Source organism: Elephas maximus, chromosome 26, assembly GCF_024166365.1.
Source record: "Elephas maximus indicus isolate mEleMax1 chromosome 26, mEleMax1 primary haplotype, whole genome shotgun sequence".
Classification (NCBI taxonomy): domain Eukaryota; kingdom Metazoa; phylum Chordata; class Mammalia; order Proboscidea; family Elephantidae; genus Elephas; species Elephas maximus.
The window spans coordinates 32,170,381-32,242,469 of NC_064844.1; positions in this window are offsets into that span (position 1 = coordinate 32,170,381).

Here is a 72,089-nt window from a genome sequence, read left to right on the forward strand (position 1 = left end):
TATTGTGAGAATATTTTGCTTTATGCCCTTGAGCACAGTTACAAAGTCTGTTTTAATTTCGTGTTTGCTAACTCTAACAACTGGGTCATTTCAACATCGGCCACTGTTGATTGTCTTTTTACCTGAGAATATTCTTGATTCTTTTTGTGTCAATTAATTGTGGATTGTATATTGGATATTATGAATGGTATGTTGTGGAGACTAAATTTTGTTATATTACTCTGAAGAGTGTAGTTGTTTTTTATTTATTTGTGCAGGTAATTAATTTGGTTGAACTCAAATTTGAAATTCTATACCTTGTCTGGCATTTCAAATTTCAGTTCAATTCTTTTCATCTTTTCTGATACATTGGAGTCAGCTTCATGCATACATAGTTCAGTGGTCAGTCAGAGATTTAGAGGGAATTTATACACAGAATTAAAATCTCCTCCATTTGTCTCTCTCCTTTCAAGGATTCCCCCCTTGCTTTTCAGAAACAGTGATTATCTTGAACTCTGTCCTGTTTCCTCAGGCTAAACATCTCAAACATCTTCTCAGGGTCGTCTCAACAACTTTAAAATGATATGGTTCTAAAGTCCTCATCATTTGACAGTGACATCTGGAATAATTTGCGTTATTCTTAAACATGACAACCATGTTTAAACACAATTCTTAATATAGATTCTGACTAGAATAAAACATAACGAGGTTACTGTTACTATCTCCCTTATTCGGGATGAAATACTTTAATTGCTGATCAAGATTGTAAGTATACTTCAGTAGCCATTGGCTACTTTTAAACTTCAGTTCAATTAAAATCATTATTATATATGTATTTTTTTAGTTTTTGTTCTTGATAAATCAGGTTTTTAATTAAAACTTATCAAATGAAGAAAAATCTAAGCTTCCCTTACTTTGTACTTATGTAAATTAATCAGGATTTAAAGTTGTCTCTTTATACTTTCAATGTTTTTGTGGTAGATTCATTCACTAATTAAGTCATATTTATTTTTTCGGCAAATATTTGTGATAATCTCTCAAGCACTGTATCTTGACCTCAGAACACAGTGGTGTACCTCATTGAAAAAATTAATCTTCCCATGGAATTTATATTTCAATTGGGGGTTGTAAATAATAGGCAATAATAATGTGATGTTGTAATGTAAGTAGTGTACATAAAGATGTGAAAAAATCATGCTACAGGGAAAATAGAATAGGATAATATGACAATATAATATAAAGTAATGGAGGAGTTGTGTAATTTTCTTGGGGGTCAATGATGTCCTATCTCAAGAAGTGTAATCTGAGTTGAAATACGAATGAAGATAAGCAATGAGTCTACTGAAACAAGTTGAAATCTAAGTCTTTGTGTTTACCATAGTCATTTTTTCCATATATCTTATAGCCAACTGCAAATAAGTCTATATATGTTTTCTAATTATTTCTTTGAAATGCTGAAATATTCACTACCAGAGAAAAAGCCATGTGGCAGTTTAATACATTCCTTCCTTCTGATCTGCATGGGTCTTGTTAATCATGAAGTAATAAATCCATTTAACATTTATGTAATGTAGTCAGTGTTTCTCCATCTGGCCACATGTATGTCATCAGAGACTCATTTCAGTTATATTGTCTACTTATTGGAACATTTTCTCTATTTTTTTTAACTAAAAATCTTTTGAGCTTTAGCTCATTTAATTTCCTCTGTTTATCCTTTGTATCTCCTCTCATTCCAGATGTTAAAACACATATATATATTCATGCATACAAGTGAATGCAGGTAAAAAATTCCTGAGGGTGGGAATGTGGCAAGCATTCTTCCTCCGCCAAAATACGAAGTATAAAACACAATATATATTAGATGAACTATTAAATACAAATACATGAAATGTTCAAAAGTTAAATGATCACAAGAAGGAATTAATCAAGCAAAGCTAGCTTTATAAAAAGATTTTAGCAAACTAATACTCTGTACAAATGGAGAATTTTTTATATAAATAATAGAGAAAACATTTTTCATTCCCTACCAATACAACTGATGAGTTCAAATTTCTCATAGGGTGGACATCCATAATATGCCCCAATTAAGTGTTTTCTTTCATAATGTATATCATTATGGCTTTTTGGACAGTATAAGTACATATCTTTGGGTATCTGTCTATTAAAATTTACATATGAAAGGTATCATGGATTGAATTGTGTCCCCCAAAAATATCTGTCAACTTGGCTAGGCCATGATACTCAGTATTGTGTGATTGCCCAACATTTTGTCATCTGATATCATTTTCCTATGTGCTCTAAATCCTATCTCTATGATGTTAATGAGATGGAAAAACTGTAGTTATGTTAATAAGTCAGGACTTATTCTACAACATTGGATTGTGTAATAATGCATTTTTTTTCAATTTTTTTGTTACTGCTTTTATTGTTCATCTCTTTTCAACAGAAAGGAGAATCTTCTAATTTATAGGTAGCCAATCTATGTAGCAACACTTCTTTCATATTCTAGTGATTTCTACTTGTTCTTTTGACAAATTCAACATTTAAAAAAAATTTTTTTTCATTGTAGAGAGGCAGAGCCAAGATGGTGCAATAGATAGATGCTTCCATCAAGCCCTCTTTACAGCAAAAACCAAAAAAAACAAGTGAAGCAAGTATGTTTATGACAAGCTGGGAGCCCTGAGCATCAAAGGCAAGCTTAGACAATGAACTGAGGGGCAGGGGGAGGAAGAGGCCGTTCAGAAGTGGAGAGGACTTACTGGACCTCAATCACGGGGAGCCCTCAGGTACCATTCATGAGCGGCAGCGGTGGAGGGCTGATCCTAGAGTTCAGCCACAGTTTCCTCAGGGAGAAGCAGCCAGCCACACAGCCTACTCGCACCTCTGGAACCTGAGAAGAACAGTGCTCTTGGCAAAAGCTAAGTACTTGCATATATTTTACATACCCCCCCACCCCCAAGCTGGCTTCAGGGGCTGAATCCCTGGGCCTGAGATAGACCCTGATGAGCACCTAGAGCCATCCTCAAGGCCTCAGGGAAGGAAAAAATTTGCAGTTGGGGGGAAAAGATAACTTGCTAGCTCCATTAACCAGGGGAGCTCAGGAAAGAAGCAGCTCCTGTCCAGGCATAAACCATCCATGGACATTGAGCAAATTTCCCTTCTGCGTAGACCTGTGTGGGCCTATTTCAGGAGAACAAGCCCTTGTTGGCAAACTCCAACCATTTTAGCTGTGCAGTGGAGAAGCGGGTGTTTGATGTTTGACATTGCTTTGCCTATTAAACACGATCCTCACCTACCCACATCAGGGAACTAAAGACTGGTGACTCCACTCAGGTCATCCAGGAACCTGTGACAGGGGTCCAAAGATAACAAGTACCTCCCAGTCCTTACTACCAAAAACTTCAGGTGCCCATGGTCCCTCTGCAGAACCCACCCACCAGCACACTCTAGGGAACAGAGACACGCTTTCCTCAGAGACACTTGGGGGTCGGTTCTCAGCCCCCTGCTTGGTTCAGAGCATGACTCAGGTACCGATATTTACACCAATCACCCCTGCCCCTCTAAGACTGTAGGACAGAGACTGTACCACACAATTGATGACCAGCTACCTGGACCCCGGAACTGAATTCATACAAGAAAACTGAATGGACTCCTAGACTGAGATATCTGATAACAGCTCTACCCAGCTGGGGACAGGACACCAGAGCTCCAAAGTAAAAAATAATCAAGCTAGCTCAATCAAGCAACCCATAGGGGTATAACAAAACAAAACAAAGCAAGCAGCTATGACACAGTAAGCAAGCATAAACTAATACCATAACTTATAGATGGCTAGGGGACAACAGTCAATATCAAGTCACATAAAGAAACAGGCCATGATCACCTCAACAGGCTCTCAAAACAAAGAATCCAGGGATCTTCTAGATGAAAGTGCACTCCTGGAATTACCAGATGAAGAATACAAAAGTTTAATATACAGAACCCTTCAAGACATCAGGAAGGAAACGAGGCAATATGCAGAACAAGCCAAGGAACACACAGATAAAGCAACTGAAGAAATCAGAAAGATTATTCAGGAATATAATAAAAAGTTTAATAAGCTGGAAAAATCCACAGAGAGCAATCAGAAATTCAGAAGATTAACAATAAAATTACAGAATTAAAGAGCTCAATAGAAAGTCAGAGGAGCAGAATTGAGCATGTAGAACCTAGAATTTCTGAACTAGAAGATAAATCACTAGGCACTAATATATTTGAAGAAAAATCAGATAAAAGAATTTAAAAAAATGAAGAAAACTTAAAAATCATGTGGGACTCTATCAAGAGAAATAACATATGAGTGATTGGAGTACCAGAACAGGCAGGGATAACAGAAAGTACAGAGAAAATTGTTGAGGATTTGTTGGCAGAAAACTTCCCTGATATTGTGAAAGATGAGAAGATATCTATCCAAGATGCTCATCGAACTCCATATAAGGTAGATCTTAAAAGAAAGTCACCAACACATATTATAATCAAGCTTGCCAAAACCAAAGATAAAGAGAGAATTATAACAGCAATGAGGGATAAAAGAAAAGTCACCTACAAAGGAGAGCCAATAAGAATAAGCTTGGACTACTCAGCAGAAACCATGCAGGCAAGAATGCAATGGGATGACATATTTAAAAAATTGAAGGAAAAAATTACCTGCCAAGAATCATGTATCCATCAAAACAGTCTCTTAAATATGAAGGTGAAATTAAGAAATTTCAAGATAAACACAAGTGGAGGGGATTCATAAAAACCAAACCAAAACTACAAGATATACTAAAGGGAGTTCTTTGATTAAAAAAATCAATAACAGGAGGCGGAGCCAAGATGGCGGACTAGGCAGATGCTACCTCGGATCCCTCTTACAACAAAGACACGGAAAAACAAGTGAATCGATCACATACATAACAATCTACGAACCCTGAACAACAAACACAGATTTAGAGACGGAGAACGAACTAATACGGGGAAGCAGCGATTGTTTCCAGAGCCTGGAGCCAGCGTACCAGTCAGGTACGGCACAAGCACAGAGAGCTGCTCCACCCCCCTGAACTAACCCCGGGAGGGGGACCAGCCGGTTCCGCGGGCGGCGTGGGACGCAGCTGGTGGGAAAAGTCCCCGGGAGGCAGTGACTGGTCTTGGAGCAGGAAGAGCAGCGTCCGAGCCGGGGAACCATCCTGCCGGGATTTGGACTGGACGCAGGTACGGCATAAACACGGAGAGCTGCTCCACCCCCCTGAACTAACCCCGGGAGAGGGCCCAGCCGGTTCACGCAGGTGGCGTGGGACGCAGCCGATAGGAGAAGTCCCCGGGAGGCAGCGACTGGTATTGGAGCGGGGAGAACAGCGTCCCAGCAGGGACACTCGGTCACGGCACAAGCACGGGGAGCTGCTCCACCCAACTGAACTAACCCCGGGAGGCAGCCCAACTAGTTCGCGGGGGCGGCACGGCCATGCTGCTGGAGGGACGAGAAGTCCCCGGGAGGCAGCGACTGATTTTGGAGTCGAGAGTGCACCGTCCCAGTAGGGGAGCCTTGAGGCTGGGCGTGGGGCTGGAAGCGGAGGATCTGACCGTGACTCCAGCGGGCCAGACCCCCCGGGGGCAATCTCCACACAGCCAGCACACATAGGCGACGTGCCCCACGGGAATCTCAGATATAATAGTCATTCCAAGCAAGACAAGCAACTCTGGCTATATTTTGAGGTGCTACTCTCCTATCTCTCTGTTCCCTCCCCCACCCTCCCCAGGAGGCTTCATTAACATCTGAATAGCCTGAGCCAGAGGGAGAACTCTGATAGAGATCTGACTGCATTTTTTTTTAGCGGATTTTCTGGAAAAACTAGTTTCCCAGTGATGGCTCGGAGACAACACTCCATATCAAACCACTTAAAGAAGCAGACCATGACAGCTTCTACAACCACCCAAACAAAAGAATCAAAATCTTTCCCAAATGAAGATACAATCCTGGAATTATCAGATACAGAATATAAAAAACTAATTTACAGAATGCTTAAAGATATCACAAATGAAATTAGGATAACTGCAGAAAAAGCCAAGGAACACACTGATAAAACTGTTGAAGAACTCAAAAAGATTATTCAAGAACATAGTGGAAAAATTAATAAGTTGCAAGAATCCATAGAGAGACAACATGTAGAAATCCAAAAGATTAACAATAAAATTACAGAATTAGACAACGCAATAGGAAGTCAGAGGAGCAGACTCGAGCAATTAGAATGCAGACTGGGACATCTGGAGGATCAGGGAATCAACACCAACATAGCTGAAAAAAAATCAGATAAAAGAATTTAAAAAAATGAAGAAACCCTAAGAATTATGTGGGACTCTATCAAGAAGGATAACTTACGGGTGATTGGAGTCCCAGAACAGGGAGGGGAGACAGAAAACACAGAGAAAATACTTGAAGAACTCCTGACAGAAAACTTCCCTGACATCATGAAAGACGAAAGGATATCTATCCAAGATGCTCATCGAACCCCATTTAAGATTGATACAAAAAGAAAAACACCAAGACATATTGTCATTAAACTCACCAAAACCAAAGATAAACAGAAAATTTTAAAAGCAGCCAGGGAGAAAAGAAAGGTTTCCTTCAAGGGAGAATCAATAAGAATAAGTTCAGACTACTCAGCAAAAACCATGCAAGCAAGAAGGGAATGGGACGACATATACAGAACACTGAAGGAGAAAAACTGCCAGCCAAGGATCATATATCCAGCAAAACTCTCTCTGAAATATGAAGGCGAAATTAAGATATTAACAGACAAACACAAGTTTAGAGAATTTACAAAAACCAAACCAAAGCTACAAGAAATACTACAGGATATTGTTTGGTCAGAGAACCAATAACATCAGATATCAGCACAACACAAGGTCACAAAACAGAACGTCCTGATATCAACTCAAATAGGGAAATCACAAAAACAAACAAATTAAGATTAATTAAAAAAAATACACATAACAGGGAATCATGGAAGTCAATAGGTAAAAGATCACAATAATCAAAAAGAGGGACTAAATACAGTGGCATAGAACTGCCATAAGGAGAGGGATACAAGGCGATATAGAACAATACAAGTTAGGTTTTTACTTAGAAAAATAGGGGTAAATAATAAGGTAACCACAAAAAGGTATAACAACTCTATAACTCAAGATAAAAGCCAAGAAAAATGTAACGACTCAACTAACATAAAGTCAAGCACTATGAAATTGAGGATCTCACAATTTACTAAGAAAAACGCCTCAGCACAAAAAAGTATGTGGAAAAATGAAATGGCCAACAACACACATAAAAAGGCATCAAAATGACAGCACTAAAAACTTATTTATCTATAATTACGCTGAATGTAAATGGACTAAATGCACCAATAAAGAGACAGAGAGTCACGGACTGGATAAAGAAACACGATCCATCTATATGCTGCCTACAAGAGACACACCTTAGACTTAGAAACACAAACAAACTAAAACTCAAAGGATGGAAAAAAGTATATCAAGCAAACAATAAGCAAAAGAGAAGAGGAGTAGCAATATTAATTTCTGACAAAATAGACTTTAGACTTAAATCCACCACAAAGGACAAAGAAGGACACTATATAATGATAAAAGGGACAATTGATCAGGAAGACATAACCATATTAAATATATATGCACCCAATGACAGGGCTGCAAGATACATAAATCAAATTTTAACAGAATTGAAAAGTGAGATAGACACCTCCACAATTATAGTAGGAGACTTGAACACACCACTTTCAGAGAAGGACAAAACATCCAGTAAGAAGCTCAATAGAGACACGGAAGATCTAATTACAACAATCAACCAGCTTGACCTCATTGACTTATACAGAACTCTCCACCCAACTGCTACAAACTATACTTTTTTTTCTAGCTCACATGGAACATTCTCTAAAATAGACCACATATTAGGTCATAAAACAAACCTTTGCAGAACCCAAAACATCGAAATATTACAAAGCATCTTCTCAGACCACAAGGCAATGAAGCTAGAAATCAATAACAGAAAAACTAGGGAAAAGAAATCAAATACTTGGAAAATGAACAATACCCTCCTGAAAAAAGACTGGGTTATAGAAGACATCAAGGAGGGAATAAGGAAATTCTTAGAAAGCAACGAGAATGAAAATATTTCCTATCAAAACCTCTGGGACACAGCAAAAGCAGGGCTCAGAGGCCAATTTATATCAATAAATGCACACATACAAAAAGAAGAAAGAGCCAAAAGCAGAGAACTGTCCCTACAATTTGAACAAATAGAAACTGAGCAACAAAAGAATCCATCAGGCTCCAGAAGAAAACAAATAATAAAAATTAGAGCTGAACTAAATGAATTAGAGAACAGAAAAACAATTGAAAGAATTAACAAAGCCAAAAGCTGGTTCTTTGAAAAAATTAACAAAATTGATAAACCATTGGCCACACTGACTAAAGAAATACAGGAAAGGAAACAAATAACCCGAATAAGAAATGAGAAGGACCACATCACAACAGAACGAAATGAAATTAAAAGAATCATCTCAGATTATTATGAAAAATTGTACTCTAACAAATTTGAAAACCTAGGAGAAATGGGTGAATTCCTGGAAAAACACTACCTACCTAAACTAACACATTCAGAAGTAGAACAACTAAATACACCCATAACAAAAAAAGAGATTGAAACGGTAATCAAAAAACTCCCAACAAAAAAAAAAGCCCTGGCCCGGACGGCTTCCCTGCAGAGTTGTACCAAACTTTCAGAGAAGAGTTAACACCACTACTTCTGAAGGTATTCCACAGCATAGAAAATGATGGAATACTACCCAACTCATTCTATGAAGCCACCACCTCCCTGATACCAAAACCAGGTAAAGACATTACAAAAAAAGAAAATTATAGACCTATATCCCTCATGAACATTGATGCAAAAATCCTCAACAAAATTCTAGCCAATAGAATTCAACAACACATCAAAAAAATAATTCACCATGATCAAGTGGGATTTATACCAGGTATGCAAGGCTGGTTTAATATCAGAAAAACCATTAATGTAATCCATCACATAAATAAAACAAAAGACAAAAACCGCATGATCTTATCAATTGATGCAGAAAAGGCATTTGACAAAGTCCAACACCCATTTATGATAAAAACTCTTACCAAAATAGGAATTGAAGGAAAAATCCTCAACATAATAAAGGGCATCTATGCAAAGCCAACAGGCAATATCACTCTAAATGGAGAGAACCTGAAAGCATTTCCCTTGAGAAAGGGAACCAGACAAGGATGCCCTTTATCACCGCTCTTATTCAACATCGTGCTGGAAGTCCTAGCCAGGGCAATTAGGCTAGACAAAGAAATAAAAGGTGTCTGGATTGGCAAGGAAGAAGTAAAGTTATCACTATTTGCAGATGACATGATTATATACACAGAAAACCCTAAGGAATCCTCCACAAAACTACTGAAACTAATAGAAGAGTTTGGCAGAGTCTCAGGTTATAAAATAAACATACAAAAATCACTTGGATTCCTCTACATCAACAAAAAGAGCACCGAAGAGGAAATAACCAAATCAATACCATTCACAGTAGCCCCCAAGAAGATAGGATACTTAGGAATAAATCTTACCAAGGATGTAAAAGACCTATACAAAGAAAACTACAAAGCTCTACTACAAGAAATTCAAAAGGACATACTTAAGTAGAAAAACATACCCTGCTCATGGATAGGAAGACTTAACATAGTAAAAATGTCTATTCTTCCAAAAGCCATCTATACATACAAGGCACTTCTGATCCCAATTCCAATGTCATATTTTAAGGGGATAGAGAAACAAATCACCAATTTCATATGGAAGGGAAAGAAGCCCCGGATAAGCAAAGCACTACTGAAAAAGAAGAAGAAAGTGGGAGGCCTCACTTTACCTGACTTCAGAACCTATTATACAGCCACAGTAGTCAAAACAGCCTGGTACTGGTACAACAACAGGACATAGACCAATGGAACAGAATTGAGAATCTGGATATAAATCCATCCACGTATGAGCAGTTGATATTTGACAAAGGACCAGTGTCAATTAATTGGGGAAAAGATAGTCTTTTTAACAAATGGTGCTGGCATAGATGCTGGCATAAACTGGATGTCCATTTGCAAAAAAATGAAACAGGACCCATACCTCACACCATGCACAAAAACTAACTTCAAGTGGATCAAAGACCTAAACTTAAAGACTAAAACGATAAAGATCATGGAAGAAAAAATTGGGACAACCCTAGGAGCCCTAATACAAGGTATAAACAGAATACAAAACATTACCAAAAATGATGAAGAGAAACCCGATAACTGGAAGCTCCTAAAAATCAAACACCTATGCTCATCTAAAGACTTCTCCAAAAGAGTAAAAAGACCACCTACAGATCGGGAAAGAATTTTCAGCTATGACATCTCCGACCAGCGCCTGATCTCTAAAATCTACATGATTCTGTCAAAACTCAACCCCAAAAAGACAAACAACCCAATCAAGAAGTGGGCAAAGGATATGAACACACACTTCACTAAAGAAGATATTCAGGCAGCCAACAGATACATGAGAAAATGCTCTCGATCATTAGCCATTAGAGAAATGCAAATTAAAACTACGATGAGATTTCATCTCACACCAACAAGGCTGGCATTAATCCAAAAAACACAAAATAATAAATGTTGGAGAGGCTGCGGAGAGATTGGAACTCTCATACACTGCTGGTGGGAATGTAAAATGGTACAACCACTTTGGAAATCTATCTGGCATTTCCTTAAAAAGTTAGAAATAGAACTACCATACAACCCAGAAATCCCACTCCTAGGAATATACCCTAGAGATACAAGAGCCTTCATGCAAACAGATATATGCACACCCATGTTTATTGCAGCTCTGTTTACAATAGCAAAAAGTTGGAAGCAACCAAGGTGTCCATCAACGGATGAATGGGTAAATAAATTGTGGTATATTCACACAATGGAATACTACGCATCGATAAAGAACAGTGACGAATCTGTGAAACATTTCATAACATGGAGGAACCTGGAAGGCATTATGCTGAGCGAAATGAGTCAGAGGCAAAAGGACAAATATTGTATAAGACCACTATTATAAGATCTTGAGAAATAGTAAACCTGAGAAGAACACATACTTTTGTGGTTACGAGGGTGGGAGAGGGTTTTTTATTGATTAATCAGTAGATAAGAACTGCTTTAGGTGAAGGGAAAGACAACATTCAATACATGGAAGGTCAGCTCAATTGGACTGGACCAAAAGCAAAGAAGTTTCCGGGATAAAATGAATGCTTCAAAGGTCAGCGGAGCAAGCGCGGGGGTCTGGGGAACATGGTTTGCGGGGACTTCTAAGTCAATTGGCAAAATAATTCTATTATGAAATCATTCTGCATCCCACTTTGAAATGTGGCGTCTGGGGTCTTAAATGCTAACAAGCGGCCATCTAAGATGCATCAATTGGTCTCAACCCACCTGGAGCAAAGGAAAATGAAGAACACCAAGGCCACACGACAACTAAGAGCCCAAGAGACAGAAACGGCCACATGAACCAGAGACCTACATCATCCTGAGACCAGAAGAAACTAGTTGGTGCCCTGCCACAATCGATGACTGCCCTGACAGGGAGCACAGCAGAGGACCCCTGAGGGAGCAGGAGATCAGTGGGATACAGACCCCAAATTCTCATAAAAAGACCAAACTTAATGGTCTGACTGAGACTAGAGGAGTCCCGGCGGCCATGCTCCCCAGATCTTCTGTTGGCACAGGACAGGAACCATCCCCGAAAACAACTCATCAGAAATGAAAGGGACTGGTCAGCGGGTGGGAGAGAGACGCTGATGAAGAGTGAGCTAATTATATCAGGTGGACACTTGAGATTGTGTTGGCAACTCTTGTCTGGAGGGGGGATGGGAGGATGGAGAGAGAGGGAAGCCGGCAAAATTGTCAAGAAAGGAGAGACTGAAAGGGCTGACTCAAGAGGGGGAGAGCAAGTGGGAGTAGGGAGTGAGATGTATGTAAACTTATATGTGACAGACTGATTGGATTTGTAAACGTTCACTTGAAGCTTAAAAAAATTATTAAAAAAAAAAAAAATCAATAACATCAGGTATCAACCCAGGACTAGAACACTGGGCAGAGCAACCAGAAGTCAACGCACACAGGGAAATCCAAAAAAACAAAGCAAAATTATAAATTTAAAAAAAAGAAAGCCCAAAGCAGGGTAACAGCAATGTTATTATATAAAAGAAGACAACATTAAAATAAAAAAGAGGGACCGAGAGATGTAATCATACACCTTCCATATGGAGAGGAATATATTGTGATACAAAGAAATAAAAGTTAGTTTTAAATTTAGTAAAATAAGGGTAAATAATAAGGTAACCACAAAGGAGACAAACTATCCTACTTATCAAAATAAAATACAAGGGAAAAATACAGACTCAGCAGAAACAAAATCAACAACATATATGAGGAAAGGACAATATATAAAGAAAATCTACTCAGCACATAAAGTCAAGTGGGAAAAAGAAACTGTCAACACACACAAAAAAAGACATCAAAATGATAGCACTAAATTCATACCTATCCCTAATTACCCTGAATGTAAATGGACTAAATGCACCAATAAAGAGGCAGAGAGTGGCAGAATGGATTAAAAAAAAAGATTCATCTGTATGTTGCCTACAAGAGACACACCTTAGGCTTAGAGACACAAACTAAAACTCAAAGGATGAAAAAATTTATATCAAGCAAAAAACAATCAAAAAAGAGCAGGAGTGGCAATATTAATTTCTGACAAAATAGACTTTAAAGTTAAATCCATCAGAAAGGATAAGAAGGACACTATATAATGATTAAAGGGACAATACACCAAGAATATATAACCATATTAAATATTTACGCACCCAATGACAGGGCTGCAAGATACATAAAACAAACTCTATCAGCACTGAAAATTGAGATACACAGCTTCACCTCTTTCGGTGAAGGACAGAACATCCAGAAAGAAGCTCAATAAAGACACAGAAGATCTAAAGGCCAAAATCAACCAACTTGACCTCGTAGACATATACAGAACACTCTACTCAACAGCAACCAAGTATACTTTCTTTTCTACTGCACATGGAACATTCTCTAGAATAGACCACATATTAGGTCATAAAGCAAGCCTTAGCAGAATCCAAAACATTGAAATATTACAAAACATCTTCTCTGACTATAGGCCTTAAAAGTGGAAATCAATAACAGGAAAAGCAGTAAAAGAAATCAAACACTCGGAAACTGAACAAGATTCTGCTCAAAAAAAGACTGGAGTATAGAAGACATTAAGGATGGAATAAAGAAATTCAGAGAATGCAATGAGAATGAGAACACTTCCTATCAGAACCCTGGGGACACAGTAAAAGCAGTGCTCAGAGGCCAATTTATATCAATAAATGCACACATCCAAAAAGAAGAAAGGGCCAAAATGAAAGAATTTTCCCTTCAAATTGAACAAAAAGAAAGAGAGCAACAAAAGAAACCCAGAGGCACTAGAAGAAAACAAATAATAAAAATTTGAGCTGAACTAAATGAAATAGAAAACAGAAAAACAATTGAAAGAAGAATTAACAAGATCAAAAGCTGGTATTTTCAAAAAATCAACAAAATTGATAAACCACTGGCCAAACTGACAAAAGAAAAACAGGAGAGGAAACAACCTGAATAAGAAACGAGATGGGCGATATTACAACAGACCCAACTGAAATTAAAAGAATCATATCAGGTTACTATGAAAAACTATACTCAAACAAATTTGAAAACCTAAAAGAAATGGATGAATTCCTAGAAACACACTACCTACCTGAACTAACACAAACAGAGGTAGAACAACTAAATAGACCCATAACAAAAAAAGAGACTGAAAAGGTAATTAAAAAACTCCCAACAAAAAAAAGCCCTGGTCTGGACAGCTTCACTGCAGAGTTCTACTAAACTTTCAGAGAAGAGCTAACACTACTACCACTAAAGGCATTTCAGAACATAGTAAAGGATGGAATACTACCAAACTCATTCTATGAAGCCACCATATCCCTAATACCAAAACCAGGTAAAGACACCACAAGAAAAGAAAATGATACACCTATATCCCTCAAGAACATAGGTGCAAAAATCCTCAACAAAATTCTAGCCAATAGAATTCAAAAACATATCAAAAAAATAATTCACCTTGACCAAGTGGGATTCATACCAGGTATGCAAGGATGGTTCAACATTAGAAAAACAATTTATGTAATCCACCACATAAATAAAAGACAAGAATCACATGATTTTATCAACTGATGTAGAAAAGGGATTTGACAAAGTTCAACAGCCATTCATAATAAAAACTCTCAGCAAAATAGGAATAGAATGAAAATTCCTCAACATAATAAAGGGCATTTATACAAAGCCAACAGCCAACATCACACTAAATGGAGAGACCCTGGAAGCATTCCCACTGAGATAGGGAACCAGACAAGGATGCCCTTTATCACCACTCTTATTCAACATTGTGCTGGAAGTCCTAGCCAGAGCAATTAGGCTAGATAAAGAAGTAAAAGGCATCCAGATTGGCAAGGAAGAAGTAAAAGTATCTCTATTTGCAGATGACATGATCTTATACACAGAAAACCCTAAGGAATCCTCCAGAAAACTACTGAAACTAATAGAAGAGTTCAGCAGAGTATCGGGATACAAGATAAACCTAAAAAAAATCAGTTGGATTCCTCTACACCAACAAAAAGAACATTGAAGAGGAAATCACCAAACCAATGCCCTTTACAGTAGCCTCCAATAAGGTAAAATACTTAGGAATAAGTCTTACCAGAGACGTAAAAAAACTTATACAAACAAAACTACAGTACACTTCTGCAAGAAACCAAAAGACACTTACATAAGTGGAAGAACAGACCTTGCTCATGGATAGGAAGACTTAACATTATAAAAATGTCTATTCTACCGAAAGTGATCTATACATTTAATGCAATTCCAATCCGAATCCCAACGACATTCTTTAATGAGATGGAGAAACAAACCGCCAACTTCATATGGAAGGGAAAAAGGCCCAGGATAAATAAGGCATTACTTAAAAAGAAGAACAAAGTGGGAGGCCTTACTTTATCTGATTTTAGAACCTATTATACCGCCACAGTAGTCAAAACAGCCTGGTACTCATAGAAGAACAGATACATGGACCAATGGAACAGAAATCCATCCACATATGAGCACTTGATATTTGACAAAGGCCCCAAAACAGTCAAATGGGGAAAAGACAGTCTTTTTAACAAATGGTGCTGGCATAACTGGATATCTATCTGCAAAAAAATGAAACAAGACCTGTACCTCACTCCATGCACAAAAACTAACTTAAAGGGGATCAAAGACCTAAATGTAAAATCTAAAACAATAAAGATCATAGAAGAAAAAATAGGGACAACGTTAGGAGCCCTAATACATGGCATAAACAGTATACAAAACATTATAAAGAATGTAGAAGAAAAACTAGATAACTGGGAGCTCCTAAAAATCAAACACTTATGCTCATCCAAGACTTCACCAAAAGAGTAAAAAGACTACCTACAGACCGGGAAAAAGTTTTTAGCTATGACATTTCTGATCAGCGCCTGATCTCTAAAATCTACATGATACTGCAAAAACTCAACTACAAAAAGACAAAAACCCAAGTAAATAATGGGCAAAAGATATGAATAGACACTTCACTAAAGAAGACATTCAGGTAGCTAACAAATATATAAAGAAGTGTTCACGATCATTAGCCATTAGAGAAATGCAGATCAAAACTAAAATGAGGTTTCATCTTACTCCGACAAAAAAGGCTGGCATTAATCCAAAAAATACAAAGAATAAATGTTGGAGAGGCTGTGGAGAGATTGGAACACTTACACAGTGCTGGTGGGAATGTAAAATGGTACAACCACTTTGGAAATCGATTTGGTGCTTCCTTAAAAAGCTAGAAATAGAACTACCATAAGATCCAGCAATCTCACTCCTTGGAATATATCCTAGAGAAATAAGAGCCTTCAATTGACTCGACGGCACTGGGTTTACTGGGTTTACACGAACAGATATATGCACACCTATGTTTATTGCAGCACTATTTACAATAGCAAAAAGATGGAAGCAACCAAGGTGCCCATCAACGGATGATTAGTTAAATAAATTATAGTATATTCACACAATGGAATACTACGCATCGATAAAGAACAGTGAGGAATCTGTGAAACATATCATAACATGGAGGAACCTGGAAGGCATTATGCTGAGTGAAATTAGTTGCAGAAGGACAAATATTGTATAAGACCACTATTATAAGAACTTGAGAAATAGTTTAAACTGAGAAGAAAACCATTCTTTCATGGGTACAGGAGAGGGGAAGGAGAGGAGGTAGGAGCGGGCATTCCCTAATTAGATAGTAGATAAGAACTACTTTAGGTGAAGGGAAAGGCAGCACACAATACAGGGGAGGTCAGCACAATTGGACTAAAGCAAAAGCAAAGAATTTTCCTAAATAAACTGAATGCTTCGAAGGTCAGCATAGCAGGGACAGGGGTCTGTGGACCATGGTTTCAGGGTACAACTAAGTCAATTGGCAGTATAAAATCTATTAAGAAAACATTCTGCATCCCATTTTGAAGAGTGGCGTCTGGGGTCTTTCTTAAACACTAGCAAGCAGCCATCTAAGATGCATCAATTGGTCTCAACCTACCTGAATCAAAGGAGAATGAAGAACACCAAGGACACAAAACGATTACGAGCCCAAGAGACAGAAAGGCCCACATGAACCAGAGACTACATCATCCTGAGACCAGAAGAACTAGATGGTGCCCGGCTACAACAGATGACTGCCCTGACAGGGAACACAACAGAGAACCCCTGAGGGAGTGGGAAAGTGGTGGGTTGCAGACTCCAAATTCTCATAAGACCAGACTTGATGGTCTGACTGGGACTGTAGGGACCCCGGTGGTCATGGCCCCCAGACCTTCTGTTGGCCCAGGACAGGAACCATTCCTGAAGCCAACTCTTCAGACACGGATTGGACTGGACAATGGGTTGGAGAGGGAATCTGGTGAGGACTAAGTTTCTTGGATCAGGTGGACACTTGAGACTACGTTGGCATCTCTTGCCTGGAGGGGTGATGTGAGGGTGGAGGGGGTTAGAAGCAAGTGAAATGGACATGAAAGCAGAGAGTGGAGGGAGGGAGTGGGCTGTCTTGTTGGGGGAAGAGTAGTTGGGGTGTGTAGCAGGGTGTATATTGGTTTTTGTGTGAGAGACTGACATGATTTGTAAACTTTCACTTAAAGCACAAGGAAATTTATAAAAAAAAAAAAAATTTTTTTATTGTGCTTTAAGTGAAAGTTTACAAATCAAGTCAGTCTCTCATACAAATATTTATATACATCGTGCTATATACTCCTAATTGCTCTCTCCCTAATGAAACAGCATACTCCTTCCATCCATGCTCTATTTTTGTGTCCATCTGACCCCATCTGCCCTCTCATCTCCCCTCCAGAGAGAAGATGCCCACATAGTCTCATGTGTCTACTTGACCCAAGAAGCTCACTCTTCACCAGTATCATTTTCTATCCCATAGTCCAGTCCAATCCCTGTCTACAGAATTGGCTTTGGGAATGGTTACTGTCTTGGGGTAACAGAAGGTCTGGGGATCACGACCTCCGAGGTCCTTCTAGTCTCAGTCAGGCCATTCAGGGCAATCATCGATTATAGCCAGGCACCATCTATTTCTCCTGGTCTCATGCTGATGCAGTCTCTGGTTTATGTGGTCCTTTCTGTCTATTGGGCTCATAATTACCTTGTGTCTTTGGTGTTCTTCATTCTCCTTTCCTCCAGGTGGGTTGAGACCCATTGATGTATCTTAGATGGCCACTTGCTAGTGTTTAAGACCCCAGAAGCCACACTCCAAAGTGGGATGCAGAATGTTTTCTTAATAAATTTTTTTATGCCAATTGACTTAGATGTCCCCTGAAACCATGGTCCCCAAACTCCCACCCCTGCTATGCTGGCCTTTGAAATGTTCAGTTCATTCAGGAAACTTCTTTGCTTTTAATTTAGTACACTTGTGTTGACCTAGCCTGTACTGTGTTGTCTTTCCCTTCACCTAAAATAATTCTTATCTGCTATCTAATTAGTCAAAACTCCTCTCCCTCCCTCTCTTCCTCCCGCCTCTCGTAACCATCAAAGAATACTTCCTTCTCTGTTTAAACTATTTCTCTATTTATTATAATAGTGGTCTTATTTAATATTTGTCCATTTGCAACTGACTAATTTCACTCAGCATAATGGCTTCTAGATTCCTCCATGTTATGAAATGTTTCATGGATTCATCATTGTTCTTTCTTGATGCCTAGTATTCCATTGTGTGAATATACCATAATTTATTCATCCATTCATCTGTTGATGGGCACCCTGGTTGCTTCCATCTTCTTGCTATTGTAAAAAGTGCTGCAATGAACATGGCTGTGCATATATCTGTTCATGTAAGGGCTCTTTTTACTCTAGGATATATTCCCAGGAGTGGTATTGCTTTATCCTATGGTAGTTCTATTTCGAGTTTTTTAAGGAAGCGGCAAATTGACTTCTAATATGGTTGTACGATTTTACATTCCCACCGGCAGTGTAGAAGTGCTTCAGTCTCTCCACAACCTCTCCAACTTTTGTTATTTTCTATTTTGTGGATTAATGCCAGCTTTGTTGGAGTGAGATGGAATCTCATTGTAGTTTTGATTTGCATTTCTCTAATGCCTAATGATTGTGAGCATTTCCTCATGTATCTGTTAGCTACCTGAATGTCTTCTTTAGTGAAGCGTTTGTTCATATCCTTTGCCCATTTTTTAATTGGGCTATTTGTTTTGTTGTAGTGGAGTTTTTGCAGTATCATGTAGATTTTAGAGATCAGATGCTGATTGGAAATGTGATAGCTAAACACTTTTTCCGAGTCTGTAGGTAATCTTTTTACTCTTTTGGTGAAGTCTTTGGATGACCATAGGTGTTTGATCTTTAGGAACTACCGGTTATTTAGTTTCTCTTCTGCATTGTTAGTAATGTTTTCTGTACTGTTTATGACATGTATTAGGGCTCCTAGCTTTCGCCTAGTTTTTCTTCCTTGATCTTTATTGTTTTAGATTTTATATTTAGGTCTATGATCCATTTTGAGTTAGTTTTTGTGCATGGTGTGAGGTATGGGTCTTGTTTCATTTTTTTTTGCAGATGGATATCCAGTTATGCCAGCCCCATTTGTTAAACAGACTATCATTTCCCCATTTAACAGATTTTAGGGCTTTGTCAAATATCTGCTCCTCATATTTGGATGGATTTATGTCCGGATTCTCAATTCTGTTCCATTGGTCTATGTATTTGTTGTTGTACCAGTAACAACCTGTTTTGACTACTGTGGTGGTATAATAGGTTCTAAAATCAGGTAGAGTGAGGCCTCCCACTTTGTTCTTCTTTTTCAGTAATGCTTCACTTATCCGGGGCCTCTTTCCCTTCCATATGACATTGGTGATTTCTTTCTACATCTCATTAAAAAATGTTTTTGGAATTTGGATAGGAATTTCATTGTATCTATGGATCGCTTTTGGTAGAACATTTTTACACTGTTAAGTCTTCCTATCCATGAGCAACGTGTGTTTTCTCACTTATGTAGGTCTCTTTTGGTTTTTTGCACAAGAGTCTTGCTGTTTTCTTTTTAGAGGTCTTTTAGAACTCTGGTAAGACTTATGCCAAATTATTTTACATTCTTGGGGGCTATTGTAAATGGTAATAATTTGGTGATTTCCCCTTCAATGTTCTTTTTGTTAATGTAGAGGAATGCAACAGGTTTTTGTATGTTTATCTGGTATTCTGATAACATGCTGAAGTCTTCTATTAGTTTCAGTAGTTTCCCTTAGGATTCACGTCCTGTGCAAATAGAGATACTTTTACTTCTTCCTTACCAATCTGGATGCCCTTTGTTTCTTATCTAGCCTAATTGCTCTGGCTAGGACCTCCAGCACAATGTTGAATAAAAGTGGTGATAAAGGGCATCCTTGACTAACTCTCGGTCTAAAGGGGAATGCTTTCAGACTCTCTCCATTTTGGATGATGTTGGCTGTTGGCTTTGTATATATGCCCTTTATTATGCTGAGGAATTTTCCTTCTATTCCTATTTTGCTGAGAGTTTTTACCATGAATGGTTGTTGAACTTTGTCAAATGCCTTTTCTGCATCAATTGATAAAATCATGTGATTCTTGTCTTTTGTTTTATTTATGTGGTGGATTACATTAATAGTTTTTCTAATTCCACTTGGTCATGGTGAATTATTTTTTTTGATATGTTGTTGAATTCCATTGGCTAGAATTTTGTTGAGGGTTTTTGCATCTAAGTTCATGAGCGATATAGGTCTATAATTTTCTTTTTCGTGATGTCTTTACCTGGTTTTGTTATCGGGGATATGCTGGCTTCATAGAATGAGTTTGGGAGTATTGCATTCTTTTCTAGGCTCTGATATACCTTTAGTATTAGTAGTCTTAACTCTTCCCTGAAAGTTTGTTAGAACACTGCAGTGAAGCAATCCAGACCAGGGCCTTTTTTGTTGGGAGTTTTTGGATTACCTTTTCAATCTCTCCTTTGGTTATGAGATTATTTAGTTTTTCTACCTCTCTTTGTGTTAGTTTAGGTAGGTAGTGTGTTTCTAGTAATTTGTCCATTTCTTCTAGGTTTCAAATTTCTTAGAGTACAATTTTTCATAGAAACTGCATATGATTCTTTAATTTTATTTGGGTCTGTTGTAATATCATGCATCTCATTTCTTATTTGGGTTATTTGTTTCCGCTCCTGTTTTTCTTTTGTCAGTTTGGCCAATGGTTTACCAATTTTGTTAATTTTTTCCAAGAAGCTGCTTTTGGTCTTGTTAATTCTTTCAATTGTTTTTCTGTTCCCTCTTTCATAGAATTCTGCTCTTATTTTTGTTATTTGCTTTGTTTTGGTGCCTGAGGGTTACTGTTGTTGTTCTCTATTTGTTCAAGTCGTAGGGATAATTCTTTGATTTTGGCCCTTTTGTCTTTTTGCATGTGTGCTTTTGTTGATATAAATTGAACTCTGAGCACTGCCTTTGCTGTGTCCCCAAGGTTCTGATAGGAAGTGTTTCCATTCTCGTTGGATTCTATGAACTGCTTTATTTCATCTGTAATGTTTTCTGTGACCCAGTCATTTCTGAGCAGGGTGTTGTTCAGTTTCCAAGTGTTTGATTTCTTTTCCCTGCTTTTTCTGTTATTTGTTTCTACTTTTATGGCCTTATTGTCACAGAAGATGCTTTGCAATATTTCAATGTTTTCTACTCTGCTAAGGCTTGTACCTAACATGTGATCTATTCTAGAGAATGTTCCATGTGCACAGAAAGAAAGTATACTTGGCTGTTCTTGGGTGGAGTGTCTGTATATGTCTATGAGGTCAAGTTTGTTGATTATGGCATTTAGATCTTCCATGACTTTATTGAGCTTCTTTCTGGATGTCCTGTCCTTCACTGAAAGTGGTGTGTTGAAGTCTCCTGCTATAATTGTGGAGCTGTCTATTTCACTTTTCAATGCTGTTAGAGTTTGTTTTATGTATCTTGCAGCCCTTTCACTGGGTGCATAAATATTCAATTTGGTTATATCCTCCTGGTATGTTGTCCCTTTAATCACTATTTATTGTCCTTCCTTGTCCTTTGTGGTGGATGTATCTTTAACCTCTATTTTGTCAAAAGTTAATACTCCCACTCCTGCTCTTTTTTGATTGTTGTTTGCTTGATATATTTTTTTTCCATCCTTTGAGTTTTAGTTTGTTTGTATCTGTAAGTCTAAGGTGTGCCTCTTGTAGGCAGCATATAGACGGATCATGTTATTTATCCATTCTGCCTTTCTCTGTCTCTTTATCAGTGCATTTAGTCCATTTATTTTCAGTGTAATTATGGATGGGTATGAATTTAGTGCTATCATTTTGATGTCTTTTTTTTGTGTTGACAGTTTCTTTTTCCCACTTAATTTTTTGTGCTGAGTAGTTTATCTTTGTATATTGTCTTTTTCTCTTATTCATTGATGTTGATTTTATTTCAGCTGAGTCTCTATTTTTTTCTTGTATTTTATTTTGATAGTCTCCTTTGTGGTTACCTTAATATTTACCCTTATTTTTCTAAGTTTAAACCTAACTTTTGTTTTTTCATATCACCTTGTCTTCCTCACCATAAGAAAGATCTATGACTACATTTCTTAGTGCCTCTTTATTGTTTTAATCTTGCCGTCTTTTACGTAATAACATCACTGTTTCCTGGTTTTGACCTTTTTTTAACTTGACTTATTTTTGTGATTTCCCTGTCTGGGTTGACATCTGATTGCTCTGTCCAGTGTTCTAGTCTTGGGTTGATACCTAATATTATTGATTTTCTAACCAAAGAACTCCCTTTAGTATTTCTTGTGGTTTTGGTTTGGTTTTTACGAATTCCCTGAACTTCTGTTTATCTGGAAATGTCCTAATTTCCCCTTTATATTTGAGAGACAGTTTTCCTGGATATATGATTCTTGGCAGGCAATTTTTTTCCTTCAATTTTTTAAATATGTCATCCCATTGCCTTCTTGCGTTCATGGTTTCTTCTGAGTTGTCCGAGCTTATTCTTATTGGCTCTCCTTTGTAGGTGACTTTTTGTTTATCACTTGCTGCTCTTATAATTCTCTCTTAACCTTTGGTTTTGGCAAGTTTGATTATAATATGGTGACTTTCTTTTAAAATCTACCTTATGTGGAGTTCGATGAGCATCTTGGATAGATATCTTCTCGTCTTTCACAATATCAGGGAAGTTTTCTGCCAACAAATCTTCAACAATTCTCTCCGTATTTTCTGTTATCCCTCCCTGTTCTGGCACTCCAATTACTCTTAGGTTATTTCTCTTGATAGAGTCCCACATGATTCTTCATTTTTTAAAATTCTTTTATTTGATTTTTCTTCAAATATATTAGTGCCAAGTGCTTTATCTTCAAGCTCACCAATTCTACCTTCCGGTTGTTTAATTCTGCTCCTCTGACTTTCTATTGAGTTCTCTAATTCTGTAATTTTATTGTTAATCTTCTGAATTTCTCATTGCTGTCTCACTGTGGATTCTTGCAGCTCATTAAATTTTTCATTATGTTCTTGAATAACCTTTTTAATTTCTTCATTTACTTTATCTGTGTGTTCCTTGGCTTTTTCTGCGTATTGCCTGATCTCCTTCCTAATTTCATTCCTGATGTCTTGAAGAGTTCTATATATTAATCTTTTGAATTCTGCATCCAGTAATTCCTGGAAAGGAACTTCATCCTGAAGATCCCTTGATTTTTCTTTTTTACAGCTTGTTGAGGCAATCATGATCTGTTTCTTTATGTGATTTGCTATTGACTGTTGTCTCCGAGCCATCTATAAGTTATTGTATTAGTTTATTTTATCTTTCCTTACTGTATCCTAGCTTCTTTCTTTGTTTTGTTTTGATATGCCCAAATAGGTTGTTTGAGTGAGATAGTTTGATTATTTTTGCCTTTGAAGCTCTGATGTCTTGTCACTAAATGGCTAGAGCTGTTATCATATATATCAGTCTAGGAGTCCATTCACTTTTCTTGTATGAATTCAGCTCAGGTGTCCTGGTAGCTGATCACCAAGTGTGTCATACAGGTTCTATCCTACAGTCTTAGAGGGGTGGGGTGATTGGTGTAGGTACTGATATCTGGTTGTGGCAGGGAGTCATGCTCTGAACAAGGCAGGGGTCTGAGAACCATCTCCCAAATGTCTGTGAGGAAAGTATGTCCCTGTTCTCTACAGTGTACAGGTGGGTGGGTTCTGCAGATGGACCATAAGCACCCAATGCTTTTGTTTGTAAGGATTGGGATTTACCAGTTATCCTTGGACCCCTCTCTTGGGTGGCTGGGTGCCCTGAGCGGAGCCACCAGTCCTTATGACCATGATGTGGGTAGGTGAGGGCCCTATTTAATAGGCAAAGTGGTGTGAAATATCAAACACCCCCCTCTTCACTGCACAGCTGAAACTGTTGCAGTCTGCCAACAAGGGCCTATTCTCCTGAAATAGGTCCACACAATCCATGCAGAGGGTAAAGGTATTTAAATCCATGGACTGTTTATGCGTGGACAGGAGCTGCTTCTGTTCTGAATTCCCCCAGTTAGTGGAGCTGGCAAATTATCTTTTTCCCCAATAGTGAATTTATTCCTACTCGAAGGCCAGGAGGATTTCTCTGGGTGCACAACACGGCTTCTCTCAGGCCCAGGGAAATCAATAGCCACCAAAGCCAACTTGGGGGCCAGGGGCATGGTAAAATATATGCAAGTACTTAGCTTTTGCCATGAGCACCATTTTTCTCTGGTTCTGGAGGTGTGTGTAGGCTGTGTGGCTGGCTGCTTCTTCCTGAGAATGCTGCAGCCAAATGCTGCCACCAGCCCTCTGCAGCTGCTCCCAGGAATGGTGCCTGAGGTATCCTGGCAATTCAGGTCTGCTAACTCCTCTCTGCATCTGAACCATCTCTCCCTCCCCCTGCCATTCAGTGCATTTTCTAACTGTCTTTGATGTTCAGGACTCCTAGCTTGCCATAAATATAATCGTTTCACTTGTGTTTTCAGGTCTTTGTTGTAAGAGGGATCGCAGGAAGCATATGACTATTCTGCCATCTTGTCCCCACCTCCAGCCAGTCTGTTTTAAGATATAAAGAGAAAAGTGAGCAGAGACATGGGGACCTTATACCACCAAAAAAGCAGTGCCAGGAGCAGAACACTTCCTTTGGACCTGGAGTTCCCACACAGAAAAATTCCTAGTCCAGGGGAGGATTGATGAGAAGGACCTTCCTCCAGAGCTGACACAGAGAGAAAGCCTTCCCCTGGAGCTGATGCTCTGAATTTGGACTTGTAGCCTACTAGACTGTGAGAGAATAAATTTCTCTGTTAAATCTATCTACTTTTGGTATTTCTGTTACAGCAGCCCTAGATAACTAAGGCAGAACAGAAATTATCCCGTGTGGAATAGAAAGATGCATTCTCTAAGTCTGTAGTTACTCATTCCCAGAGAAGAAAGTGGTTACTTTGAAGAACAGACCCTCCTAAGTTGTTCTTGATGCCACATATTTTATGTCAGTAATATCATAGATTTTTATAATAAATTATATGCTGTAGTACATCATCCCCTAATTATTAGCTATAGAATTAAACCAGTTAGGAAAAAGGATCTTTTTTTAAATTCTGGTCAGAGTTTATCAGTTTGCACTAATATTATTTGTCAATGTAAGTCTAACATGCATACAGTCCACCATAACAGAGAACAATATTCTGTAAGCACAACGAAGAATTTAGAAACTGCTTACCTCACTTCTGTACCTTAGTCCTGGATTTTTGTTCTCTGTCTATACAACACAGCACACTTTATGATAAATACTAATAAGTTGAATAATTAGTATGTAAAAATGTAACAATGTATTATTTAATGACAATTTTAATACTTTTAACAAATTAAACACTTATAAATGTTTATATTTGTAAAGTTAGGTTGGTTACCTTTTACTTTTTTCTATCTCAGACTAAATAATTTCTATCCTAATAAATCTTTTTTAACGTAATATTTTTAGATTTCTTAGTATATTTCATGTCCAAATTTCTAAAATTTCTAAAATTATGGTGTCGAATTGGACATAGATCTCCAATAACAGGTGTTGGGCACGTGCTGGCTTTCCAGGAGGATCATCACACTGTGCTTAATGCTGTTCTCAAGTCCATGGGTCCCAAGGTTATACTCACTTGTAAATGAAATGAATGCAAGAATTTCTTCTTCTAGTAGAAAGGAAAATCAGTGAAAATATTTCACAATCATTTTGCTGCCATAACAGCTTGAAATAAAATGATGACCCCAACGATATTTATAAGAACAACTGTCATTTCAGAAAAATGTTTGTTCAAATAAAAACACTCCTATTCCAGGCCCATATGTCTACAGCATTGGACATTTGCACATTGATTCGGGACACTGTATTTAAGTGGTATAGTGGCTGCTAACCCAAAGTTTGGCAATTGAAACCCACCAGCTGCTCCTCAGGAGAAAGATTTGGCAGCCTGTTTCTGTAAAGATTACACCCTAAGAAACCCTATGGGAAGTCCTACTTTGTCCTGCAGGGTCACTATTTGTCAGAATCAACTACATGGCAATGGTTTTTTTTTTATTATTATTATTTAGGAATTAATCTGACCTTTTTTTTTTTTAGTGAAGGTTTAACTCTTATGATTTTTATAGAAGAGTAAAGAACCAACTCCCAATGAGTTATTCTCATCTATTTTGAGAAAAAAAAAATGTTTAACAACTTAAAGTAAAATTTTATTTTGGTGCATTAAAATAGTATTTTGGGAGCACTAAGTATATAATCAGAGGTCATTGGTGGTTCAGTGTTAATATTCTCTCCTTCCATACAGGAGACAATTTCAATTCCTGACCAATTCACTTAGTGCTCAACCACCACTCATCTGCCAATGAAGGCTTGTGTGTTGCTGTTATACTGAGCAGTTTTCAACGAAACTTCCAGACTAAGACAGGCCTGACTCTTTACTTCTGAAAATCAGCAAATGAGGATCTTGTGGACCACAATGATTCGATCCCTTTGGGCACTGTTTTGTCAGAGTCAGAGGCTGATTCGATAACAGCTAACCACAACAACAAAAATGTATATAATCAACCATATGTAGACAAAAATAAGGTTGATGGATAAGAGAAGCAAAGATACTAGACTAATAAACGAAATACATCTAAGGTGGGTCTAACAAAACGTAATGATCCAATCCCTAGTACCTGTGAATGAAACCTTATTTGGAAATAGGGTCTTTGAAGATATAATCAATTTAAGAGGAGGCCATACTAGATTAGGGTGGGCCCTAGATCTAATGACTGATGTCATTATATGCAAAGAGAGATTTTCAGACACAGAGGAGACCATGTGAAGAGGGAAGAAGGCCATGTGAAGAGGGAAGAAGGCCATGTGAAGGTGGAGGCAGAAATTGGAGGGAGGTACCTATAAGTCAAGGAATGCCAAGGATTGCAAGCACAATCAGAAGCTGGAAGAGGCAAGGAAGGGTTATTCCCTAGAGCTTCAGAAGGAGAATGACACTAATGGACCTTTGATTTTAGACTTTTAGATTCCAGAACTGTGAGAAAATAAACTTATATTATTTTAAGCCACCCAGTTTGTGGTACTTTGTTGGAGCAGCCCTAGGAAGCTAATACACTAAGCATCATTGATTTGGGTGAAAATGATCACTGTTTGGTAGACTGCATCTGGGCTGGAAGGGACTATAAAGATACTATCATACTTGATGGGGATATCATTTTTTGGGCTTCCATAAGTGTGGTGACTTGTGTATAAAAGTTGTCCATGGAAGCTATGACAATGAGATTTGATATGGTATTTTGAATCTCATGGAACATGAGGCTTCTAAGAAAGCGAGGCTTTAGCACTTATCCAGTGTTGATCTCATGCCCTTGTATCTGAGAAAACAGCTCCCAGCTGGCTGCATGAAATGCTGCAAGGACTTCTGCAGAAGAGGAATGCCTGATACTGCTCTGATGGCAAGATATATATCCTTTCCCATATCCTTCTGGGTAAATTGTTGCTGAATATGGTCTGTGGTGATCTTGTGAGTCCTTATTCATCTGAGCTCTCCCAACACACACGTACACATAGTCATTGCATATTAATTTTTCGATATAATGCTCTTAGTTTTCCAGCTTTAAGCAAACATGCCCTTTTTAAAAGGCCTGATATAATATATCTCTTCTTCATGTGTGTACCATACGTCACGTAATACCATACCAAGTGTGAGTCAGTTGTCTGTAGACAATAATAAATACAAAATAAATACAATAATAAAATCATATAAAATTGGTTTGTTTTTTTATGATCACCATGTGCCTGCAATTATAAACAATGTCAATAATAAAATATACTTCCCCCAGGGCTAACTGTTCCTACTGTCCTGCCTTTGGTATACACCATGTAGTATTTTCCAAATGCCTTTCAATATGTAAGGAAATAAGAGTAAATTTAACGGGAATCAGAATCCAAGGCATTAAGCAGGCTTCATGGATTGCCAAATGATTAGAAACCCAAAGAATGATTACTAAAGGGTAATTTTCTTCTTATAACTGCACCCTTTCTCCAGGCTTTAGACTCAAAGAGTCTAAAACCATTACTAAAACAGTGACTCCTCCCCTCTTCATACCAGAACTTGAGAGATGTGAACCGAGGAAGAGACTAGCCAGTGTGGTCTGGCCAAGTTTGTACAAAACACTTCAGACAAAGGGAAATGAAACTAGTCTGAGTCACCATTATGTTTTAGCTATAATTGGTGTTTAATGAAACAATTACAAGGAAAATGTACAGTAGCCAGGTAATCCAAAAGTTCCCTTAGGTACACATGGATAACCATGACGTAAAGTTGTAGGAACTGTTACTGTGACCTGTTATCTGTCATTTGAGTTTGTTATTTAATTCACAAACTTGCTTCAGTTCTAGCAGGAAAAATTAAATAAAAACAAATAGATAAAATATGATGTTTATTTGGAAAACAAAGGAGACTCCAAAATGAAATTAATAAGTAGAGAAATATATCACAAATTAACTCTAAGCCCTGCCTTTACCTGAATGTTTGGTGTTTAGGGTATACTGCTAGGCATCATAAAACAGAACTGATGAATGCTTTACATTATGAACATCAGAGTTCATTATTCATTCCTGCCCTAATGTGAATGAATCTAGGGTGGTAGAAAGGACACGGTTTTGGAGACAGGCAGAGATGAATTTAAATCAAGTCTCTAGCATTTACAATGCATGAGAACTTGGGCAGTCCTTACGTTTCTGGGCTTTGATCTGAACCAAAATTTAGAAGTAATTTCATCCACAAAGTTTCAAGGCAGGATTAAATTGGATAATATAATATCTAGAAAGGGACTTAAAAACCAAACCCATGGCCATTGAGTCGATTCTGACTCGTAGCTACCTTAATAAATTAGCACAAACTGGGTGGTTTGATGTAATAGTAATAAATTCTGTCACAGTTCTGGAGGTCCAGAATTCGGAAATCAAGGTGTTAGCAGGTACATACTTACTCTGGAGACTGTAGGGGGTGACCCATTCCTTGCCTCTTCAGCTTTTAGGGGCTCCAAGAATTCTTTGGCTTGTGGCTGTACCACTTCAATCTCTGCCTCCATCTTCATATAACCTTCACCTATTCTGTTTCTCATAAGGATACTTATTGGATTTAGAGCTCAACAGGATAATCCAGGATAATATCATCTCAAGATCCTTAATTTAATTACATCTGCAAACACCCATTTTTCCAAATAAGTTCCCATTCACAAGTTTTGGGACATGAAATGTATCTCCTTGGGGGGAGACCATTCAATCCACTATGGGGCCTAAAACCTAAAAATGCTCAATAAATGGCAGATTTTTCCTGACATAAAAAAAAACAATGCAGGGCAGATCCAAGATGGCAGAACAGATAGATGCTTCTGGCGAGCCCTCTTTGCAACAAAGACTCAAAAAAACAAATAAAACAAGTATATTTATGACAATCTGGGAGCCCTGAGCATCAAAGGCAAGCTTAGACAATGAACTGAGGGGTGGGGGGAAGAGACGACTCAGAAGTGGAGAAGAGTTACTAGACCTGAATCGTGGGGAGCCCTCAGGCACGATTCATGGAGCAGTGTTGGTGGTGGTGGCGGACTGGTCCTAGCATTCGGCCACAGTTTCCTCACAGAGAAGCAGCTAGCCACACAGACTACTCACACCTCCAGAACCTGAGGAGAAGGGCGCTCTCGGCAAAAGCTAAGGACGTGCATATATTTTACCACACCACCCCCACCCCCAAGCCGGCTTCAGGGGCTGAATCCCTGGGCCTGAGATAGACACTGGTGAGCACCTAGAGCCATTCCTCCAGCCTTGGGGAAGGAAAAAAGTTTGCAACTGGGGGGGGAAGATAATTTGCTAGCTCCATTAACAGGGGGAGCTCAGGACAGAAGCAGCTCCTGTCCAGGCATAAACTGTCCATGGACCTTGAGCACCATTCCCTTCTGCATGGACCTGTGTGGGCCTATTTCAGGAGAATAGGTCCTTCTTGGCAAACTCCAACCATTTCAGCTGTGTGGTGGAGAGGTGGGTGTTTGACATTGCTTTGCCTGTTAAAAAGGTCCTCACTTACCCACATCAGGGACCTAAGGACTGGTAGCTCCACTCAGGTCACCCAGCCACCCACGACAGGGGTCCAAAGATAATTGGTACCTCCCAGTCCTTACAACCAAAAACTTTGGGTGCCCATGGTCCCTCTGCAGAACCCACCCACCAGCACATTCTAGGGAACAGAGACACATTTTCCTCAGAGACACTTGGAGGTCAGTTCTCAGCCCCCTGCCTGGTTCAGAATGTGATCCCCTGCTGCAATCAGGTACTGGTATATACGCCAATCACCCCTGCCATTCTAAGACTGTAGGACAGAGCTTGTACCACACAATTGATGATCAGCTACCTGGACCCCTGAACTGAATTCTTACAAGAAAACTGAATGGACTCCTAGACTGATATACCTGATAACAGCTCTACCCAGCTGGGAACAGGACACCAGAGCTCCAAAGTAAAAAATAATCAAGCTAGCTCAATCAAGCAACCCATAGGGGTATAACAAAACAAAACAAAGCAAGCAGCTATGACACAGTAAGCAAGCATAAACTAATGCAATAACTTATAGATGGCTCGGGGACAACAGTCAATATTAAGTCACATAAAGAAACAGGCCATGATCACCTCAACAGGCTCTCAAAACAAAGAATCCAGGGATCTTTCAGATGAAAGTGCATTCCTGGAGTTACCAGATGAAGAATACAAAAGTTCAATATACAGAACCCTTCAAGACATCAGGAAGGAAATGAGGCAATACACAAAACAAGCCAAGGAACACACAGATAAAGCAATTGAAGAAATTAGAAAGATTATTCAGGATCATAATGAAAAGTTTAATAAGCTGGAAAAATCCATAGACAGAAATTCAGAAGATTAACAATAAAATTACAGAATTAGAGAACTCAATAGAAAGAGGAGCAGAATTGAGCAAGTAGAAGCTAGAATTTCTGAACTTGAAGATAAACCGCTTGGCACTAATATATTTGAAGAAAAATCAGATAAAAGAATTAAAAAAAATGAAAAAACCTTAAGAATCATATGGGACTCTATCAAGAGGAATAACCTACAAGTGATTGGAGTACCAGAACAGGGAGGGATAACAGAAAATACAAAGAAAATTGTGGAAGATTTGTTGGCAGAAAACTTCCCTGATATTGTGAAAGACGAGAAGATATCTATCCAAGATGCTCACTGAACTCCACATAAGGTAGATTTTAAAAGAAAGTCACCATATTATAATCAAACTTGCCAAAACCAAAGGTTAAGAGAGAATTATAAGAGCAGCAAGTGATAAACAAAAAGTCACCTACAAAGGAGAGCCAATAAGAATAAGCTCGGACAACTCAGAAGAAACCATGAACGCAAGAAGGCAATGGGATGACATATTTAAAAAATTGAAGGAAAAAAATTGCCTGCCAAGAATCATATATCCAGGAAAACTGTCTCTTAAATATGAAGGTGAAATTAAGACATTTCCAGATAAACACAAGTTTAGGGAACTTGTGAAAACCAAACCAAAACTACAAGAAATACTAAAGGGAGTTCTTTGGTTAGAAAATCAATAATATCAGGTATCTACTCAAGACTAGAACACTGGAGAGAGCAACCAGAAGTCAACCCAGACAGGGAAATCAGAAAAAAAAGCAATATTATAAAATAAAAAGCCCAAGACAGGGTAACTGTGATGTTATCACATAAAAGAAGACAACGTTGAATAATAAAGAGGGACTAAGAAATGTAATCATACACCTTCCATATGGAGAGGAAGATATGGTGATACAAAGAAATAAAAGTTAGTTTTAAATTAGAAAAATAGGGGTAAATAATAAGGTAACTACAAAGGAGACAATCTACCCTACTCATCAAAATAAAATACAAGGAAAAAACACAGACTCAGCAGAAACAAAACCAATGACAAATATGAGAAAAGGACAATATATAAAGAAAATCTACTCAGCACATAAAATCAAGTGGGAAAAAGAAACTGTCAACAACACAGAAAAAAAGACATCAATATCATAGCACTAAATTCATACCTATCCATAATTACCCTGAATGTAAATGAACTAAATGCATCAATAAAGAGACACAGAGTGGTAGAATGGATTAAAAAACAAGATCCGTCTATGTGCTGCCTACAATAGACACACCTTAGAGACACAAGAAAACTAAAACTCAAAGGATGGAAAAATGTATCAAGGAAACAACAATCATAAAAGAGCAGGAGTGGCAATATTAATTTCTGACAAAATAGACTTTAAAGTTAAATCCATCAGAAGGATAAGGAAGGACACTATATAATGATTAAAGGGAGAATAAACCAAGAATACAGAACCATATTAAATATTTATGCACCCAATGACAAGGCTGCAAGATACATAAAACAAACTCTATTAGCATTAAAAAGTGAGATAGACAACTCCACAAAAATAATAGGAGACTTCAACACACCACTTTTGGTGAAGGACAGGACATCCAGAAAGAAGCTCAATAAAGTCATGGAAGATCTAAATGCCACAATCAAACAAATTGACCTCATACACATATACAGAACACTCCACCCAACAGCAACCAAGTATACTTTCTTTCCTAGTGCACAGGGAACATTTTCTGGATTAGACCACATTTTAGGTCACAAAACAAACCTTAGCAGAATCCAAAACATTGAAATAGTACAAGGATCTTCTCTGACCATGCCATTAAACTGGAAATCAATAACAGGAAAAGTAGGGAAAAGAAATCAAATACTTGGAAACTGAACAATACCGTACTCCAAAAAGACTGGATTACAGAAGACAATAAGGGTGGAATAAAGAAATTCAGAGAATCCAATGAGAATGAAAACACTTCTTATCAGAACCTTTGGGACACAGCAAAAGCAGTGCTCAGAGGTCAATTTATATCAAAAATGTATACATTCAAAAAAAAAGAAAGGGCCAAAATCAAAGAATTATCCCTACAACTTGGACAAATAGAAAGAGAGCCACAAAAGAAACCCACAGACACCAGAAGAAAACAAATAATAAAAATTAGAGGTGAATTAAAACAAATATAAAACAGAAAAACAATTGAAAGAGTTAATAACAGCAAAAGCTGGTTTTCTGGAAAAAATCAACAAAATTGATAAACCACTGACCAAACTGACAAAAGGAAAACAGGAGAGGAGGCAAATAGCCTGCGTAAAAAATGAGAGGGGCGATATTACAACAGACCCAACTGAAATTGAAAGAATCATATCAGATTACTATGAAAAATTATACTGAAACAAATACGAAAGCCTAGAAGAAATGGATAAATTCCTAGAAACACAATACCTACCTAAACTAACACAAACAGAGGTAGAACAACTAAATAGGCCCATAACAAAACAGATTGAAAAGGTAATCAAAAAACTCCCAACAAAAAAACAAACCCTGTTCCGGATGGCTTCACTGCAGAGTTCTACCAAACTTTCAGAGAAGAGTTAACACCACTATTACTAAAGGTATTTCAGAGCATAGAAAAGGATGGAATACTACCAAACTCATTCTATGAAGCCACCATATCCTTGATACCAAAACCAGGTAAAGACACTACAAGAAAAGAAAATTATAGACCTATATTCCTCATGAATGTAGATGCAAAATTCCTCAACAAAATTCTAGCCAATAGAATTCAACAACATTTCAAAAAAATAATTCACCATGACCAAGTGGGATTCACACCAGGTATACAGGTTTGGTTCAACATTAGAAAAGCAATTAATGGAACTCACCACATAAATAAAACAAAAGACAAGAATCACACGAGTTTATCAATTGATGCAGAAAAGGCATTTGACAAAGTTCAACACTCATTCATGATAAAAACTCTCAGCAAAATAGGAATAGTAGGAAAATTCCTCAGCATAATAAAGGGCATTTATACAAAGCCAGCAGCCAACATCACCCTAAATGGAGAGAGCCTGAAAGCATTCCCCTTGAGATGGGGAACCTGACAAGAATGCCATTTATCACCACTCTTATTCAACATTGTTCTGTAAGTCCTAGCCAGAGCAATTAGGCTAGATAAAGAAATAAAGGGCATCCAGGTTGGCAAAGAAGAAGTCAAAGTATCTCTATTTGCAAATGACATGATCTTATACACAAAAAAAACCCTAAGGGATCCTCAAGAAAACTGCTGAAACTAACAGAAGACTCCAGCAGAGTATCAGGATACAAGATAAACATAGAAAAATCAGTTGGCTTCCTCTACACCAACATAAAGAACATCGAAGAGGAAATCACCAAATCAATGCCATTTACAGTAGCCCCAAAGAAGATAAAATACTTAGGAATAAGTCTTACCAGAGAAGTAAAAGGCTTATACAAAGAAAACTACAGTACACTTCTGCAAGAATCCAAAAGAGACTTACATAAGTGGAAAAACATACCTTACTCATGGATAGGAAAACTTAACATTGTGAAAATGTCTATTCTACCAAAAACTATCTATACATTCAATGCAGTTCCGATCCAAATCCCAATGACATTCTTTAATGAGGTGGAGAAACAAATCACCAACTTCATATGGAAGGGAAAAAGGCCCAGGATAAATAAGGCATTACTGAAAAAGAAGAACAAAGTGGGAGGTCTTACTTTACCTGATTTTAGAACCTATTATACCGCCATAGTAGTCAAAACAGCCTGGTACTGGTACAACAGATAAATGGACCAGTGGAATAGAATTGAGAATCCAGACATAAATCCATCCACATATGAGCAGTTGATATTTGATAAAGGCCCCAAAACAGTCAAATGGGGAAAAGACAGTCTTTTTAACAAATGGTGCTGGCATAACTGGATATCCATCTGCAAAAAAATGAAACAAGACCCATACCTCACTCCATGCACAAAAACTAACTCAAAATGGATCAAAGACCAAAATATAAAATCTAAAATGATAAAGATCATGGAAGAGAAAATAGGGACAATGTTAGGAGCCCTAATACATGGCATAAACAGTATAGAAACCATTATAAAGAATGCAGAAGAAAAACTAGATAACTGGGAGTTCCTAAAAATCAAACACCTATGCTCATCCAAAGACTTCACCAAAAGAGTAACAAGACTACCTACAGGCTGGGAAAAAGTTTTGAGGTATGACATTTCTGATCAGCGCCTGATCTCTAAAATTTACATGATAGTGCAAAAACTCAACTGCAAAAAGACAACCCAATTAAATAATGGGCAAAAGATATGAATAGACACTTCACTAAAGAAGACACTCAGGTAGCTAACAGATATATGAGGAAATGTTCATGATCATTAGCCATTAGAGAAATGCAAATCAAAACTACAATGAGATTCCATCTCACTCTAAGAAGGCTGGCATTAATCCAAAAACACAAAATAATAAATTTGGGGTAAGTTTTGAAGAGACTGGAACACTTATACACTGCTGGTGGGAATGTAAAATGGTACAACCACTTTGGAAATCGATTTGGTGTTTCCTTAAAATGCTTGAACTATCATAAAAAAAAAAGATTTTTTTTTTTTAGGATCCAGCAATTCCACTCCTCAGAATATATCCAAATAAGAGCATTTACACCAACAGATATATGCACACCCATGTTTATTGCAGCACTGTTTACAATAGCAAAAAGATGGAAGCAACCAAGGTGTCAATCAACAAATGAATGGATAAATAAATTATGGTATATTCACACAGTGGAATACTACACAGTGATAAAGAACAATGATGATTCTGTGAAACATTTCATAACATGGTGGAACCTGGAAGGCATTATGCTGAGTGAAATTAGTCAGAGGCAAAAGGACAGATATTGTATAAGACCACTATTACAAGAGCTTGAGAAATAGTTTAAACTGAGAAGAAAACATTCTTTCCTGGTTACGAGAGCGGGGAGTGAGGGAGGGTGGGAGAGGGGCATTCACCAATTAGATGGTAGATAAGAACTACTTTAGTGAAGGGAAAGACAGCACACAATACAGGGGAGGTCAGCACAATTGGACTAAACCAAAAGCAAAGAATTTTCCCTGAATAAACTGAATGCTTCGAAGGCCAGCATAGCAGGGGCAGGGGTCTGGGGACTATGGTTTCAGGGGACATCTAAGTCAATTGGCAGTATAAAATCTATTAAGAAAGCATTCTGCATGTCACTTTGAAGAGTGAAGTTTGAGGTCTTAAACACTAGCAAGCAGCCATCTAAGATGCATGAATTGGTCTCAACCTACCTGGATCAAAGGAGTGTGAAGAACACCAAGGAAACAAGGTGATTACGAGCCCAAGAGACATAAAGGCCCACATGAATCAGAGACTACATCATCCTGAGACCAGAAGAACTAGATGGTGCCCAGCTACAACAGATGACTGCCCTGACAGGGAACACAACAGAGAACCCCTGAGGGAGCAGGAGAGTAGTGGGATGAGGACCCCAAATTCTCATAAGACCAGATTTAATGTTTCTGACTGACTGGATGGACCCCAGTGGTCATGACCCCCAGACCTTTTGTTGGCCCAGGACAGGAACCATTCCCGAAGCCAACTCTTCAGTCGGGGATTGGACTGGACAATGATTTGGAGTGGGATGCTGGTGAGGAATGAGCTTCTTGGATCAGGTGGGCACTTGAGACTATGTTGGCTTCTCCTGCCTGGAGGGGATATGAGAGAGTGGAGGGGGTCAGAAGCTGGTAAAATGGACCCGAAAAGAGAGAGTGGAGGGAGACTGCAGGCTGTCTGGTTAGGCGGAGAGTAATTGGGAGTGTGTAGCAAGGTGTATATGGGTTTTTGTGTGAGAGACTGACTTGATTTGTAAACTTTCACTTAAAGAGCAATAAAAATTATACAAAAAAAACAATGTATGCATTTACAGAATGCTTAAGGAAGATAAGAAAGAATGAAGTGTTGAATGGGATATTGAGGATAAAATTTGTCCTCAGCCTTCTCCTAAAGTCACCATTTTCCTGAGACTCCAATACTTATATGATCTGATAATTTTCTTATACCTGCCTATCTAAATTCACTACTTTACCAGAATAGTTCCAGAGGAAGAAGCCATGCCCTCCCATTTACAATTATATGCCAAGGCCCTAACCAGGTGCCTGGCATTTAGTGGGAGCTCAATAAGTATTAATTAAGTGAATGAATGAATGAAAAGGAACTGACATCCATATGTCAAGAACCTCACAGTTAGTTGAGGCAGAGCCGGGTCCCAAACCTGGTTATTCTGACTTACCATTACTACCATTGGGATGCTGTTTTTTTGTTTTTAAATAAAAGTAAATTGAACCATACATTAGCACAGTAAGAAGGTACTTAGATGAACGCATCCTGCTATTTCACTTGGAACAACTGTGTGACCAGTCAGTCATTTAGGGAACGAGATCACTGACAAAGCCATATGGTTCTCATCAATTTTGACTCATAGCGACCCTATAGGACAGAGTAGAATTGCCCCATAGAGTTTCCAAGGAGCACCTGGTGGATTCGAACTGTTGACCTTTTGGTTAGCAGCCGTAAGCTCTTAACCAATACACCACCAGGGTTTCTATGGTTCTGATTAGTTACCCTTAATAGATCAAAATAATTCTTTGCAAGGTGTGATGGTTAAGATATGTGTCGACTTGGCTGGGCCATAATTCTCAGTGTTTATATGTGATCACTCCCATGATGGGACCTACTGTGAGTAGCCGATCAGTTGAAAGGGAATTTCCTTGGGGGTGTGGCCTATATCCAAATATAAGCAGATGTTCTGGCTTTTTGCTTATTCTGGATACTGCAGCCAGCTCCTGTTTGTCTGACCTCTGGTTATTGGGACTTGAGCTATCAGCTTGCCTGCCAATCTTGGGATTCATTGATCTTCACAGACTGTGAACAAAGCTCTGCTTTCTGACTTGCCAACCTTGGGTTCGCCAGCCCCTGCAGCTACTTGAATCTGGAGAATCCTCTATTCTGATCCACAGGCTTGGTACGTTCCAGCTTCTACAATCATGTGAGCTGTTTCCTTGATATAAATCTCTCTCTATATATACATTTATATGCTTTACTGGTTTTGCTTTTCAAAGGAACCCAGCCTAAGACACAAGGCAATCTTGGTGTTCAAAATGTTTCACAAGTCACTTTGACCAGGATTATTGGAAAAAGGAGACGATGTGGTAGAAACTGTAGAACACCAGATAAGGTTCCTGCCTGAATGTATCTTCAAGTTTTATTGGAGATTATGTCCTTTAGGTCTTTTAGATTGCATCTTTTGAAAAATCTACCATTAAAATACAAAATGTAATTCCTTGTGAGGGACTCATATTTATCAAGCAATGTAAATCTATGGAACACACACTGTGTGCAGAATTGTGCTAGGTATTGTGAAGTCTATGAAATGAACAGGATATCGTCCTTGTTCTCCAAAAATTTGTGGTCTAGTAGGACAGACAATATCTGTGCTACTAAACCTAGTTCAAAGCAGAAAGTATTGTCTTCCAAAATAAAGTTAGCATGTGTTGCAGAAACACAGAAAAGGCAACAATTAATTCCGATCAAAAGGACAAGGAAGTAGTAGAATTTGAACTGGATTTTGAAAAATGGTTGGGTTTTGACAAGAAAAGATGGAGGAAAAGTCATTAAAGGCTAAGCAAAGTAGAAAGGGATAATGCTGTTAAGGAGACAGGGAAAAAATCGGACTGGCTGAATTAAATAAGGGCTACATTTTAAGGCCCTGTGTGATTGGCCAGCTATAATTATGTAGCCTCTGACTCAGTATTCTTGGAATTTAAGCCTAAGTGCAGACCACCATATAACTTTTACTGCTGGCACTCGAGGACTACTTGTGACTAACAAACTAGGTGCTCAGACAAGATAAGGGGCCATATTTCCTACTCGTACACGCTTGACCAGATATAAATTACTCCTGGGTTGTTTTTCAAGTCCCCTACCAGGTGCAGAGCATGCACAGTAAAAATCAAGGTAACCTATGAGTGACCTTCCACATGAGATAATCATGAGTAGGAATCCTTTGCCGGGACTTGAATGAGGATCTAGAGACATCATGCATGCACAACATCACAGATTAAGTCCTGTTCGACACCCCAGCAGCCCTCGTGACAGATTCCATCTTAGTTCCAACAACCTCTGTGAGGAAATCCATGTTGAATTCCAACTGCATGTGCATTTGAATTTCATAATCCCTCCCCTTCTCCTGGGAATCTCCACCCATCTAATGAGTAAAGAAAATCTTTTATAAACCCTAGGAGTTCCTTTGCTCACTAGAGACTGGAGGCTAGCATAGGTGGAAACCCCTCTCCATCTCTCCCTTGCGAGCCTTTTTACTTCCTTTCTGTCCCTAATAAACCTTTGTTTGTGTGGAACCTCTGAGCTTCTTCTGGTCATTCTTGATCAGAACAAGGTAAGAACCTAGGCAGGGCTTAGTCCCAAACTGGGAAGCCCTGCCCTGTAAAATTAACAACCAAGAAATATAAGGGACAGGGAGAGATTGAGTAGAGGAGCAAGAAAGAAAACGTCAATAATTTCCTAGCTTCTATCTCAGGTATTTACAATACTTTCAGCATTTCCTAAGATTGCAGAGAAAGCCCGGAGAGTCAATAAACACAGTGGTGTTGGATTTGGGAAATAAGGGCCCCTGAGAGTTAGTCAGAGATAACATGTTCCAGAACAAGTGGGTTTTGGGAAGAACAAATCCAAAAGTTGTAGACTGGGAAGGAATCCTCAGAGTTCATTCCTAATCTTTTTTAGATTTCCAGGGTAATTATACAAGCCACCCAGGGTGTAGGGCCTGGGTAATGAGCCCTCCAGCAGTACTCAGGCTGCCTGAGTTATTGTCCTACAATGCAGAGATGTGCACTCTCTCACCCAATGGCTTCTCCGCAGCCAGCCACCTCAAAACCTTACCTGACATTTCTGTTTGTTCTCCAGGCAGTTTATTCTCGTGACAGACTTTCCTCCAGGTCATTCTCCAGCTCCAGAATTCCTTTATTTATATATTTATTCATTTCTTACTCCTCTTTATGCTTTTTGCCCCAGATCTCTCTTCTTTATTCTCCTAGATACTCTTGTGCTGAGCTGATCTATCTCAGTTGATTCTAGAGGAAATAAGAAGGCAGAGGTATCAAAAGTCTTTAATAAAAAACTGGTTACTTGCCCTCAAATATTTGCATAGGAAAAGACTGTCTGTTTAACTGACTTTGTGAGGAAAAAAAAAATATGTTTGCTTAACTGGGGAAATTGCTTCTTTAGTGCAATGCATTTCCATGGCCTAATAAAGGATTAACAGCACACCTAGTTTGGAAGTACCTCTTAAAAGTCTCATCCTATACCTGTAAGCTCTAAATTGCTGTTTCAGGTGTCTACTTCCTGCTGAGCTGCCCTTGTTCCCTTCACAAAATTTCCCTGATCTATTATGGCTGCTTCAGGCTTCTAATTTTCCTGAGCATACAGCCATTTCTAAGGATGACTTAATACATCTTACATAGGGCTTTTAAAGCCACTTGTAAAAGAAAAGTGAGTATTTAACAGCAAAATACATTTCTGAGAGTCTCCGATAATGGGGGTGATCTCTTAATCAGACATTTCCTCCTTTATAAGGGTAAATTTTTTTTTAGGCTGGATTTCCTGAAGATTCATGTTGCCCTTATTTAAATAGGTGGACATTTAAAGCTAGGCATATTTTACATCATTGTCATTTTGAATATCCTTTGGGGAATATGAGGATATTGGTGTAGTAATGAGTTTGCTAACTTTGTCAAGTTCTTGAAAACCTGAATTACTTATATATGGAAGATTACAACTTTCCTAGCTAAATGAAAATCTTATTGGTTGTTTTACTTTGAAATGATTTTAGCTAACCAAAATAGCCTCCTTCATCTTCACTTCTAGAGTTTCATTCCCTTAGAAACTTTCATTAATAACAAGTTATTTTTTTAATCTGCATTCTTGTTCAACAATGAAAGAATTAAGAACAAATTTTATGTTTTATTTTCTTTTGTTTAAAAGGCTCAGTACTTACTAAGTGAAACAAAAAAGGGGGGAAACTACATTTACTATGATATTTTTATCTTTGTTCTATTAAAGAAGGGAGGGAAAGTTAAGTTTCTCCTGGAAAGCAGCAGAATTGAAACATAACCAGTCCTTGCTTACTGCAGCTTCTGAGGTTATTTTTCTTTTCTTTATACCATAGTTGAAATTTCACTCTTAAAAATAAATTCCTGAGATGATTATCAAATAGAAATTTTCTTTCCAGTTATAAGATATAGGTTTGTCTTATTAATGTCCTTCTAAGGTAATTTCAGAAACCCTGGTGGGGTAGTGGATAAGTACTATGGCTGCTAACCAAGAGGTCATCCATTTGAATCCACTAGGTGCTCCTTGGAAACTCTATGGGTCAGTTCTACTCTGTCCTATAGGGTCGCTATGAGTCAGATTCTACTTGATGACAACAGGTTTTCTTTTTTTTTTTTTAAGGTAATTTAAATAGAACTAGCCACCTCTCTGATCTTTCTTGAGAGTCGCTTCACAAGTCCAGTCACTTGCTCCACTAATGGGTGGATGAACATTGCCTAATCTATTCCAAAAGCAACAAGAAATCTATATGGCACAACCATTGTGCTCAAGTGCAAGAGTATAGCTGAAGCTTCTGAATTTTGATTTCTCCTAAACTAAATAAGTAGAGATGAAAACACTGCAAGATAATAACAAAGGCAATGAAGCAGTCAGACAATGGCCTGAACCAATTTGGGGTAAATATTTATTCATTGCTGTTCTCACAGAAAATGTGCCCAGTGCCCAAATCCCTACTCCATGTGGGCTTGGCTGTCTGAACAAGCCTCTTCAGTCATAAAGTCAGTACTTAATCTGATTACACCTTTAAACTAATTTCTTTTTATTGTGGTTATGGAAGATGCTTTTGGAAAAATCAGACCATTTACTGGCCAGGATTATAGAAAATGTGCATTGCCAGAGTTAGAATGAGACACGACAGGAGTTCCAAGATGGGTTTTGTCTCACATGAACTCTGTGACTCTGGGAGAGACAATTTAAAATTTTACATGATTGGAGTAATTTTGAAATACTCTATGCATTGTTAAAGAGCCAACTATTGAGCTCCATCAAGGTTAGTTAACTACTAGGTATACCCAAAGCAATAATGATAAGACTGACTGTAAGAAAGTGACTGGTAAAATACATTTGTTGTTGTTGTTAGGAGCCATCGAGATGGTTCCGACTCATAGCGACCCTACGCACAACAGAAAGAAACACTGCTTGGTCCTGGGCCATCCTTACAATCGTTGTTATGCTTGAGTTCATTGTTGCAGCCAGTGTGTCATTCCACCTCGTTGAGGGTCTTCCTCTTTTCCACTGACCCTGTACTCTGCCAAGCATGATGTCCTTCTCCAGGGACTCATCCCTCCTGACAACATGTCCAAAGTATGTAAGACACAGTCTCGCCATCCTTGCTTCTAAGGAGCATTCTGGTTGTACTTCTAAGACAGATTTGTTCATTCCTTTGGCAGTCCATGGTATATTCAATATTCTTCACCAACACCACAATTCAAAGGAGTCAACTCTTCTTCAGTCTTCCTTATTCATCGTCTAGCTTTCACATGCATATGATGCGATTGAAAATACCATGGCTTGGGTCAGGTGCACCTTAGTCTTCAGGGTGACATCTTTGCTCTTCAACACTTTGAAGAGGTCCTTTGCAGCAGATTTGCCCAATGCCATGCATCTTTTGATTTCTGGACTGCTGCTTCCGTGGCTGTTGATTGTGGATCCAAGTAAAATGAAATCCTCGACAACTTCAATCTTTTCTCCGATTATCATGATGTTGCTCATTGGTCCAGTTGTGAGGGTTTTTGTTTTCTTTATGTTGAGGTACAATCCATACTGAAGACTGTGGTCTTTGATCTTCATTAGTAAGTGCTTCAAGTCCTCTTCGCTTTCAGCAAGCAAGGTTGTGTCATCTGCATAACACAGGTTGTTAATGAGACTTCCTCCAATCTTGATGCCCCATTCTTCATATAGTCCAGCTTCTCGTATTATTTGTTCAGCATACAGTTTAAATAGGTATGGTGAAAGAAGACAACCCTGACACACACCTTTCCTGATTTTAAACCAATCAGTATCCCCTTGTTCTGTCCGAATAACTGCCTCTTGGTCTATGTAAAGGTTCCTCATGAGCACAATTAAGTGTTCTGGAATTCCCATTCTTCACAGTATTATCCGTAGTTTGTTATAATCCACACAGTCGAATGCCTTTGCATAATCAATAAAACACAGGTAAACATCCTTCTGGTATTCTCTGCTTTCAGCCAGGATCCATCTGACATCAGCAATGATATCCCTAGTTCCTCATCCACTTCTGAAACCAGCCTGAATTTCTGGCAGTTCCCTGTCGATATACTGCTGCAGCCGGTTTTGAATGATCTTCAGCAGAATTTTGCCTGTGTGTGATATTAATGATATTGTTCTGTAATTTCCATATTCAGTTGGATCACTTTTCTTGGGAATAGGCATAAATATGGATCTCTTCCAATCAGTTGGCCAGGAAGCTGTCTTCCATATTTCTTGGCATAGATGAGTGAGCACCTCCAGTGCTGCATCTGTTTGTTGAAACATCTCAATTGATATTCCATCAATTCCTGGAGCCTTGTGTTTTCAGCAATGCCTTCAGAGCAGCTTGGACTTCTTTCTTCAGTACCATCGGTTCCTGGTCATATGCCACCTCTTGAAACGATTCAATATCGACTAATTCTTTTTGGTATAATGCCTTTGTGTGTTTCTTCCATCTTCTTTTGATGCTTCCTGCATCATTTAATATTTTCCCCCATGGAATCCTTCCCTATTGCAAGTTGAGGCTTGAATTTTTTCTTCAGTTCTTTCAGCTTGAAAAATGCTGAGCGTGTTCTTCCCTTTTGAATTTCCATTTTCAGCTCTTTGCACATGTCATTATAATACTTTATTTGGTCTTCTCGAGAGGCCCTTTGAAATCTTCTGCTCAGTTCTTTACTTCATGAATTCTTCCTTTAGCTTTAGCTGCTCAACGTTCAAAACCAAGTTTCAGAGTCTCCTCTGACATCCACCTTGGTCTTTTCTTTCTTTCCTGTCTTTTCAGTGACCTCTTGCTTTCTTCATGGATGATATCCTTGATGTCATTCCACAACTTGCCTGGTCTTTGGTCACTAGTGTTCAATGCATCAAATCTATTCTTCAGATGGTCTCTAAATTCAGGTGGGATGTACTCAAGGTCATATTTTGGCTCTCGTGGACTTGCTTTGATTTTCTTCAGTTTCAGCTTGAACTTGCGTATGAGCAATTGATGGTCTGTTCCACAGTCTGCCCCTGGCCTTGTTCTGACTGACGATATTGAGTTTTTCCATCGTTTCTTTCCACAGATGTAGTCAATTTGATTTCTGTGTGTTCCATCTGACGAGGTCCATGTGTATAGTCTCTGTTTATGTTAGTGAAAGAAGGTATTTGCAATGAAGAAGTTATTGGTCTTGCAAAATTCTATCATTCGATCTCTGGCACTGTTTCTATCACCAAGGCCATATTTTCCAACTATTGATCCTTCTACTTTGTTTCCAACTTTTGCATTCCAATCGCCAGTAATTATCAATGCATCTTGATTGCATGTTCGATCAATTTCAGACTTCAGCAGCTGAGAAAAATCTTCTATTACATGGAAGCATAAATACATAGAAGCATAAAGTGAGGATATATCCCATTAAAAAGTATTAAAATTTCACATGAAAAATAATTTTATTCATCTCAATAACCCAGGTACCCTTATTTTATGCAACCAATGCATTGTTATCATTGACTGTTTATGCTGTTAAGTCAATTCTGACTCCTAGCAACTCCACGTGTTACAGATTAGAACTGCCCCACAGGCTGTAATCTTTATGAAGCAAATTGCCAGATATTTCTCTCTTGGAACTGTTGGGTGGGTTCAAACCACCAACCTTTTGGTTATTATCCAAGTGCTTAACTGTTGTCCCACCAGGTCTCCTTCATGTAGCCAATAGTGTCCAAAAATTTGTATTTGGAAACCCACTAGGGACTCATTCTTTAAGCAAATCATTCTGCAGCATGACAGATTCCTTCCTACTAGTAAAATTGACATTTCTATGTAGATGTACACATCTGTGCCCTTGTTGTGTGACTCTGTGGTGCCTCCCACTAGAGTGGGCAGAGGGCATTTCCCCATCCCAACGACTTTGGACTTAGCTATATTATTTGCCCATGAAAATTTAGTGGGCTGACAGGAGCAGAGGTTTAAGTGTTGTACACGAACGGTTTGATTTGCCCTCTTGCCTTCTCACCATTAGCCATGAAACGATGTGTTCTGTGTATCCAGGACCAAAAAAAAAAAGAATGGAACCTGACACAAAAGTTGAATTATAGCAATGGCAGCTGATCCACAGGTCCATGAGGAAGAAAAACTAAATGGTTTCATTATAAGCCCCTGAGATTTTGAAGTTATTACACATTATTCCACCAGAATTTAGAGACCATCTCAAGAATGGATTTGGTGCGTTGAACACTAAAGACCAAAGGTGTGAGGAGTTGTGGGATGATATCAAGGTTATTATACAAGAAGAAAAGAAAAGGTAATTAAAAAGACAGGAAAGAAAGAAAAGACCAAAATTAATGTAAGAAGAGACCGAAACACTGTTCTTGAATGTAGAGAAGATAAAGCAAAAGGAAGAAATTATGAAATAAAAGAACTGAACAGAAGGTTTCAAAGGATGGCTCAAGAAAACAAAGTAAAGTATTATAATGAAATGTACAAAGATCTAAAGTTAGAAAGCCAAAAGTGAAGAGCACACTTAGCATTTCTGAAGCTGAAGTTGCAATATTGAAGCATTCTGTGGGGAAAATGTTGAATGACACAGGAACCATCAAAAGAAGATGGAAGGAATACAGAGTCACTGTACCAAAAAGAATTGGATGACATTCAATCATTTTAGGAGGTGGCATAAGATCAAGAACTGAAGAAAGTAGTATTGAAGAAAGAAGTCCAAGCTGCACTAAAAAAAATGAAGGCACTGGCAAAAAACAAGGCTCCATTATTTGACAGAATACCAACTGAGATGTTTGAACAAACGGATCAGCACTGGAGGTACTCATTCATTTAGATCATGAAAATTGGAAGACAGCTTCCTGGCCAACTGACTGAAAGAGATCCATATTTGTGCCCACTCCAAAGAAAAGTGATCCAACAGAATGTGGAAATTATCAAACAATACCAAGAATATCACAGAAAAATGAAATTTTGCTGAAGATCATTCAAAAGCACTTGTAGCAGTACATTGACAAGGAACTGCCAGAAGTTCAAGCCAGATTAAGAAGAGGACGTGGAATAAAGGGTATCATTGCTGATGTCAGATGGATCTTGGCAGAAAGTACAGAATACCAGAAAGACGTTTACGTGTTTTTTTTTTTTTTTTTTTTTGACTACACAAAGGCATTTCACTACTTAGATCATGTACTTAGACCAAGAGGCAGTCATTCAAAATGAGCGAGGTGATAATGTGTAGCTTAAAGTCAGGAAAGGTGTTCGTTGTTGTTGTATCTTTTCAACATACTATTCAATCTGAATGCTGAGAAAATAATCTAAGAAGATGGTCTATATGAAGAAGAACCAGACATCAGGATTGGAGCAACACTCAATTAACAGCCTGAGTTAAGCAGATGACACAACCTTGCTTGCTGAAAGTGAAGAACACTTGAAGCACTTACTGATGAAGGTCAAAGACCACAGCCTTCAGTATGAATTACACCTCAACATAAAGAAAACAAAAATCCTCACAACTGGACCAATAAGCAACATCTTGCTAAATGGAGAAAAGATTGAAGTTGTTAAGGATCTCGTTTTACTTGGCTCCACAGCAATACAGTGAAAGCAACAGTCGAGAAACAAAACAGGCAGGGCCAAGATGGCAGAATAGATAGACTCTTCCGGTGAGCCTTCTCACAACAAAGATCCAAAAAAACACTTGAAATGAGTATATTCATGACAAGCTAGGAGCTCTGAACATCAAAGGCAAAGTTAGAAAATGAACTGAGTGGCAGGGCGAGAAAGAGACAGTTCAGAAGTGGAGAGGAGTAACCGGACCAGAAAAGCCAGGAGCCCTCAGACACCACTTCCTGTAGTGGCTGTGGTGGGCCGGTTTTAGCATTCTGCCACAGTTTCAGCAGGGAGAAGCAGCCAGCCACACAGCCTACTCACACCTTTGAAAGCAGAGAAGATTGGCGATCTCAGCAAAAGCTAAGTACTTGTATAATTTTACCGTGCAGCCTGCACCGAAGCAGGCTTCGGTGGCTGTTAATTTCCCTGGGCCTGAGATAGGCCCTGTTGAGCACCAAGAGTCATCCTCCCAGCCTTAGAGAAGGAAAAAATTTGCAACTGAGGGAAAAGATAATTTTCCAGCTCCACTAACTGGGGAAGTTCAGGACAGAAGCGGCTCCTGTCCAGGCATAAACGGTCTGTGGACTTTGAGTACATTTCCCCCCTGCATGGACCTGTGTGGGCCTATTTCGGGAGAATAGGACCTTGTTGACAGACTACAACTACTTCGGCTGTGCTGTGGAAAGGTTGGTTTTTTATGTTTGACATCTCTTTGCCTATTAAACAGGGTCCTCACCTACCCACATCAGGAGCCTAAGGGCTGGTGGCTCCACTCAGGTCACCCAGCCATCTACAACAGGGGTCGAAGGATAACTGGTACATCCCAGTCATTACAACCAAAAACATTGGGGGCCCATGGCCCATCTGCAGAACCCACCCACCTGTATGCTACAGTAAGAGGGACATGCTTTCCTCAGAGACACCTGGGGATGATTTTCAGCCTTCTGCCTTGTTCAGAGCAGGACCCCCCCAGCTGCAACCAGATACCGGAACCTAACCAATCACCCCTACCCCTCTAAGACTATAGGACAGAGCCTGTACCACACACTTAATGATCAGCTACCTGGACACCTGAGCTGAATTCATACAAGAAAATTTAATGGACTTCTAGACTGATATACCTGATAAGAGCTTTAGCCATCTGGAGACAGGATGTCAGAGCTCCAAAGGTGAAAATAATCAAGCTATCTCACTCAAGCAACCCATTTGGGCTATCAAAACAAAACAAAGAAAGAAGGTAGGATACAGTAAGCAAACATAAAATAAAGTAATACAATAACTTATAGATGACTTAGAGAAAACACTCAATTTCAAGTCACATAAAGAAACAGAGCATGATCGTCTCAACAAGCTCCCAAAACAAAGAATCAAGGGATCTTCTAGAAGAAAGTGTCTTCCTGGAATTACCAGAGACAGAATACAGAAGATTAATATATGGAACCATTCAAGACATCAGGAAGGAAATCAGGCAATATGCAGAACAAGCCAAGGAACACACAGAAAAAGCAGCTGAAGAAATTAAAAAGGTTATTCAGGACATAATGAAAAATTTAATAAGCTGGAAAAATCCATAGAGAGACAGCAATCAGAAATACAGAAGATTAACAATGAAACTGCAGAATTAGACAACTCATTAGAAAGTCAGAGGAGAACAATTGAGCAAGTGGAAGGCAGAATTTGTGAACTTAAAGATAAAGCACTTGACATGAATGTATTTGAAGAAAAATCAGATGAAATAATTTTTTTTAAAAAATGAAGAAACCTTAGGAATCATGTGGGGCTCTATCAAGAGGAATAACCTATGAGTGACTGGAGCACCAGAACAGGGAGGGATAAAAGAAAATACACAGAGAATTGTTGAAGACTTATTGGCAGAAAATGTCCCTGATATCTTGAAAGATGGGAAAATATCTATCCAAGATGCTCACTGAAATCCACACAAGGTAGATTTTAAAAGAAAGTCACCAAGACATATTATAATCAAACTTGCCAAAACCAAAGATAGAGAATTTTAAGAGCAGCTAGGGAGAAACAAAAAGTTGCCTACAAAGGAGAGTCAATAAGAATAGGCTCGGACTACTCAGCAGAAACCAAGCAGGCAAGAAGTCAACGTGATGACTTATATGAAGCAATGATGGAAAAAAAAATTGCCAGCAAAACTGTCTCTCAAATATGAAGGTGAAATTAGGACATTTCCAGATAAACAGAACTTTAGGGAATTTGAAAAACCAAAACAAAACTATAAGAAATAATAAAGGGAGCTCTTTGGTTAGAAAATCAATAATATCAGGTATCAAAATAAGACTAGAACACTGGACAGAGCAAACAGGTGTCAACCCAAGCAGAAAATTACAAAAATAAATCAAGATTAAAAAAAGCTCAAAACAGGGAAACAGCAATGTTATTATGTAAAAGAAGACAACATTAAAACAATAAAGAGGGATTAAGAAATGTAGTTAGCTTAAATATGGAGAGGAAGAAAAGGTGATACAAAGAAATAAAAGTTAGGCTTATATTTAGAAAAATAGAGGCAAATATGAAGGTAACCACAAAGGAGACAAACTATCCTACACATGAAAATATATTACAAGAAAAATATGGAGACTCAGCAGAAACAAAATCAACAATAACGAATATGAGGGAAAGACAATATATAAAGATAATCTACCCAGCACAAAAAATTAAGTGGGAAGAAGAAACTGTCGAGAACACACAAGAAAAGACATCAAAATGACAGCACTAAATTCATACCTATCCATAATTACACTGAGTGTAAATAGAATAAATGCACCAATAAAGAGACAGAGAGTGACAGAATGGATTAAAAAATATGATCCATCTATATGCCGCCTACAAGAGACACATCTTAGACTTGGAGACAAAAACAAACTAAAACTCAAAGAATGGAAGAAAAAAACATCAAGCAAACACCAATCAAAAAAAAAAAAAAAACTATGAGTGACATATTAATTGCTGACAAAATAGACTTTAAGGTTAAATCCATCATAAAGGATAATGAAGGAAACTATATAATTATTAATGGGCCAATATACCAGGAAGATACAATCATATCAAATATTTATGCACCCCATGACAGGGCTGCAAGATACATAAAACAAACTCTATCAGCACTGAAAAGTGAGAGACACAGCTCCACAATAAAAGTAGGAGACTTCAACACACCACTTTTGGTGAAGGAGAGGACATCCAGAAAGAAGCTCAATAAAGACACGGAAGATCTAAATGCCACAATCAACCAAATTGACCTCATAGACATATACAGAATGCTCTACCCAAGAGCAGCCAAGTACACTTTCTTTTCTAATGCACATGGAAAATTCTCTAGAATAGACCACATATTAGATCATAAAGCAAGCCTTAGCAGAATGCAAAACATTGAAATATTACAAAACATCTTCTCTGACCATGAGGCCATAAAAGTAGAAATTAATAACACAAAAAGCAGGGAAAAGAAATCAAACACTTGGAAACTGATCAATAACCTGCTCAAAAATGACTAGGTCATAGAAAATATTAAGGATGGAATAAAGCAGGTCATAGAATCCAATGAGAATGAAAACACTTCCTAACAGAACCTGTGGGACACAGCAAAAGCAGTGCTCGGAGTTCAATTTATACCAATAAATGCACATAAGTAAAAAGAAGAAAGGGCCAGAATCAAAGAATTATCCCTACAACTTGAATAGAAAGAGGAGCAACAAAAGAAACCCTCAGGCACCAGAACAAAGCAAATAACAAAATAAGAGCACAATTAAATGAAATAGAGAACAGAAAAACAATTCAAAGAGTTAACAAGACCGAAAGATGGTTCTTTGAAAAAATTAACAAAATTGATAAACCACTGGCCAAACTGACAAGAGAAAAACAGGACAGGAAGCAAAGAACCCAAATAAGAAATGAGATGGGCCATATCACAACAGACCCAACTGAAATTAAAGAATCATATCAGATTACTACAAAAAATCGTCCTCTAACAAATTCGAAACCTAGAAGATATGGATGAATTCCAAGAAACACACTACCTACCTAAACTAACACAAACAGAGGTAGAACAAGTAAATAAACCCTTAAGAAAAGAAGAGATTGAAAAGGTAATCGAAAACTCCCAACAAAAAAAAAAAGCCCTGGCCCGGATGGCTTCACTGCAGAGTTCTACCAGTCTTTCAGAGAAGAGTTATCACCACTACTACTAAAGGTATTTCAGAGCATAGAAAAGGACGGAATACTACCAAACTCATTCTATGAAGCCACCATATCCCTGATACCAAAACCAGGTAAAGACACCACAAAAAGAAAATTACAGACTTATATCCCTCATGGACTTAGATGAAAAATCTTCAACAAAATTCCAGACAATAGAATTCAACAACATACCAAAAAAATAATTTGCCATGACCAAGTGGGATTTATACCAGGTATGCAGGGATGGTTCAACATCAGAAAAACAATTAATGTAATCCACCACATAAATAAAAGGCAAGAATCACATGATTTTATTAATTGATGCAGAAAAGGCATTGGACAAAGTTCAACATACATTCATGATAAAAACCCTCAGCAAGATAGGAATAGAAGAAAAATTCCTCAACATAATAAAGGGCATGTATACAAAGCCAACAAAGCCAACAGCCAACATCATCCTAAATGGAGAGACTGTGAAAGCATTCCCCTTGATATCTGGAAATAGGCAAGCATGGCCTTTATCACCACTCTTATTCAACATTGTGCTGGGGGTCCTAGCCAGAGCAATTAGGCTAGATAAAGAAATAAAGGGCATCCAGATTGACAAGGAAGAAGTAAAAGTATCTCTATTTGTAGATGACTTGGTCTTATATGCAGAAAATTCTAAGGAATCCTCAAGAAAACAATTGAAACTAATAGAAGAGTTCAGCACGGTTCAGGATACAAGCTAAACATACAAAAATCAGATGGATTCCTCTACACCAACAAAAAGAACATTGTAGAGGAAATCGCCAAATCAATACCATTTACAGTAGGTCCCCGGAAGATAAAATGCTTAGGAACAAATCTAACCAGAGATGTAAAAGACTTATACGAAGAAAACTACAAAACACTTCTGCGAGAAACCTGCATAAGTCGAAAAACATATCTTGCTCGTGGACTGGAAGACTTAACATTGTAAAAATGTCTATTCTACCAAAAGCTATCTATAGATTTAACGTAATTCTGATCCAAATTCCAATGACGTTTTTTAGTGAAATTGAGAAACAAATCACCAACTTCATATGGAAGGGAAAGAGGCCCCGGATAAGTAAGCGTTACTGAAAAAGAAGAACAAAGTGGGAGGCCTCGCTCTACCTGATTTAAGAAGAGAACCCCTAAGGGACCAGGAGAGCAGTAGTCAAAACAGCCTGGTACTGGTACAACAGATACATAGACCAATAGAACAAAATTGAGAATCCAGACAAAAATCCATCCACATATGAGCAGCTGATATTTGACAGTCTCAAAGCTAGTTAAATGGGAAAAAGACAGTCTGTTTTACAAATGGTGCTAGCATAACTGGATAGCCATGTGAAAAAAAGAAAAAGAAAAAAATGAAACAAGACCCATACCTCACTCCATGCACAAAAACTAACTCAAAATGTATCAAAGAGCTAAATATGAAATCTAAAACAATAAAGATCATGGAATAAAAAATAGGGATGACATTAGGAGCTGTAAATGGCATAAACAGTATACAAAACCCTACTAACAATGCAGAAGAAAAACTAGATAACTGGGAACTCCTAAAAAAGAAAACACCTCTGCTCATCCAAAGACTTCACCAAAAGAGTAAAAAGATTACCTACAGGCTGGGAAAAACTTTTTAGCTATGATATTTCCTATCAGAGCCTGATCTCTAAAATCTACATGATACTGCAAAAACTCAACTAGAAGAAACAAAGAACTCAATTAAGAAATGGGCAGAAGATATGAACATACACTACACTAAAGAAGACATTCAGGTAGCTAACAGATACACGAGGAAGTGCTCACGATCATTAGCCATTAGAGAAATGCAAATCAAAACTGCAATGAGATTCCATCTCATTCCAACAAGGCTGGCATTAATCCAAGAAACACAAAACAATAAATTTTGGAGAGGTTGTGGAGAGACTGGAACGCTTATACACTGTTGGTGGGAATGTAAAATGGTACAACCAGTTTGGAAAGCGATTTGGCACTTCCTTAAAAAGCTAGAAATAGAACTACCATATGATCCAGCAATCCCACTCCTTGGAATATGTCCTAGAAAAATGAGAGCCTTTACACCAACAGATATATGCACACCCAATACAATAGCAAAAAGATGAAAGCAACCAAGGTTCCCATCAACGGATGAATGGTTAAATAAATTATGGTATATTCACGCAATGGAATACTATGCATCGATAAAGAACACTGATGAATCTGTGAAACATTCATTACTTGGAGGAATCTGGAAGGCATTATGCTGAGTAAAATTAGTGAGTTGCAAAAGGACAAATATTGTATAAGACCACTATTATAAGAACTGAAGAAATAGTTTAAACAGAGAAGAAAATATTCTTTGATGGTTACGAGGTGGGGAGGGAGGGAGGGATGAAGGGAGGGAAAGAAGGAGGGGGTATTCACTAATTAGATAGTAGATAAGAGCTGCTTTCCAAACCAAAAACCAAACCCACTGCGGTTGAGTCAATTCCGACTCATAGCGACCCTATAGGACAGAATAGAACCGGCCCATAGAGTTTTGAAGGACTGCCTGGAGGATTCGAACTGCCGAACTCTTGGTTAACAGCTGTAGCACTTAACCACTATGCCACCAGGGTTTCCTAAGAACTATTTTAGGTGAAGGGAAAGACAACACACAATACAGGAGAGGTCAGCACAACTGGACTAAACCAAAAGCAAAGAAGCTTTCTGAATAAACTGAGTGCTTTGAAGTCCAGTGTACCAGGGGCAGTGGTTTGTGGACCATGGTTTCAGGGTACATCTAAGTCAATTAGCATAATAAAATCTACTAAGAAAACATTCTTCCTCCCACTTTGGAGAGTGGCATCTGGGGTCTTAAACACTAGCAAGTGTCTATCTAAGATGCATCGATTGGTCTCAACCTACCTGGAAGAAAGGAGAATGTAGAACACCAAGGACACAAGGTAATTATGAGCACAAGAGACAGAAAGGGCCACATAAAGCAGAGACTACATCAGCCTGAGACCCGAAGAACTAGATGGTGCCTGGCTACAACCCATTACTGCCCTGACAGAGAATACAGCTGAAAACCCCTGAGGAAGCAGAAAAACAGTGGTATGCACACCCCCAAATTCTCTTAAAAAGACCAGACTCAATGGTCTGACTGAGACTAGAAGGACCCCAGTGGTCATGGTCCCCAGACCTTCTGTTTGCCCAAGACAGGAACCATTCCCAAAGCCAACTCTTCAGAGAGGGGTTGGACTTTACAGTGGGATAGAAAAAGATGCTGGTGAAGAGTCAGCTTCTTGGATCAAGTAGACACTTGAGGCTATGAAGACATCTCCTATCTGGAGGGGAGATGAGAGGGCAGAGGCGGTCAGAAGCTGGTGGAATGGACACAAAAAGAGAGAGTGGAGGGAAGGAGTGGGTTGTCTCATTCTGGGGAGAGAAAATAGGAGTATAGAGCAAGGTGTATATAAATTTTTGTATGAGAGACTGACTTGATTTGTAAACTTTCACTTAAAACACAATAAAGAGGCGGGGTCAAGATGGCTGACTAGGTAGAAGCTGCCTCAGACCCCTATTGAAACAAAGCCTTGGAAAAAAAAGTGAATCGATCAGATACATGACAATCTATGAACCCTGATCATCAAACACAGATCTAAAGATTTGACCAGAGTGACAGGGGAGCAAAAAGCTGTGCCCTGAAGGAGCGACTGCCTCTGGAACTGGCGTCCCTCTCCACAGTCTTGAGCCCTTGTGGTTTCCTGGTGCTGAGTGGCAGGGCTGATTGCGACTTGCTGAGGCGGGGCAGACACGGACACAGTCCTAACCCCTAGCCCCTTGGGGTAACTTCGGTAGAGACTCAGCCAGTGCAAGAAGGCTGCACACTGATGTGGCTAACGAGAGAACGAGCAACGACGGGGAAGCGGCAACTGTTTTCGGAGCCTGGAGCCAGCATCCCAGTCAGAAAACCTTGGCACCAGGCTTTGGAGTGGGTGCAGGGGAGCTGAGCACGGTTTCCTGAGACGGCGCAAGCACAGGATGCAGCCCTAGCCCCCTGAACTGACCTCAGGGGAAGCCCAGCCAGCGCATGCAGGCAGCGCAACGACGCGAGAAGAAGTCACTGGGAGGCAGTGATTGGTTTTGGAGCCTGGAGTGCGGTGTCCCAGACAGGGAACCTTGGCGCTGGGCTTTGGACTGGGAGAGGAGGTGCTGACCACAGCTTCTGAGACAGCACAAGCATGGGATGCGGGACTGACCCTTGGGGGCAATCTCGACCCAGCCAGAGCACACAGGCTACATGCCCCTCTGGAATCTCAGATAAAACAGTCATCACCAAGCAAGATAAGTAACTTTGTCTATATTGCTGGGTGCTGCTCTCTCCTATCTATCTGATCCCTCCCCTCCCTGCCCCAGGCAGCTTCATTAACATTGGAATTTCCTGGGCCAGGGGGTGAAGTGCTCTGCGGTTTTTTTTTTTCTTTTCCTAACCCATTCTCCTGGCCTGAGAGAAGAAGCTACAAAAAACCCAGGGATGAAAATCCTTCCCTGACTTCCCTAAACTGGAATAAAAATACAGAACCAGCTCCCGCCAAACATATGAGATCCACAGCCTTTGGCTTTCATCCCTACAGGGGAAAAAGTGGCTATTATAATGCAAAGGCAATTCTGATAGAGATCTGAGTGTAATTGTTTTAGCTGATCACTGGAAAGACAAGTTTTCAGGTCTGATATCTCTACCTATTAAACAGAGCCCTCACTGATCCATAATGGGGAACTGAGGGTGGACACTCCACCCAAACCACCCAGCCACCTGCCAAAGGGGTCTGAGGATACTGACACCTACCAATCTTTAGAGGTACATGCATTGGATGCTTAAGGTACAGCTGAAGAGCCCACCCACCAAAGTGTTTTAGGAATAGAGACACACTTACCTCACTGGCATGTGGTGGAAGGCTGTCAGCATCCTGCCCCCGCCCCCGGAGTGTGACCCCCTCCTGCTACTAGAATCTGGTGCACACAACTATCACCACTACTCTTCTAAGTTAATAGGTGACAGTCTACACAACACACTTGATGACCCAAAATCAGAACACCTAAGCTCACTGTATTCAAGAATACTGAATGGACTCTTAGGCTTATATATCTGGTAACAGCCAAAACAAGCTGGTGATAAAAAAAAAAAAAAGGTGATAGGACATAAGTAATTCAAAGGCTACAACAATCAGGACAGTGCACTCTAGTAGCCTGCCTGGGTACATTAAATGAAAACAAAACAAGATAAGACTCAGTGAGAAACTATAAAATAAATCATTACAATATCTTATACATGGCTCAGAGACAGCAGTCGATATCAAACCACATAAAGAAGCAGACCATGATTGCTTCTACAACTCCCCAAATTAAAGAATCAAAATCTTTCCCAAATGAAGATACAATCCTGGAATTGCCAGATGCAGAATATACAAAACTAATTTACACAATGCTTCAAGATGTCAGAGATGACCTCGGAAATGAAATAAGGCAATCTATAGAAAAAGCCAAGGAACACACTGATAAAGCAGTTGAAGAAATCAAAAAGATTATTCAAGAACATAGTGGAAAAATTAATAAGCTGCAAGAATCCATAGAGAGACAGCATTCAGAAATCCGAAAGATTAACAGTGAAATTACAGAATTAGACAACTCAATAGGAAGTCAGAGGAGCAGAGCTGAGCAATTGGAATGCAGAGTGGGGGAGATGCAGGATAAGGCAATAGTTGAAGAAAAATCAGATAAAATAATTAAAAAAAAATGAAGAAAACCTAAGAATCATGTGGGACTCTATCAAGAAGAATAACGTGCGTGTGATTGGAGTTCCAGAACAGGGAGGGATAACAGAGAATAGCTGAAGATCTATTGGCAGAAAACTTCCCAGGCATCATGAAAGATGAAAGGATATCTATCCAAGATGCTCATCGAACCCCATATATGATTGATCCAAAGAGAAAATCACCAAGGCATATTATCATCAAACTTGCCAAAACCAAAGATAAAGAGAAAATTTTAAAAGCAGCCAGGGATAAAAGAAAAGTCTCCTACATAGGAGAATCAAGAAGTTCAGACTACTCAGCAGAAACCATGTAGGCAAGAAGGCAATAGGATGACATATATAGAGCACTGAAGGAGAAAAACTGCCAGCCGAGAATCATATATCCAGCAAAACTCTCTCAAATATGAAGGTGAAATTAAAACATTTACAGATAAACACAAGCTTAGAGAATTTGCAAAAACCAAACCAAAGCTACAAGAATTACTAAGGGAAATTCTTTGGTCAGAAAATCAATAATATCAGACACCAACATAACACAAGGCCACAGAACAGAACATCCTGATATCAACTCAAATAGGGAAATCACAAAAACAAATTAAGATTAATTTTAAAAAGAAAAAAAAAAGCTCAAAACAGGGAATCATTGAATTAATTATGTAAAAGATCACAATAATCAAAAAGAGGGACTAAATATAGCAGGCATAGATCTTCCATATGGAGAAGAAAGCTAGACGATATAGGACGATACAAGTTAGGTTTTTACTTAGAAAAATAGGGGTAAATATTAAGGTAACCACAAAGAGGTCTAACAATTCCACAATTCAAAATAAAAAGCAAGAAAAACATAACGACTCAGCAAACATAAATTAAAATACTATGAAAACGAGGAACACACAATTTACAAAGAAAAACTTCTCAGCACAAAAAAGTAAGTGGAAAAATGAAATTGTCAACAACACACACAAAAAGGCAATAAAATGACAGAAATAAACTCATTTATCATTATGCTGAAAGCAAATGGACTAAATGCACCAATAAAGAGACAGAGAATCTCGGAATGGATAAAGACGCAAAATCCGTCTATATGTTGCCTACAAGAGACACACCTTAGACTTAGAGACACTAACAAACTAAAACTCAAAGGATGGAAAAAAAATATATCAAGCAAACAATAAGCAAAAAAGAGCAGGAGTGGCAATATTAATTTCTGACAAAATACTTTAAAGTTAAATCCACCACAAAGGATAAAGAAGGACACTGCGTAATGATTAAAGAGACAATTCACCAGGAAGATATAACCATATTAAATATTTATGCACCCAATGACAGGGCTGCAAGATACATAAAACAAATTTTAACAGAACTGAAAAGTGAGATTGACACCTCCACAATTATAGTAGGAGACTTCAACACACCACTTTTGGAGAAGGATAGGACTTCCAGTGAGAAGCTCAATAGAGACACGGAAGACCTGATTGCTACAATCAAACATCTTGACCTTATAGACTTATACAGAACACTCCACCCAAGAGCGGCCAAGTATACTTTTTTTTCTAGTGCACATGGAACATTCTCTAGAATAGATCACATATTAGGTCATAAAACAAACCTTTGCAGAATCCAAAACATCGAAATATTACAAAGCATCCTTCTCAGACCACAAGGCTATAAAAGTGGATATCAACAACAAAAAATCAGGGAAAAGAAATCAAATACTTGGAAACTAAACAACGCCCTGCTGAAAAAAGACTGGGTTATAGAAGACATTAAGGAGGGAATAAAGAAATTCATAGAATGCAACGAGAATGAAAACACTTCCTATCAAAACCTCTGGGACACAGCAAAAGCAGTGCTCAGAGGTCAATTTATACCAATAAATGTACACATATATAAAAAAGAAAGAGCCAAAATCAGAGAACTGATCCCAAAACTTGAACAAATAGAAAGTGAGCAACAAAAGAATCCATCAGGCACCAGAAGTAAACAAATAATAAAAATTAGAGCTGAACTAAATGAATTAGAGAACAGAAAAACAACTGAAAGAATTAACAAAGCCGAAAGCTGGTCCTTGGAAAAGATTAATGAAATTGATAAACCATTGGCCAGACTGACTAAAGAAATACAAGAAAGGAAACAAATAACCCAAATAAGAAATGAGGTGGGCCATATCACAACAGACCCAACTGAAATTAAAAGAATCATATCAGATTATTATGAAAAATTGTACTCTAACAAATTTGAAAACCTAGAAGAAATGGATGAATTCCTAGAAAAACACTACCTATGTAAACTAACACAATCAGAAGTAGAACAACTAAATAGACCCATAACAAAAAAAAGAGATTGAAAAGGTAATCAAAAAACTCCCAACAAAAAAAAGCTCTGGCCCGGATGGCTTCTACCAAACTTTCGGAGAAGAGTTAACACCACTACTACTGAAGCTATTTCAAAGCATAGAAAAAGATGGAATACTACCTAACTCATTCTATGAAGCCAGTATATCCCTGATAACAAAACCAGGTAAAGATGCCACAAAAAAAGAAAATTATAGACCTATATCCCTCATGAACACAGATACAAAAATCATCAACAAAATTTTAGCTAATAGAATTCAACAACATATCAAAAAAAAAAAAAAATCCACCATGACCAAGTGGGATTTATACCAGGTATGCAAGGTTGGTTCAATATTAGAAAAACCACTAATGTAATCCACCATATAAATAAAACAAAAGACAAAAAACACATGATCTTATCAATTGATGCAGAAATGGCATTTGACAAAGTCCAAAAACCATTCGTGAGAAAAACTCTCAGCAAAATAGGAATTGAAGGAAAATTCCTCAACATAATAAAGGGCATCTATACAAGACAACAGCCAATATCACTCTAATGGAGAGAACCTGAAAGCATTTCCCTTGAGAACGGGAACCACACAAGGATGCCCTTTATTCAACATTATGCTAGAGGTCCTAGCCAAAGGAATTAGGCTAGACAAAGAAATAAAGGGCATCCGGATTGGCGGAAGAAGTAAAATTATCTGTTATTTGCAGATGACATGATCTTATACACTGAAAACCGTAAGGAATCCTCCAGAAAACTACTGAAACTAAAGAAGAGTTCAGCAGAGTTTCAGGTTACAAGATAAACATACAAAAATCACTTGGATTCCTCTACAACAACAAAAAGAACATTGAAGAGGAAATCACCAAATCAATACCATTCACAGTAGCCCCCAAGAAGATAAAATACTTAGGAATAAATCTTACCAAAGATGTAAAAGACCTATACAAAGAAAACTAGAAAGTAGTAGTGCAAGAAACTAAAAGGGACTACATAAGTGGAAAAACATACCTTGCTCATGGATAGGAAGACTTAACAGAGTAAAAATGTCTATTCTACCAAAAGCCATCTATATATACAATTCACTTCCGATCCAAATACCAACATTTTTTAGTGTGGTGGAGAAACAAATCACCAACTTCATATAGAATGGAAAGAAGCCCCGGATAAGTGAAGCATTATTGAAAAAGAATAAGAAAGTGGGAGGCCTCACTCTAACTGATTTTAGAACATATTATACAGCCACAGTAGTCAAAACAGCCTGGTACTGGTACTGGTACAACAACAGGCACATGGACCAATGGAACAGAATTGAGAACCCAGATATAAATCCATCCACGTATGAGCAGTTGATATTTGACAAAGGCCCAGTGTCAGTTAATTGGGGAAAAGATAGTCTTTTTAACAGATGGTACTGGCATAACTGGATATCCATTTGCAGAAAAATGAAACAGGACCCATACCTCACACCATGGACAAAAACTAACTCCAAGTGGATCAAAGACCTAAACATAAAGACTAAAAGGATAAAGATCATGGAAGAAAAAATAGGGACAACGTTAGAAGCCCTAATACAAGGCATAAACAGAATACAAAACGTTACTAAAAATGACAAAGAGAAACCAGATAACTGGGAGCTCCTAAGAATCAAACACCTATGCTCATCTAAAGACTTCACCAAAAGAGTAAAAAGGCCACCTACAGACTGGGAAAAAATTTTCAGCTATGACATCTCTGACCAGAGCCTGATCTCTGAAATCTATATGATTCTGTTAGAACTCAACCTCAAAAAGACAAACAACCCAATTAAAAATTTAGCAAAGGATATGAACACGCACTTCACTAAAGAAGATATTCAGGTGGCTAACAGATACATGAGAAAATGCTCTCGATCATTAGCCATTACAGAAATGCAAGTTAAAGCTATGATGAGATTCCATCTCACTCCAACAAGGCTGGCATTAATCCAAAATACCGAAAAAAAAATTTTGGAGAGGCTGTGGAGAGATTGGAACTCTTATACACTGCTGGTGGGAATGTAAAATGGTACAACCACTTTGGAAATCTATCTGGCGTTTCCTTAAAAAGTTAGAAATAGAACTACCGTAAAAAAAGAAAAAAGGAGCGGGGCCAAGATGGCGGACTAGGTGGACGCTACCGCGGATCCCTCTTGCAACAAAGACTCGAAAAAACAAGTGAATCAATCACATACATAACAATCTACGAACTCTGAACAACAAACACAGATTTAGAGACAGAGAACGAACAAATACTGGGAGACAGCGATTGTTTTCAGAGCCAGAAGCCAGTGCACCAGGCAGGTGACCTTCGGAGCCCGAGCTGGGGCAGAGCCCAGGGGGGCATACGGCACAGACAAGGGGCCCAGCCCTAGCCCCAGAACTCATCCCGGGAGTGAGCCCAGCGGGTTGCCACGGGCACCGTGGAGGCACAGCCGGTGGGAGAAGTCCCTGGGAGGCAGTGACTGGTCTTGACACGGGGAGAGCAGCATCCCAGCCGGGGAGCCATCCTGCCGGGAGTTTGGCGGGAAGTGGGCGGGGCACGAGCACGGGGACGACCTACATTTCCCTGAATTGACCCCGGGGGGGGTCCAGTTGTTCGTGCAGGAGGCGCCCACTCAGTTCACGCGAGCGGCGTGGCGCACCGGAGGGAGAAGTCCCCAGGAGGAAGTGACTGGTCTTGGAGTGGGGAGAGCAGCGTCCCAGTCGGGGAGACTTCCCGCTGGGATTTTGGCAGCGCGGGCAGGGCATGAGCGTGGGGACCACCTACATTTCCCTGAATTGACCCTGGGGGGGGTCCAGTCGTTCGTGCGGGAGGCGCCCACCCAGTTCGCGCAAGCGGCGTGGCACGCCGGAGGAAGAAGTCCCCGGGAGGCAGTGGCTGGTCTTGGAGCGGGGAGAGCAGCGTCCCAGCCGGGACACGCAGTCGCACCCCGATCGCGGGAGCGGCGCGTGACGCGGCTGGAGGAACGGGGAGCCGCCGGGAGGCAGCGAAGGATTTTGGAGACGGGAGTGCACCGTCCCAGTAGGGGAGCCTTAACCTTGGGGGTGGGGCTGACAGCAGCGGATCTGACTGTGACTCCAGCGGGCCAGACCCCCCGGGGGGCAATCTCCACACACCCAGTACATATAGGCGACGTGTCCCGCGGAAATCTCAGATATAAGAGTCATTCCAAGTAAGACAAACAACTCTGGCTATATTCTGAGGTGCTACACTCCTGGCTCTCTGATCCCTCCCCCACCCTCCCCAGGCGGCTCCATTAACATCCGAAAAGCCTGAGCCAGAGGGAGAACTCTGATAGGGATCTGACTGCATTTTTTTTAGCGGATTTTCTGGAAAAACTAGTTTCCCAGTGATGGCTCGGAGACAGCAGTCCATATCAAACCACATAAAGAAGCAGACCATGACAGCTTCTCCAACCCCCCAAACAAAAGAATCAAAATGTTTCCCAAATGAAGATACAATCCTGGAATTTTCAGATACAGAATATAAAAAACTAATTTACAGAATGCTTAAAGACATCACAAATGAAATTAAGCTAACTGCAGAAAAAGCCAAGGAACACACTGATGAAACTGTTGAAGAACTCAAAAAGATTATTCAAGAACATAGTGGAAAAATTAATAAGTTGCAAGAATCCATAGAGAGACAGCATGCAGAAATCCAAAAGATTAACAATAAAATTACAGAATTAGACAACGCACTAGGAAGTCAGAGGAGCAGACTCGAGCAATTAGAATGCAGACTGGGACATCTGGAGGACCAAGGAATTAACACCAACATAGCTGAAAAAAAATCAGATAAAAGAATTAAAAAAAATGAAGAAACCCTAAGAATCATGTGGGACTCTATCAAGAAGGATAACTTGTGAGTGATTGGAGTCCCAGAACAGGGAGGGGTGACAGAAAACACAGAGAAAATAGTTGAAGAACTCCTGACACAAAACTTCCCTGACATCATGAAAGACGAAAGGATATCTATCCAAGATGCTCATCGAACCCCATTTAAGATTGATCCAAAAAGAAAAACACCAAGACATATTATCATCAAACTTGCCAAAACCAAAGACAAACAGAAAATTTTCAAAACAGCCAGGGAGAAAAGAAAGGTTTCCTTCAAGGGAGAATCAATAAGAATAAGTTCAGACTACTCAGCAGAAACCATGCAGGCAAGAAGGGAATGGGACAACGTATACAGAGCACTGAAGGAGAAAATCTGCCAACCAAGGATCATATATCCAGCAAAACTCTCTCTGAAATATGAAGGCGAAATTAAGATATTAACAGACAAACACAAGTTTAGAGAATTTGCAAAAACCAAACCAAAGCTACAAGAAATACTAAAGGATATTGTTTGGTCATATGAACAATAATATCAGGTACCAGCACAATACAAGGTCACAAAACAGAACGTCCTGATGTCAACTCAAATAGGGAAAGCACAAAAACAAACAACGATTAATTCTAAAAAATAAATAAATAAACAAAATAATACACATAACAGGGAATCATGGAAATCAATAGATAAAAGATCACAATAATCAAAAAGAGGGAATAAATATAGAAGGCATTGAACTGCCAGATGGAGAGTGATATAAGGCAATATAGAACGATACAAGTTAGGTTTTTACTTAGAAAAATAGGGGTAAATAATAAGGTAACCACAAAAAGGAATATCAACTCCCTAACTCAAGAAAAAAGCCAAGAAAAACGTAACGACTCAACTAACATAAAGTTAAACATTATGAAAATAAGGATCTCACAATCTACTAAGAAAAACGTATCAGCACAAAAAACTGTGTGGAAAAATGAAATGGCCAACAACACACATGAAAAGGAATCAAAATGACAGCACTAAAAACTTATTTATCTATAATTATGCTGAATGTAAATGGACTAAATGCACCAATAAAGAGACAGAGAGTCACGGACTGGATAAAGAAACACGATCCATCTATATGCTGCCTACAAGAGACACACCTTAGACTTAGAGACACAAACAAACTAAAACTCAAAGGATGGAAAAAAATATATCAAGCAAACAATTAGCAAAAAAGAAGAGGAGTAGCAATATTAATTTCTGACAAAATAGACTTTAGACTTAAATCCACCACAAAGAATAAAGAAGGACACTATATAATGATAAAAGGGACAATTGATCAGGAAGACATAACCATATTAAATATTTATGCACCCAATGACAGGGCTGCAAGATACATAAATCAAATTTTAACAGAACTGAAAAGTGAGATAGACACCTCCACATTTATAGTAGGAGACTTCAACACACCACTTTCGGAGAAGAACAGGACATCCAGTAAGAAGCTCAATAGAGACACGGAAGACCTACTTACAACAATCAACCAACTTGACCTCATTGACTTATACAGAACTCTCCACCCAACTGCTGCAAAATATACTTTCTTTTCTAGTGCACATGGAACATTCTCTAGAATACACCACATACTAGGTCATAAAACAAATCTTTGCAGAGTCCAAAACATCGAAATATTACAAAGCCTCTTCTCAGACCACAAGGCAATGAAACTAGAAATCAATAACAGAAAAACTAGGGAAAAGAAATCAAATACTTGGAAAATGAACAATACCCTCCTGAAAAAAGACTGGGTTATAGAAGACATCAAGGAGGGAATAAGGAAATTCTTAGAAAGCAACGAGAATGAAAATACTTCCTATCAAAACCTCTGGGACACAGCAAAAGCAGTGCTCAGAGGCCAATTTATATCGATAAATGCACACATACAAAAAGAAGAAAGAGCCAAAATCAGAGAACTGTCCCGACAACTTGAACAAATAGAAAGTGAGCAACAAAAGAACCCATCAGGCACCAGAAGAAAAGAAATAATAAAAATTAGAGCTGAACTAAATGAATTGGAGAACAGAAAAACAATTAAAAGAATTAACAAAGCCAAAAGCTGGTTCTTTGAAAAAATTAACAAAATTGATAAACCATTAGCTAGACTGACTAAAGAAAAACAGGAAAGGAAACAAATAACCTGAATAAGAAACGAGAAGGACCACATCACAACAGAGCCAAATGAAATTAAAAGAATCATTTCAGATTACTGTGAAAAATTATACTCTAACAAATTTGAAAACCTAGAAGAAATGGATAAATTCTTGGAAAAACACTACCTACCTAAACTAACGCATTCAGAAGTAGAACAACTAAATAGACCCATAACAAAAAAAAGAGATTGAAACGGTAATCAAAAAACTCCCAAAAAAAAAAGCCCTGGCCCGGTCGGCTTCACTGCAGAGTTCTACCCAACCTTCAGAGAAGACTTAACACCACTAGTACTGAAGGTATTTCAGAGCATAGAAAAAGACGGAATACTACCCAACTCATTCTATGAAGCTACCATCTCCCTGATACCAAAACCAGGTAAAGATATTACAAAAAAAGAAAATTACAGACCTATATCCCTCATGAACATAGATGCAAAAATCCTCAACAAAATTCTAGCCAATAGAATCCAACAACACATCAAAAAAATAATTCACCCTGATCAAGTGGGATTTATACCAGGTATTTTTTTTTTTTTTTATGCAAGGCTGGTTTAATATCAGAAAAACTATTAATGTAATCCATCACATAAATAAAACAAAAGATAAAAACCACATGATCTTATCAATAGATGCAGAAAAGGCATTTGACAAAGTTCAACACCCATTTATGGTAAAAACTCTTACCAAAATAGGAATTGAAGGAAAATTCCTCAACATAATAAATTATGCAAAGCCAACAGCCAATATCACTCTAAATGGAGAGAACCTGAAAGCATTTCCCTTGAGAACGGGAACCAGACAAGGATGCCCTTTATCACCGCTCTTATTCAACATTGTACTTGAAGTCCTAGCCAGGGCAATTAGGCTAGACAAAGAAATAAAGGGTATCCAGATTGGCAAGGAGGAAGTAAAGCTATCACGATTTGCAGATGACATGATCGTATACACGGAAAACCCTAAGGAATCCTCCAGAAAACTACTGAAACTAATAGAAGAGTTTGGCAGAGTCTCAGGTTATAAAATAAACATACAAAAATCACTTGGATTCCTCTACATCAACAAAAAGAACACCGAAGAGGAAATAACCAAATCAATACCATTCACAGTAGCCCCCAAGAAGATAAAATATTTAGGAATAAATCTTACCAAGGATGTAAAAGACCTATACAAAGAAAACTACAAAGCTCTACTACAAGAAATTCAAAAGAACATACTTAAGTGGAAAAACATACCCTGCTCATGGATAGGAAGACAACATATTAAAAATGTCTATTCTACCAAAAGCCATTTAATGTACATATAATGCACTCCCGATCCAAATTCCAATGTCATATTTTAAGGGGATAGAGAAACAAATGACCAATTTCATATGGAAGGGAAAGAAGCCTCGGATAAGCAAAGCATTACTGAAAAAGAAGAAGAAAGTGGGAGGCCTCACTCTACCTGATTTCAGAACCTATTATACAGCCACAGTAGTCAAAACAGCCTGGTACTGGTACAACAACAGGCACATAGACCAATGGAACAGAATTGAGAACCCAGATATAAATCCATCCATGTATGAGCAGCTGATATTTGACAAAGGCCCAGTGCCAGTTAATTGGGGGAAAGATAGTCTTTTTAACAAATCGTGCTGGCATAACTGGATATCCATTTGCAAAAGAATGAAACAGGACCCATACCTCACACCATGCACAAAAACTAACTCCAAGTTGATCAAAGACCTAAACATAAAGACTAAAACGATAAAGGTCATGGAAGAAAAAATAGGGACAACCATAGGAGCCCTAATACAAGGCATAAACAGAATACAAAACATTACCAAAAATGATGAAGAGAATCCAGATAACTGGGAGCTCCTAAAAATCAAACACCTATGCTCATCTAAAGACTTCTCCAAAAGAGTAAAAAGACCACCTACAGACTGGGAAAGAATATTCAGCTATGACACCTCAGACCAGCGCCTGATCTCTAAAATCTACATGATTCTGTTAAAACTCAACCACAAAAAGACAAACATCCCAATCAAGAAGTGGGCAAAGGATATGAACACACATTTCACTAAAGAAGATATTCAGGCAGCCAACAGATACATGAGAAAATGCTCCTGATCATTAGCCATTAGAGAAATGCAAATGAAAACTACGATGAGATTCCATCTCACACCAACTAGACTGGCATTAATCCAAAAAACACAAAATAATAAATGTTGGAGAGGCTGTGGAGAGATTGGAACTCTCATACACTGCTGGTGGGAATGTAAAATGGTACAACCACTTTGGAAATCCATCTGGCGTTATCTTAAACAGTTAGAAATAGAACTACCATACAACCCAGAAATCCCACTCCTCGGAATATACCCTAGAGATACAAGAGCCTTCACACAAACAGATATATGCACACCCATGTTTACTGCAGCTCTGTTTACAATAGCAAAAAGTTGGAAGCAACCAAGGTGTCCGTTAACGGATGAATGGGTAAATAAATTGTGGTATATTCACACAATGGAATACTACGCATCGATAAAGAACAGTGACGAATCTCTGAAACATTTCATAACATGGAGGAATCTGGAAGGCATTATGCTGAGCGAAATGAGTCAGAGGCAAAAGGACAAATATTGTATCAGACCACTATTATAAGATCTTGAGAAATAGAAAAAACGGAGAAGAACACATACTTTTGTGGTTACGAGGGGGGGAGGGAGGGAGGGAGGGAGGGAGAGGGTTTTTTATTGATCAATCAGTAGATAAGAACTGCTTTGGGTGAGGGGAAAGACAACACTCAATACAAGGAAGGTCAGCCCAATTGGACTGGACTAAAAGCAAAGAGGTTTCCGGGATAAAATGAATGCTTCAAAGGTCAGCGGACCAGGGGCTGGGATCTGGGGAACATGGTTTGAGGGGACTTCTAAGTCAGTTGGCAAAATAATTCTACTATGAAAACGTTATGCATCCCACTTTGAAAGGTGGCGTCTGGGGTCCTAAATGCTAACAAGCGGCCATCTAAGATGCATCAATTGGTCTCAACCCACCTGAAGCAAAGGAGAATGAAGAACACCAAGGTCACACGCCAACTAAGAGCCCAAGAGACAGAAAGGGCCACGTGAACCAGAGACCTACATCATCCTGAGACCAGAAGAACTAGTTGGTGCCCGGCCACAATCGATGACTGCCCTGTCAGGGAGCACAACAGAGAACTCCTGAGGGAGCAGGAGATCAGTGGGATACAGACCCCAAAATCTCATAAAAAGACCATACCTAATGGTCTGACTGCGACTAGAGGAATCCCGGTGGCAATGCTCCCCAGACCTTCTTTGGCACAGGACAGGAACCATCACCGAAGACAACTCATCAGACATGAAAGGGACTGGTCAGTGGAGGGGAGAGACATGCTGATGAAGAGAGAGCTAATTAAATCAGGTGGACACTGGAGAGTGTGTTGGCAACCCTTGACTGGAGGGGGGATGGGCAGATAGAGAGAGAGGGAAGACGGCAAAATTGGCACAAAACGAGAGACTGAAAGGGCTGTCTCAATAGGGGGAGAGCAAGTGGGAGAAGGGAGTAAGATACATGTAAACTTACATGTGACAGCCTGATTGGAATTGTAAATGTTCACTTGAAGCTTAATAAAAGTTAATTAAAAAAAAAAAAGAAAAGAATTCTACTCCTTGTAATATACCCTAGAGAAATAAGAGCCTTTACACGAACAGATATACGCATACCCATATTTATTCCAGCACTGTTTACAAAAGTGAAAAGCTGGAAGCAACCAAGGTGTCTATCGACGGATGAATGGATAAATAAATTATGGTATATTCACACAATGGAATACTACGCATCCATAAAGAACAGTGATGAATCTGTGAAACATTTCATAACATGGAGGAACCTGGAAGGCATTATGCTGAGTGAAATTATTCAGAGGCAAAAGGACAAATATTGTATAAGACCACTATTATAAGATCTTGAGAAATACCTTAAACTGAGAACACATTCTTTTGTGGTTACAAGAGGGGCGAGGGAGGGAGGGTGGAAGAGGGCTATTTACTGATGAGATAGTAGATAAGAACTACTTTAGGTGAAGGGAAGGACAACACTCAATACAGGGAAGGTCAGCTCAACTGGACTGGACCAAAAGCAGTTTCCGGGATAAACTGAATGCTTAGAAGGTCAGCGGAGCATGGGTGGGGGTTTGGGGACTATGGCTTCAAGGGACATCTAAGTCAATTGGCAAAATAAATTCTATTAAGAAAACATTCTGCATCCCACTTTGAAGTGTGGCGTCTGGGGTCTTAAATGCTAACAAGCGGCCATCTGAGATGCATCAATTGGTCTCAACCCACCTGGATCAAAGGAGAATGAAGAATACCAAGGTCACAAGATACTTATAAGCCCAAGAGACAAAAGGGCCATATAAACTAGAGACTTACATCATCCTGAGACCAGAAGAACTAGATGGTGCCCAGCCACAACCGGTGACTGCCCTAACAGGGAGCACAACAGAGAACCCCTGAGGCAGCAGGGAATAGGGGGATGCAAACCCCAAATTCTCATAATAAGACCAGAATTAATGGTCTGACTGAGACTAGAAGAATCCTGGCGGTCATGGTCCCCAAACCTTCTGTTGGCCCAGGACAGGAACCATGCCTGAAGACAACTCATCAGACATGGAACGGGCTGGACAATGGGTTGGAGAGAGATGCTGATGAAGAGTGAGCTACTTGTATCAGGTGGACACTTTGGACTGTGTTGGCATCTCCTGTCTGGAGGGGAGATGGGAGGGTAGAGAGGGTTGGAAACTGGCAAAACAGTCACAAAAGGAGAGACTGGAAGGAGGGAGCAGGCTGACTCATTGGGGGGAAGTAAATGGGAGTATGTAGTAAGGTGTATCTAAGTTTATATGTGAGAGACTGACTTGATTTGTAAACTTTCACTTAAAGCACAATAAAAATTATTTTTAAAAAAACACAATAAAAATCAAAAAATATCAAACAATATGCTGTATTGGGCAAATATGCTGAAAAAGATCTCTTTAAAGAGATATATACATATATATTGGTGTAGTGGTTAAGTGCTACGGCTGTGAACCAAAGGGTCGCCAGTTCAAATCCGCCAGGCACTCCTTGGAAACTCTATGGGGCAGTTCTACTCTGTCCTAGAGGGTTGCTATTAGTCGGAATCAACTTGACGGTACTGGGTTTGGTTTGGGTTTATGTGTATTTATAAAGAGAAACCGAGAGAGGTTGATTTTTTTCTGGAAGGAAACCCAAGAAAATTTTAAAGGCAATTTCTTAGAGAAATGGGAATAAGAAATCCAGATGAAATAGGTATCAGGATGGAATATTTTTATTTTATACCATTCTGTACTTTTTTGGTAATAAGACCACACTAATAATTTGTTTTCCTTCTCATAAGAGTAAAGCATATTTTTAGACCTAGAAATTCAGATTTGCAAAAGAAGAAAACTAAAATAACACAAACAACAAGAAAAACCACTATGACTAACCCATTGTTGAATAGCCCTCCTATTGTATGTATATCGGTATGTATTTTTATATTGTATTTTATTATCTATACTTTTCTCTAAACAATATATGATGATAATTACTTCAATGTTAATATTCTTCCACATCATTTTTAATATCAATAACTTTTTTATTTTGTAATACATTTTACTATTCATTTATTTTTGGTATTTTTTTCCATTTTTTCAAGAAATAATTCTTTAATAAATATTTATTTACTATATCTTTGTGTAATGAACAAATTTGTCTTGGAAGTACAACCAGAATACTCCTTAGAAGGAAGGATGGTGAAGCTACATCGCACATATTTTGGATGTGTTATCAGGAGGGTTCAGTCCCTGGAGAATGACATTAACCCAGTAACCCAGTGCCGTAGAGTGACATTATTAGTGGTAAAATACAGGGTCAGTGAAAAAGAGGACGACCCTCAATGAGATGTATTGACACAGTAGCTGGAACAAAGGGCTCAAGCATAGCAAAAATTATGAGGATGGCATGGGACTGGTCAGTGTTTTGTTCTGTTGTGCATGGGGTCGGTATGAGTTGGAACCAATTTTTTTTTTTTAACAACAACAACAATTGATATTTGTGTGCTTTCTTAATTCTTTTTTTAACTATCCCTTACATTCAAGAGACAGGACCAAGATGGCTGACTAGGCAGAAGCATCCGCCGAACCCTCTTGCAACAAAGACTCAAAAAAACAAGTTCTTCTGGTCTCAGGATGATGTAGTCTCTGGTTCATGTGGGCCTTTCTGTCTTTCGGGCTCCTAATCACCTTGTGTCCTTGGTGTTCTTCACACTCCTTTGATCCAGGTAGGTTGAGACCAATTGATGCATCTTAGACGGCTGCTTGCTAGTGTTTAAGACCCCAGACGCCACTCTTCAAAGTGGGATGCAGAATGTTTTCTTAATAGATTTTATTATGCCAATTGACTTAGA